The sequence below is a fragment of the Poecilia reticulata genome, chromosome 3 (assembly GCF_904066995.2).
Source record: "Poecilia reticulata chromosome 3, P_reticulata-male-v2, whole genome shotgun sequence".
Classification (NCBI taxonomy): Eukaryota; Metazoa; Chordata; class Actinopteri; order Cyprinodontiformes; family Poeciliidae; genus Poecilia; species Poecilia reticulata.
The window spans coordinates 30,730,089-30,791,031 of NC_088832.1; the positions used below are offsets into that span (position 1 = coordinate 30,730,089).

The 60,943-nt window shown below is 37.7% G+C and overlaps 3 protein-coding genes across 4 annotated transcripts; 2 read left to right on the forward strand and 1 right to left on the reverse strand.

The window, feature by feature from the left end:
* The first annotated feature begins 1,873 nt into the window (after positions 1–1,873).
* Positions 1,874–26,147, forward strand: trpm5 (transient receptor potential cation channel, subfamily M, member 5). The gene is made up of 26 exons (XM_008405685.3): positions 1,874–2,179; positions 5,381–5,448; positions 7,748–7,901; positions 8,038–8,218; positions 9,536–9,702; positions 9,821–9,998; positions 11,910–11,974; positions 12,330–12,515; positions 12,796–12,895; positions 13,020–13,138; positions 14,384–14,725; positions 15,353–15,496; positions 18,081–18,204; positions 18,438–18,583; positions 19,279–19,391; positions 19,476–19,577; positions 19,770–20,025; positions 20,638–20,756; positions 20,906–21,038; positions 21,138–21,312; positions 21,509–21,677; positions 22,578–22,756; positions 22,972–23,104; positions 24,510–24,582; positions 24,699–24,789; positions 24,886–26,147. Exons 1-26 carry the CDS (start codon positions 2,153–2,155, stop codon positions 25,029–25,031), a joined length of 3,690 nt encoding a protein of 1,229 aa, XP_008403907.1. The 5' UTR covers positions 1,874–2,152; the 3' UTR covers positions 25,032–26,147.
* traf6 (TNF receptor-associated factor 6) lies at positions 25,249–40,096 on the reverse strand. The gene is made up of 8 exons (XM_008405684.3): positions 39,943–40,096; positions 31,565–31,916; positions 31,132–31,282; positions 30,523–30,681; positions 29,657–29,728; positions 29,329–29,406; positions 28,920–29,249; positions 25,249–27,659 (listed from the first exon to the last, which is right to left on the reverse strand). The coding sequence occupies exons 2-8, from the start codon at positions 31,885–31,887 to the stop codon at positions 27,054–27,056; spliced, it is 1,719 nt and encodes a 572-aa protein (XP_008403906.2). The 5' UTR covers positions 31,888–31,916; positions 39,943–40,096; the 3' UTR covers positions 25,249–27,053.
* Positions 40,097–40,156: 60 nt separating this feature from the next.
* On the forward strand, positions 40,157–55,711 carry ttc17 (tetratricopeptide repeat domain 17). 2 transcript variants are annotated; one of them, XM_008405690.3, is made up of 25 exons: positions 40,157–40,377; positions 41,528–41,617; positions 41,741–41,913; positions 42,005–42,116; positions 43,012–43,143; positions 43,503–43,612; positions 43,706–43,853; positions 44,104–44,243; positions 44,628–44,788; positions 45,284–45,396; positions 46,134–46,286; positions 46,961–47,076; positions 48,029–48,185; positions 48,305–48,376; positions 48,666–48,890; positions 49,510–49,729; positions 51,722–51,841; positions 52,298–52,593; positions 52,701–52,854; positions 52,948–53,068; positions 53,309–53,468; positions 53,740–53,823; positions 54,272–54,391; positions 54,491–54,634; positions 54,733–55,711. In XM_008405690.3, exons 1-25 carry the CDS (start codon positions 40,207–40,209, stop codon positions 54,862–54,864), a joined length of 3,624 nt encoding a protein of 1,207 aa, XP_008403912.2. In that variant the 5' UTR covers positions 40,157–40,206; the 3' UTR covers positions 54,865–55,711. The 2 variants fall into 2 exon arrangements, with proteins under 2 accessions (XP_008403912.2, XP_008403913.2); XM_008405691.3 differs by having other exon boundaries at positions 40,158–40,377; positions 41,744–41,913.
* The last annotated feature ends 5,232 nt before the right edge of the window (positions 55,712–60,943 follow it).

The window sequence follows — 60,943 nt, forward strand, 5'->3', positions numbered from 1 at the left end:
TGTCATGTAGGGTTTGAAAAATTGCTACTATTGTAACACTACAATGTTGGGTAAATACATGTTACCGTAAAATAGCAGGTTGTGGGAGGAGAAAGAGCAGAACACTGAGAGGGAATAGCGTAGCTGTCCAGACGTTAATTCAACTTCCTTTCACAGAAGAGAACCCGTCTCCTAAAAAAAAACAGCGAAGAAAGAAATAGCTCCTCAAAAAGGCACAGCACAATTCCTAAGCTATAGATCAACTTTAGTAAATAACTGATCTTGTATGTAACTGCATTAATTGAAAAGGGAAAAAAAAATCTTACACTATTAAGATGTGTCTGAATCCAGAAAGAAGAAACAAGCAAACCAAACCAGGAAAACCACCCTCTTCTCTGTTCGAGTGTCTCATTGCATATTACATGGAGCACATTTAAAACCCTCAGCACAACACAGTTTAAATCAAAGCACGGCAGACATAAAGGGAAATATCTAGAACGATAGAAGAAAACAAAGTAGATGAATTTCAACAGGTGTAAATGATTATATACCACAACAAGCATCACTTACCTTTCACAAAGAACCTGTCCATACTCACATCAGAGGGAACAAAAGGTGGCAGGACAATGACATGAGGACTGAAGAACCCAGGATTTAACTACTGATCTCTTCACTGACAGCTCTAACCTCTGAATCACTCTAAGCTTTACAAGAACACATTGTCTCCTAAAATGTCTGATGTTCTAAGGCGTGTAACTCCCTTATTTGCACTTCTTGGTGCATTTACTTTTTTGCCCACTCATGTATTTACTATGTTTGATTCATCTGTTCAATGTTTTGTTTGAAAAAATGATCCATTAGCCAACCACATGACAGCAGCTCAACCCATTTAGGGATGATGAGCACAACTTGAGGAAGTTCAAACTGGGCGTCAGCAGAGAAGAAAGTGAATTTCAGTGTCTTTTGGGACGGTTGTGGAATCCAGTCGATTTCTCTGAGTATTTCAGAAACTGCTGATCTACAGTTGGCAGCAGCTGTGTGGATGAAAATACATTGTTCACACCAGAGGTCAGAGGAGAATGGCCACAGGGGTTTGAGATGACAGAAAGGCAGCAACAGCTCAGATATCCACTCTTTCTAACCAAAGTAAAAAGAATATCATCTCTAAGTACACATCCTATAGAACATTCACCCAGATAGGGGGAATGGGGTGAATCACCAACATCAGACAGCATGGCATTTTATCCAAACAGGAAGAACAGGAATCTGCTACAATGCCCACAGGTTCACCAAAATTTTATTTTAGAGAAAAACTTTGCCTGATCTAACTGATGTTTCTCAACATTCCCTCTCCTTCGTGACTATAATGTTCATGTCTTGTGTTGTCTATTTCCAGCAGGATAATTCAGAACCTTTTGCAAAGCTCAAATAATCTCAAACTAGTATCTTGAACATGTCAGTAAGTCAACTCCACTCTAATGGCCATCCCTTTGGGATGTGGTGGATCAGATGATTCATATTGTGGATGTCAAGCTGACAAATCTGCAGCAACTGCATGATGGCATCAAAATAGCCCCAAATCTCTGAGGAATGTTCCTGATTCTAGTTGAATCAATAACATGAAAACTTAGGGTTGTTCTAAAAGCAAAAGGTAGTCCAAACAGGCCAAGCAAAATGTACCTAAAAAAGTGACCTGTCATTGTATATGGAGGACTTAATATTTACATCAAGATATTTTTTTCAGATTTGCTAAATAAGTATTAAACAAATACCTATAGTCAAGTATTGCTGTTGCAATCAATAAGGAATGTATTTGATGGTCTTTGGCTAATCTGTATCACACTTTACCAAATGTGGAGGGCTCTGTCCGCATTTTTTGTCAATGCAGAAGTTGCTATGGCAAAAAGTGTAGAAAACTCCTAAAAAGACAGTAAATGTGCCAAAAATGTAAAGAAAGCAGCTGGCTTAAACAATAAAGGTGTGGTCCTGAAGGGAGCAGAGTATGACTAACCAACATGCAAAGTAATGATGCACAGGAGCTTCAGGGATTGGCTAAGGGAACAGCATTACCTTCATGCCACTTCCTGATGAGCCAAGTAGTTCGCCTGAAGAGAAAACTCACAGTCTCTCCTGCTGTGGTTAAGCTGAACAAGGAGAAAAGTTTGCATTGGCTATGCCGGAGAAACAAGACACACCTCTGGTGAGTGCCTACTGCAATGTTCTTTTTCCCTTTTCAACATAATCAAAATGTCTCATATTAGGCAAATGATAAGTATTTTCTTTAAAAGCTGTGTGCCTCTTGCAGTATTTTAGCAAATCTACTGTATGTCAACAATCATAAAACAAATATGGTAAAATCAGTTTAGGATTTGGGCAAGTAAAATTGTGGGGCTTCGTCTGGGGAGCATGTAGCTAAAATTCTGTTATTTATGTATTGAGAAACTACATATTATCTCAGGGGACTTTATATCATAGTGGTGTCCTTGCAGTCATACCAAAATTCCCTCTGGAGTAGAACAGAGAAATAGGAAAAATCATAAAGTTTTAAGGTCTTCTCACAAAATGAAGCAGTGAGGATGGCCTGGTGTAATTTCTAGGTACCTTGAAATGTGAAATGAACAGGATTTGTATTTGATAAATATTTGCTGTGCTCTGATAAAGTCCTGTATTACTAATTTGCAAACAACATTTTGTCAAAAATCTACAAGAAATACAAAATTATGATCTTTAAAGCTCAGAATAAAACAACATGGACAATTTTTAACCTCTACTTTGTTGTTATTTTCTTCATCACTCGCATAAGACAAGGAGCTACCAAAGCTCCCACTGTTGAGAAAACATAGTATAAACTTCACACTGCACTTCATTCAAACTGTAATCAAGCTCAGGATGGTGAACATTGAGCAAAGTTTAAGGTGTGTGTCTGAATTTTTTATTTTTTTTTCCAAGACATGTTCTCCTTCAAACCCATATTCAGAGCACAGACCCACACGCACACAGCTCCACATCCTTTTCTCCTCCTTTGCATGCAAATTATCCTGTTTGCATACCCAGAAGTCGTTTTCCTCCTCCACCCATACCTGTAGTCAAATAAAGCATTCCGTAGCAAGCTGCCTTCATAATATCCAACAGATTGCAAAGCAGCTATTAGCTTTTTTTCCTCTGCATTATACACAACATCACTTTTCTGGATCCAAAATACACAGAGAGACTTTTTCTCCTTTCTTTTGATTCGGACATGCTTGTCTCTTATTTTATTAATAACCTTTCTTAAGAAGCTCAAATGGAAATGCAAATGAAAGTGACTGATAAAACTGTGTTTACTGAGGCACAGGGAAAATCTTATCATTAAAAAATGAGTTAGCATAATGATAGGGTGCCATTTATTTCTAGGAAAATCTTCATTCGCAGACGTAATTCCCGGAGATGTCTTTAATGTATCAAACACCAGAATAATTATGAAGACGCATTTTTAATTACATATTTATTGTTACAAAATTCTCTATAAGTATGAAGATATTCTTCTGAAACAAACTATTGGACTAAATATAAATGAGCAATTCCGCACAACTCATCATCATTGTAAGTATTTCCTGGGAAGACTTTTCAGTTTTTACGGTCTTTAAACTACATTCTTTTCAAAACATGATCTAAAAAATGTGTCCACAATAAAGCCTTTTAAAACTTTTCTTATATTAAATAAACCAAATTTTGAAAAAACAAACAAACTTAGACATATCTTTGAGGAAGAACATAATAAAATCTCATATAATATTATATAATACATAAAAGAGAAGCAATAGCTCGCTTGTATAAGTCTGCACACTCTTAAATATTTACTTCTTTGCATACTATGGTGGAGTGAAAACAGTCACAACAGTTGGAGGAATACGTGACAACAGAGACATTAACAAACATGGATGATTTTCCATAACTGATGAAAAGAAGAAATGGAATCCGGTCTGGAATGATGCCAAGAGCCTGACAGTAACAATAAAAAAGCTTTTTCTCGCAAGAACAGGTTATGTTCTACTAGTACGGCAAGTTCATGCAGTCCTTGTATGTCTGGGCTGGTTCATGACAGAGGCCTTTTCTTCAAAGAAAGCATTTTGGCCTGGTTAAAATATTCTAAAATCTAGTGGGAGAATGTGCTTTGGTCTAAAGAAATCTTACACACATTTTTGGGTCACGAAAAAGGTGTGCTTTGTGCTGAAAACATAACTAATTCACAAGGAGAACATCACACCCACAGCAAAACATGTAGACATAAACTTCATGATTTAAGATAGCTTTTCTTCAGAGGTGTTTTTTGGGGGGTTTTTTGGCCCTAGTGGCCTTCATTGAACAGTATTGAACATTGAACAGGTGGTAAACAGAGTGGAGAGAGAGGGGAAAGACAGGCAACAAATGGCTTGAGACCTGGAACTGAATCCATAATAACCGGCAGCCTCTGTACATGGCACGTGTGCTACACCAACTGAGTCCATCATTCAGACAGTTGTCTATGAGTTAAAGTTGCAGTATCTAACTTTTATTTAAAAAGAAGTTTCTTACATGTTTGTTAAAACTGTCAATACGTCATGACAGTATGGTATTAGACAGATAATCTGTGAAAAAATCAACGTCCTCCCCTTCCTCCATGTGCCACTATTACAATATGCAAAAGTGCACTGCTCTTAGCTAAAATTAACCAATCAGTGTTAGGGGGAAGACATTGGCATTGTCAATCAAGCTTGAGTACGCGATTACTTACTGGAAAACAACGTTATGTGACGTTATCTGTCGCCATGCTAATTAGCCCGTGCATTTGTGGCAGGCTCTATCAGGAAGAATCTGTAGCGTAGCAGAGAACATGCAGGATATGAACAGTACCTACATCAGGATGATTGACAGACTGGGACTAGGACTGGATAAGACTAATGTATTTGTTTACTAGCGTGCTCACTTATGCAAATAGGTTGTTGCAGGATTTTTTTTTTTTTTTTTTTCATATTTCTCTTATATAAATGTGTTTCTTTGGAACATACATCATGTTAAAGAACATTAAATATTTTACCTCCTTTTATCAGAGGTTTGTAATATTTTTAGAGTCCATGTAAATGTGAGACAAATGTGTTGACTTTCTTTTCAGATTGTTCTGCATCAAATCAGTCCTGCTTCATAGGCTCGCCATATACATCCCAGTTTTATCTATTTGAGGAAGTATAGCTGCTATGTTGTTAGTTCAAGCAACTGGACTGGATAAAGCACTTTGCATATGGAGCGTGAATGAAAATTGTTCCAGCTTTGCATTAGCCACAAATACCTATTACCCTCCTTCCAGTCATGTAAGGCTGGTGAGTGAGTTTCAATGGATTTAGTGGAAACTGGGATTAATGTCTGTGTATTTATTTGCTTGCAGGAGCCACTGCAGCCACAAACACGATGCCCTCAGTGTGGAGACATGCTGGAGTGGTCAGAGGAGCACAGGTGTGTCAAAGCATTGGTTTGCTTGTGTGTGACACAACCCAAATATCTCTATATGAAACAGCACAAAAATCTGTTAAACTAACTTTATCTTACACTGAAGAGAATAGTTTTATTGCAAAGAAACCATAATTGCATTCTTTCAGATCAGTGCACTAATTTGGAGGCTTTGCGACAGGAGGCAAACATTTGTGCATTACTAAAAAGTCTTAACTAAATCCAAGTAGATTTTTTATTTTATTTTAATTATTTATGAGAAAAAGTCATTTCTAAGCTGCAGAATAGAATGCTTTGTATAACAATGTAGCTCTGAGCTACATTGTTAGGAAGGAGGATTAGTGACGACACGGCTAAACCACAAAGCATTCAGAATTCCTCTACGGATCTCAGTTACTTATTTTTATCAAAAATCTACAAACTTCAAAACATCAGGGTAAAAATATTTATACTTTGAAGGATGCTTTCATCTTGTGCAGGATTTTAAACATTAAAAGAAAAACAAAAAACTCTTGATAAGCCTCTAATGTAAAACAACAAGTCTTCACATTATTTTGGCATGTCCTATTATTCTGAATGCTGTGTATAAATCACTTTGCTGGAACCACAACAGAAGGTGAGTCTCTAACTGCACCTTTTACAGTTGCTATGGCTATTTGGCTGTTGCTTGCATGACTGCCTCATCTGTAGGTAGGGCAGTGTTAAAGTGCAAGAGGTAGAGAAGGGAGGGGCCTAAAGGTATAATTTGTTTAAAAGTTCAATCTACGTCCCTCTTTTGTTTGATTTTGCCAAGTTCTACTATTTAATGTGAAATTCTGCAGCGCTATGAAAAAAGTATTCTCCCGTTTTTTTATTTACTACTGTTAAATGTTTCAGATCTTCAAAGACAATTTGATATCAGACAAAGATAACATGAGAAAATACTAAATTCAGTTCTCAGCCGTTTAATTTATAAAGGTACAACAAAAAGCAATCCCAACAAACCTTTTAGTTAGCTTTTATCTCATCAGTTCACATCATGTTTCCAAATCTATGGTATCATCACAATGTTTTTATTGGCAAAAGTGAGACAAGTCTTCTTTATTTTATTTTATTTTTTTTGCTCAGCAATTATTGGGACAGGGATCTCTCCTAGGAATGCATTTTCTTATCCAATCTCTTTGTCACTCTCCTGGAGTGTTTCAGCTTTGGGTTTAATTTGTCTTTGTATGTTTGTTTGTGCTTCTTATTGTTGCTTAATGCATATTTAGTTTGATATTGCTGTTTGTGTTTGATGCTTTGTATGTAGTTTCTAAGTTTATTCTTGTGTTCTGTTTCTGGTGTTTTTGCATTTATGTCTCTAAGATTATTTGTCAAGCTTTTCCCTTTGCTTCTAGATCCTTTGAGTCCTTGTTCGGCTCTTTCGGTGTTCATTATTCATCTTTCCTCAGTATATGCATTTGCCTCCTCTCCCAGCTGCAGTGTGACTGTAATTAACTACATGCATCTTGTCATTCCTTGTTGGATCTTTTCTGCCTGCCTTCAGGTTTCATTCCTTTACCTATTTTTCTCTGCATTTACTCCTATAGGTTTTCAATGACACTCTGTTGTTGTTGAATTATATGGACATTATTAACTTTGACATGTAAGATGTGCAATAATTTAGTAGTTATGTTAGGTTCTTTTGTGATCTCCTGAATATGCCACTGACTCGCTTTTGGAATAATTTTGGAAGACCAATCACTCCCAGGAAGATTCACCATTATGTCATATTTTCTCTATTTGTGGATAATGACTCTTCCAAAATCTTATAAATTACTTGGTGACTGATTTCCCATTTTATCTGTTCTGCAAATGATTGAATAATACAATTGATTTGATAATACATTCATATTTACTCAATGAGTCTTTGTCATATATTCACATTTGTTCAATGATATGATATATTTTAGTCTCTAAGAAACGCAATTTGCAAGAGAGGAAATGTTTCCACAGAAATGCACACAACACACTTTACAGGTTATTATTCTAACACATTTTTTAAATGTCTGTAAAGAAATTAATTTATGCGATCTTGTGGAGGTAGTATGATTTTTTTTTACCTGGAAGTGCCAACGACATGTTATGAGCATCTTAGATAGTCTTTTGCTACAAAGTAAGCAACACAATAACATTGTTAGAAAATACTGTGCAACAGATTACAGGAGAGTTTATAACTTGGTATATTGTTTTCAAGAAGTGCGTCAGGGTCACTGAAAATTAAATGTTTCCTGTTGTGTGCTAAAGATGACTTTATGACACAGAACAATTACCTGTGTCTTTGTAGTGTCCTCCCTGGCTGCTCATGTTGCTCTACAGTGAATGAGACTATTGAGAATGTAGCCAGAGGCCTGGCTAACAAAATGAAGGAGAAAGCTCACTGGGCAGCTGGGAGAGTGGGTGACATTGACTTTGTTGGGCCTACAAAGACTAAAGGAAAGGTGAGATGGAATAATGCAAAAAACGTAAATAAACACAGTAAAATAATAAAAAGCTGCAGAAAGTCTCAGAAAAAACCTTGCAGAAATTGATTTGAACACACGATCCTGACATCATATTTCTCTTCCCTTTATGCAGTTTGTGAGGGTGTCCAGCAACACAGACCCAGTTTTGATTTACAAGATGCTGACAGAGGACTGGGGCCTCTCTCCTCCACACTTGGTCGTGGCGTTGGTGGGAGGAGATGAGCTGGCTCAGATGAAGCCCTGGCTCAGGGACACTCTTAGAAAAGGACTTGTGAAAGCTGCACAGAGCACAGGTTATAATCAATGGGCCAAAGCTGGCCTTGACTTTTCACAGCAAGGGAATAACTTGTGTCTAGCCTTCTGCTGCAATGTGGCAGGATGGTTATCAGCAACAATACAATTACAGTATATTTTTTTCTATTCTAAATCGGTTTTCTTATTTGCATGTATTTATGTTTTTATGCACAATGTAAAATTACATAATTCACTTTTAGCAGAACCCGCACATTATTCATGACTAAATGGGCAGAAATCTAATTTGCAGTGAATGCACTCGTGCAATCTGAGAAAGAGCCTTCCAGTCTAATATCTTTTATAAATTTCCATAAAGTGTTTCTGTTTAACTCAACATTGTACAATTTACTAGAAGTCAGAAGTTTTCTTATACTCATCATCAGTTTGATGTTATATTAATAATACTTTAATTCATGTACTTGAGTCATTATTTATGTAATTTTTAAGACATCAATAATTGGATTCAAACATTTTAATTAATTATGTGCATTGTCTAATCCTTGCATACACCATCACTAATATTGATTAAATGTTCCTTGGCAACTTAAAGATAAACCAAACACTTTTTGAAATAATCAAAAGGGCTTTTTCAAAAATATCCAATTTTTATTCTGATGAAAACCATTCGTTTTGCTTTTTCCTGACACAAACTTGGCCTTCAACCATAGTCCTCTGGTTTTTTAATAAGATTGAGACCTTGGAGTTCCCAGAAATTGTTTAGCTACTTCATCAATTCCAAAACGATCCTGAAAGGATTTTGGAGAATTGCCAAGTTATGTCACCCAATTGCGTCCATGTTTTAAATTTCTAGCTGTTAACTGAGTGTGAACTTGAAGACCCTGGATGTGATTCAGTCACACCAGTACCACTGAAAGCACCGCAGTATGATGTTGTCACCCCCATGTTGAAAAGTGTTTTCAGATTTTAAAGCCTTGTCATGAATCCCCAACTGGACTTCTTAACATAGATAATGAAAAAAAAAAAGCAGATGGAATGGTTCCTGTCAAAAATATGTGGACTCTTTGTAAAAACTCGGTAGGTGTCAGAAAGACAGTCCAAAAAGCCTTGTCATTTATCTGCAGCCTGATAAACTACAACAGGTATGGGTGTATGTACATTTTTGAGTCTATGTTTAAATTTGATCTTGTTTATAAATTGCACTATAGTTCTTGTTCATTAGCTGTATCATCATCCCACTATGGAAAAAGAATAGTTCATGTGCATTATGAAAAGCTATACATGACATTCATGCCTTTGATTAGTAAATATGAACATCTGAGCAGCAGTAGTTGTGCAACTCCTTCTCTGTTCTTCAGGGGCATGGATTTTAACTAATGGCCTTCGCTTTGGCATCACTAAGCACTTGGGCCAGGCAGTGAGAGATCACTCCCTGGCCAGCACCTCCTCTAAAGTTCGTGTTGTGGCCATTGGCATCGCACCCTGGAACATGATCCACAACCGAGAGGCTCTCCTCACTGCCAAGGTTTCCACTCAGATACACAATACTTTTGCCACTAAAGGCCACACTGCCGTCTGTGAACAACCCCAATACATTTGTGCTCTCCTGAGTGTTGGTACATTGTTATAATAATTTTCACAAGGTGGATGAGCCTGCAGCATACACACCACAGGACTTGCCCCATGGTACAGTGTATTCCCTGGACAGCCACCATTCCCACTTTGTGCTTGTGGAAGAGGATCCCAACAGACCAGGAGCCACCAGTGAAATGAGAGTGAAGCTGCTCAAACACATCTCCCTTCAGCGCACTGGTTATGGAGGTAAAATCCTTCTTGCTCACATATGTTTTGGGTACAAACAATGGTTAAAATGTTCTATTCTATTGTTATTTGATTAATAAGTTAAAATTTAGCATTGCAATATTTATGTTTGTGTAAAATATTTGAAAGATCATAAAAATAAGTGAATATTTGTTCATATAACTGCAACCTTCATTGTTTTTAAATTTACATGCATTCAGTTTTATTGCATTGTAATTCTGTACATAATACATGTTGTTGCACCTTATAGGAATATTTTAAAAGAAACCATGATTCATATTTTATGACTTTTTGCTATAGCGTGCTAAACTCAAAATGTCTCAGCATTGTAGAGAAGTGCAGCAGTCATGTTAAGCATTCTTTTTAAGTAGCTGGACTTTGCTATCCCTTATTCAAAGCCTTCACTGTGCAAAGTTAAAGGAAAAACAACCACAAATACAGGCAGTGGAAGGACTGGGCCATCTGAGGACACTGCGTCTCTCCTTTCCATTATTCAGTGACTAAATACTTTTTTACATCTATCTAATTATGTACTATTTAGGATTTGATCATGTCTACAGTATGTTTTCTACATTGCTTAGGTTAATAATGGAGTCTAGTTGGCTTATAGGGACTATACATTTGACATCATGTATTTACTTTTTTTTTAATTAATAACTTCATATTTTATCATGTAGCAATATTGTCTAAGCCATTTTTCTACATCTTAATTCTCTGATATGTAGGAAGACATAATGAAAAACATTTTAAAATTACACATTTTGATAATAGAACACAATTCACTGTGACAAACATTTATAAATTAGATTTTTCCATCACTGCATGCATTATCACTGTTTTAAATTATACAGCTTGTGTGCAAGACATTTTTGCATCTGTCCTCAACCATTAAGCGTGACAGCACATCATGTACTTACTTAACTCTTCAGGAACTATATGCACTGCGTATGCACTCTATCCATGCTGTTCAAGATCAACATTAAATCGGTTTTGATTAATATCAATGTTTACGGGGATTACTTACGTCCATATTTGTGGTGTCTAAAAGGTTTTCATCCAAAGTGCTCTGATGGTAAAGAAAAAAAAAAAAACATACCACAACATGATGCTGTTACCACCTGGTGTAGACAGTTGTTGCAGGGTCTGTGTTTTTCAAAGTTTGGAATATTATTTAAAAGCTACCCCTACTTTAAAGATCTCTACAATTTAACTGTCTGTTCTGTCTGGAGTCTTCAAGGGTGTTCGTGATGTAGGATGTGCAGTACACTTTTCTGAGAAACCTTCAATGCCTCCAAAGAGAGCTTGCATTCATACTGTGATCAAACTACACATGTTGGCTTTGCTAAGAAAGATGTTGACTTTTAAAGGCAATTAGAGAAAGAGTAGTTTATTTAGTGGTATCAGAGGAAAATGGACTAAATGCAAATACACATTAAAATTGCAATTTGAAATAAAAAGCTTAAATATTTTTCCTTGCCCTTTACAATAATTAACTGTTTTATGTTGCTCTAACATCCCAATTAAATACACTGAAGCTTGCCTTGGCAACATTGCAAAATGCTTTTAAAATAAAACAATACGTTAGTCTCAAGGTCTGAATGCTGTTCCAAAGTGCTTTATGTTTTCCATTATTGCAAATGTGGCAGCAAGCATTTCTGACCTTCCTAGTTCATTTAATGCATTTGTACATAGCATGAGTGTTTAAACTTAAAAATAAATTGTTCCACAGTGATAAGCAGAAAAGACCTTGACCTTCAAATGATGATAATCTTTAAGAATATTTTACATCACACAACAATTAAAAAAAAATCTACACATTAACTCCTCTTTGGTTTAATTGATCAATGTATGTTTATCCATTATGCAGTAAACTAACATCAGAGTTGTAAAAGACAAAAATCTTCATTGCAGGAGCAGGAAGTTTTGAGATCCCTGTTCTGTGTCTCCTGGTCCATGGTGAGCCCAGAATCCTAAAGGTAAACTGTTTTATTTCCTTATGCTGTCTTAATTATTCCACAGTAAAACAATAACCCAAAATGGTCTTTTAGAATGTCAGATTTTGCTGTTTTGATTTCCATTGTTTGACTTTTTAGACAACTTTTTAGATAACATACGTTAGTAGACTTAGCTCTGCTCAGCTAAAGTAGCAAGCCAAAGGTGGACAAATAACAAACGCTTCATTTTATCTCACAACTAATCTCTTCATCTAAAAGAAAAAGCTTGTCCAACAATTATTTTTCATAAACAGGGCGATAACTGAGGAGATGGAAGAGCACAGCCCTATCTAAACAACGTGGCTGTCTGCTGATAAAATTGTTTCTCTTCTTGCAGAGGATGTGTAAGGGCATTGGAAATTCCACACCGTGGCTGATTCTGGCAGGCTCTGGAGGCGTGGCTGACATCCTCGTCACGCTGATGAACAGAGGCTGCTGGGACGCAGACAGCGTTCATGAGCTGCTGTTGGACACCTTTCCCAATGCCCACCACAGCACAGACATCAGTAACTGGGTCAAGCTGGTGAGAGCCATGCACACAGCAGGGAGGCCGACACTTACAAAGATATGCACTTGTCAAGTATTGAACACTGGGATAAAAGTGGGGCACACTGGGAAACACAGTGAGACAAGCTACTGTGTGAATTTCATATTTATCTTCAGGAATTTGTGTAAAATTACCTAAATGCAGCATGACAGAAGAAAATTATTCAATGTTTCATAAATTTAATGTTCATTTTTCAAATTTAATAGAGTTTAAAAATATGTCTTCTCTGTTAACTGGCTGTTAACTTGCCTGATAGATCCAAAAGCTACTTGATCACGGACATCTTCTGACTGTCCACGACCCTGAACAGGAAAGCTCCGAGCTGGATACTGTCATTCTCAAAGCTCTTGTCAAGGGTAAAGTTCATTTTACAGATGGAACCCTTTCTGTCGCACAGTTTCTGCATTTCTGTGTGCGAAATGTTGAGCTCTTCATTGCCTGTGGACCTGTTGGCATTTTATGTGTCTGTGTGTTTATCAGCTTGTAAGAGTCAAAGTCAAGAAGCTCAAGACTTTCTGGATGAGCTAAAGCTGGCTGTGGCCTGGAACAGAGTGGACATTGCCAAGAGTGACATCTTTAATGGAGATGTGGAGTGGAAGGTGGGTAAACACTGAATATATCTCTCAATCTGTATTCCTTCTTGCCATGTATGTTGGTGGATTAGATAACAACTTACATTGGTTTAAAGGTGATAGTACTAAGTTTAGGATCACTTTCTGTCATGTCTTGTAAGTATGTGTGTCACTTTTGAACATTTCTACAGTGCAAGTGCATTGCAGTGAAGGGAATACAGTTCATACAGTGTAAGGGGATGTTACTGTTGCTGTGATATGATATTGTTCTGTTGTTGTTTTTGCAAATGTAGAAAACAATTTACCATTTAAGGACAAAGGCTTAATGTTGAAATTGTTAAAATAATTATCAGGCAAAATATTCATGTTGTTTGAGCAGCTTCATCTGATGGCTTTACATTAATAATGTAAAGGTAAGAGAATGTTGATCAGTGCAAGCAGAGCTTTTGCATAAAATTGTAATTGTATCACTTGGTTACTGCTGCAACATTAAATGCCCATATTTTTACAAGAGTAATATGGCTCACCTCCCAGGATAGCAGGGATGTGGGGGCAGCACAAGAACTTGTAACGAGAAGTTATTTGTTGCCTCACAGCTGGTGCTTTCAGTTGATTATGTGTGGACACTCCCCATATGTGTGGCTGTGTGGGCTGTAAAAATATTACACTATGTGTGGCTAACAACACAGATTGGTATCTGATTTGTACCTTCTGATTTACAATTACATTTTTCCTGTTTTTTAGTCCATTCTGTTTATTGTTCCATTGCAATTTGAACTTTTATGCAGTGTTAAGACATAGTACAACTGACCATATCGCAAACTTATACTTTCAACCAGACAACCAGACAAATGCTTGATTTACCCTGAGCTGACAGCTGACTCCTGTGACTTTGCAGAAATGTCTGATATTTAATATCACACATTATTTTGTCAGTATGTCAAGTTATACTTTTAACATTTGCTAAAATCATAATTGAATCACGTTGTCAACAATGAAGCTGTAGACTTGGGATCGTCCTTGCTCACACATTTTATGATAATAAATAATTCCATCCGTAGAGTTGTCCTGTTAGGATGGCTGTAAATCTATCCAACATGCCAACATTTGTTTTTATTGACTTACTAACTAGCTGTTTCTCATGAGATTGCATTCAGCTAAGAACACCAGTGTGCACTGTTGTAAAAAAAAAAGTCAATGACCTAATCATTATAAAACATTTCATTAAACTGCTTTGTGACTGATTGCTACAAAACCCTATAATTATTGCAGGCTTGTGACCTTGAGGAAGTGATGATGGATGCCCTCATCAACGACAAACCAGACTTTGTGCGCCTCTTTGTGGACAACGGGGTGAACTTGGGGGAGTTCCTCACCTACGGCCGCCTACAGGAGCTTTACTGGTCTGTGTCGGAGAAGAGCCTCCTTCACAACCTGCTTCTGAAAAAATATGAAGAGAAGCAGCTCTTGCTTGGGGCAGCAAGAACACCTGGTCCGCCAGGACACCATCCCTCGGAGCAAGGGAAACCCCGCTTCACCCTGTTTGAAGTCGCCAAAGTCCTGAAGGACTTTCTGCATGACTCCTGCAAAGGCTTTTATCAAAAGATGCCAGCAGTGAGTGGCATACACAGACTGTGACTCATATGTCAACTTGAGTGAATAATTACTGATTTCAGATGACAAATTTCTAACCTTGAAGTCAAGACAAATTCTAAACCTAAGTGGTAGTTCTCAACCCAATTATTTGTCATTTAAATGGCAATTTTTGACACATTTCATAGTTTTCAACTGACTTGTGTTTAATTTTGTCTTCTGACTTTCTCAGATTGTATCGTTTGAAACATCAGAATTTACAATGAATCAAATAAAATACAAAATTTATTGGTACACTGAATTCAGGGAGGATATTGAATCTTTAATTGACAATTTCATGCTGTGGTTGAGATGAAACAGCATGTTACCAATGTAAATCAAGTCACAAGTCACTATTTTCCTTGTCCTGTACTCTTCTTTGCACTCCAATTGTCTTTTGGGTATTCTTAGATTTTTATGGAGCAAAAGAAGAAAAAAAGCAATTGGGCAAAAATGACCTTCTTTAAAGCCATATAAATTGTTTTTTTCAGTAATGAACGCCATCAATTCTATAATTCATTTAGGCACTGAATGTTGTGCTGAGTGTCTGCAGCTGCCCCATTTACTAAACATGTTTAATACATGCAGTGTACTGTCTATGCACCCCAGGAGAAGCCACCAAAGGGCCGACTGTTCCACAGCCAGAAGAACCTGCCCGAGCTGGAGGAGCGCTGTGAACATCCTTGGCGAGATCTTTTTCTCTGGGCCGTTCTTCAGAACCGACAGCAGATGGCTAACTACTTTTGGGCCATGGTCAGTCTTATCAGCTTCTTTGCTTATTTCAGTTCCAGCTTGTCATATATCAATCAGCAGCACCCTAAATATGCCTGGCACTGGAAAAATCTACTCTATCAGAACTGCAGGCTTGTGTGAGTTATACACAGAGAGTGTAACTTCAAATGACGGGTGACAAGAGGCATGACGCCAAACACAGAGCAGGTGTAGGTCAGTCCTGCCATATGCAAATGTCACTCTAGATAAAAGAGTGCTGTAACTAGGTGAGCTAAAAAGCAATCTTATCTTAAAGAACATTATTGAAATGAAGGTCATGTCGCTTGCTGAGGCAGTCGGCCGGTGGTGAGATAGGGAAGGCATATCTAAAGTCCTGACGAAGTTAATGAGAAATATATCCAGACATGGGATTGATGCTCTTTGAACAGTTCAAATGACACAAATCAATGATGATCCCTTTTTTGTTTTAAACAATTTTTCAAGGCTCCCGTTTTTAATTTCTTCTCCAGTCATCCCTGTAGTGAGGCAACCAATTATTGTAATCTCACAAGTGGTCACCTTAATGTGCTCCTTCCTGGCTGGCTTCTTATTTCAAATATTATCTGAAAGCCTGTTAATTGCATGCAGTGTGTGCACACCCCCACTGCAAGTCGTTTTCCCTCTCATGCTGTCGCCTGGACAGCACCATTCATAACTTGATTGTTTGAAGCATCTCCCTGTCACTGAAAGCTTCATCAAAATGCAGGGCAGCATATATACTCATCTCATGGCTTATATGTATGTATGCACGCATGTCTGTCTGTCTGTATATATATAACAGAGCATGAGGGATAGAAATCATAATACATTGAAATGAAATAGGGATGGAGAGTCTATGCACTCTTAATGTAACGACTGCACTGCCGCTCTTGTGCTGATGTACTTGTAAGTTATTAACTGGATGTTATCTAACAAAAAACGGACAGGCAGTGTTATAAAAAAAATAATAAGAAAGAAAAGTAGATGTATTATGAGATTTTTGTTGCATATGAAGAGCGTCGTTTAACTGGTACGGTCCCATGAGCCAGAGTCTTTCTGTTTAAGAAAAAGCTATCAAAGTGTAAATCCTTACTTACAAGAAAATAGCTTGGTATCTTGGGAAATATGCCTTGTTGTCATCTCCCTGAGAGATGGAGGTTAATACTGATAGTAATTAGTTTTACCTCAACATTCTTTAGGTATTTAAAGGAAGTGAAATCACCCAGGCTTCTTGAAACACATTAGGCTTTATTGAACAAAATGAATGGTGGTAACTCTCTACATACAAGATGACTACGTCTAATAATCTTTAGATGTTTCCCATGAGGCCAGAACCCACATAAAGGGAGAAATGATCTCTCTCGCAGGTTAGGGACTCTTATGCACATCTCCTCCAGTCACCAAAAGAAAGAAATTGCACTACATGGGCCCTCGATTATTAAACAGTGTGACAAAGACAGGTCATTGGGTATTGGTGCTAGGTGTGCAAACATTTTCAGCCATTTTCTGTCATTATCTCAGTGTGCCTGGGGCCAATTTCCTTTCTCTCAGTACGGAAACACATGAACATAATACTTGAAAAGTATGGTTATAAGGGGTTGTTTAACGTCTTTGTCTCCCTTTCACTGACATTTTACGATTCCGAATAAACCACCAAACCTCTAACATATTCAAGTCCAGCAAGTCACTGGCTTCAATTTATTCCAGTAAGTGATTAAAATCACCAGACAATGATAAAACACATCTGTGTTTTCAATCAGAAAATGTAACCTGTGGTAAATTAAGTTCTCTGTAATAAATTACTTTTGGTTCTTTCAGTTCACTGAATGAACTGAAAATGAATCCTGGGAGGAATGAAAGGAAAGCCGAATGAAATGCAGATTTAATATTGAATAGCCAAACAGACTGTATTAAAGCTCTTTGGAGAACAGAAGGGGTGATTTTCTCATCCAGATAACAAGACATAGGTAGAAAATAATGGAAAAAAAATAAAATAAAAGAATAGTACAGCATTTTTTGTGAAGTGAAATTCTGGTGATCCATTTCAGTAAAACAAGCACTTGAAATGGAAGATGTGAAGCATTTCTAATCTGTCTTACTTTTCAGCAGCTAAATAGTTACTTTAACTGCAAATCCGTTATCTGTACTATTATCAGAACATGTTCTATACAGAAAGGTCACAAGTGGTACACCACCTGCAAACATGATGACAGGTTAAAGGTTCATAGATAAGTATTTGCATAATCTTCTATGGCCTTTATAAGACTAGGGCTATTCTTTGAAACTCTACTGTGGTCTTGGCCAATGGCTTTTGCTTTCAGGATCAACTAATCTGGATTTATATTAAACTATGGGAGTTATCTACTGATGTTAGACTTCTCTGAATATTTTATCCATACTTTAAAAAAATCCAGAACTATGCTTTTAAAACAGCAACTTAAAGACTACAGGGTCAATTCTACTATTTGCCTCTGAAACATAGCTGATGCAGCATGCACAGTGATTGAGATGCAAAAATAAATCCCAAATTCACTAGATGTTTCTTCCAGCCCCATTTCTTGGATCCAGCTTTCTTTTAATCCTTCAGGGCCCCGAGGCAGTTGCAGCAGCCCTGGCAGGATGTAAGATTCTGAAAGAGATGGCACGCCTGGAATCTGAGGCTGAGTCTGCACGGAGTATGAAGGAGGCCAAGTACGAGCAGTTTGCCCTTGGTGAGTTCTTAAACTGTCCGATGATAAGAGTTGACAGTGTGGTTATAGAATCCAAAGGTCAAGTAAGCATACCCCCTACCTCCAACCAGCATTGTCTTGAGAGAAGCACAAACAAATGCCATTAGAAGAGAATAAAAATCTAAATCTGAAAGGTGGAAATTGTCCAACATAAAGGATTTAATTGGTTGACACTTTACTGACTGTTCTTGTCGGGGTTTTTTTTTTTTTTTCAGATGTCTTTGGAGAGTGTTATTCCAACAGTGAAGACAGGGCCTATGCTTTGTTAGTGAGAAGAACACACTGCTGGAGTAAATCCACTGTTCTCAACTTGGCAACTGAGGCTGATGCCAAATCTTTCTTTGCCCACGATGGAGTTCAGGTAACAAGAAGATAACATTTGGCCTCCTGAGATTGGAGGCCAAGTTTTCTTACTCAGCCTGTCAGTCTGCTGCGGAACAATGTTGTGAAAACTGACATGTATATCTAGGTTACTTAGTGACATTATCATTATGGTTATTAATCAGAGCGGTGTATTCCATTAGATACTTCATACAGCACATTTTTTCTTCCCAAATTTCCCTCCAAGATATGTCCTTGTCATTAGAAAGTCATCATTGAGAGTTAATTGGTATTCAGTATCAGCAGGGAAAGTTAGCGCACAGCGAATAACATCTTTTATTTAAAGGATGCAGTTGGAATATTGTAGTCTTTTTTTACTTGGAAGCAGTTAATTATGATTCAGTACATGTGTATTATTTTAAAAATATGCAAGGCAACACTATTTTGTTAGGGTGGACATAGTCATGGCAAAGCATCAGGTGCCTCGACACATAGGAGACTAAATTCAAACTGCAGCTGTGAATCCAAACGTAAATCATATATTGTGTTTTTTTGTTTTTTTTGTTTTGTCTTTTTGGTTATATAACTCTTAATATGTGTCCTCTAAGAATGTAGTCCCAGAGCAGTATGGTGTCTAAATAGAAAGACCTATAGTGCCCCCTTGTGGTAAATACTTTTTCATTCAAGTTAATCCTTCACTGCTAGAAATAATCCTAATGACAACTCTCACCACAGGCTCTCCTCACAAAGCTTTGGTGGGGGGCGATGACGACAGACACTGCCATCTCCAAACTTGTGGTCTCTTTCTTCTTTCCACCCCTTATTTGGACCAACCTCATCATGTTTAGGTGAACAAAAATGGTATTACACAACTTTAACCATGGCAGGTATTTATTTGCTTATGTTCACTGACAGACTGGTTTGTGTTTCAGCGATGAAGAACTGGATAATCGTAATGGTAAAACGGAGTTTGTGGAGCTGGACAGCCTCGACACAGAAAAGGCTTTACTGCTAACGGATGACGATGATCCTTTGTGAGTTTGCCTTCCAAATGTTTTCACTGTAAATCATTTAATTAACTGCCAGGAAAACTAACATAGATATTTGATTAAAATAAGCTTTAATATGTTGTCTGACCTCGAATAAATAAAAATCTTTGTGTTATACACTATTGTGCATGCAGTGTGTTTGCTTCACTGTATTTATGGCATGGTCGTTTTTTCCAGGGATGCTGCACCTGGAGGACAGACATCTCAGAGCTGTGCCAGTGTTTGGTGGCGCTTCCTGCTCCGCCGCTGGCGTCGCTTCTGGAGCGCTCCTGTCACTGTGTTCTTTGGCAACGTCATCATGTACTTCGCCTTCCTCTGCCTCTTCACTTACGTTCTTCTTCTGGACTTCAAGAAACCACCCGACGGTCCTAAAGTTCCAGAAATAATGCTCTACTTCTGGGTGTTCACCTTGGTGCTGGAAGAAATTCGACAGGTGACATACCTACAGAATCACACATGGTCCCTAATTGTTCTGCTTAATATTTTCAAAGCCGTCTCAACGTAGCCCATCCTTTTTGTTTTGGGACAATTTGTCAGGAATATTCAGCTATCTTATGCAAGAACATCACACCTTTTGAGAAGGAGCAGCACTTTTATGAGATGTGCTAAAGCATTCAGTCCCGGCAAGTCAGACACATCTGAGTAGGCGATGATGTGATTTTGTTAGAGTGAGCTCATTCCCTGTAGGGAATTTGAGGACTCATGAGCCTCTCACCCCTCTGCATTTCTTTCCCTCTCTCTCTGGGAGATAGGTCAGATAAGCATGATCGCTTCTTGCCACGATCCCTTGGAGCATTGCTCCCCTGGGTGCAGCAGACCGACATAAGACACGACTTCACCACTGTTGCATTATCTGACTATGCCAAAATACATACATACATACAAACATGCATTCATACATCCAGAGATGCTAGAAATAGGAGGTATAATGGACGTGTTTGATTAATAAGCAATGCGTACATTTTTGTGGATGATGCAATAAATTAAACTGGTAAAAATCCTCCAGAAAACATGATGTTAAAGCAATAACTTTGTTCTATGACAGAGTTTCTTCACTGACGAAGAAATGAACATCCTGAAGAAGTTTAAGCTCTACGTAGAGGACAACTGGAACAAGTGTGACATGGTGGCCATCTTACTCTTTGTTGTTGGGGTTTCCTGCAGGTACAACAATAATGGAAAAATGCAAATTAAATTATGTATGGATGTTCTGTTATAATAGTTATAAAAATGTGAACTTCATCATCAGATGAAATGAGTTGATTAGGGAATGAAATACTGTATTGAACCAATGTTGGTCTTTGATTCTGCAGGATGTCGGCAGGCACTTTTGAAGCGGGACGGACAGTTCTGGCCATAGATTTTATGGTTTTTACTCTTCGTCTCATCCACATCTTTGCCATACATAAGCAACTGGGCCCCAAGATCATCATTGTGGAAAGAATGGTGATTAAGTCAAATGGTTCTACTAGGAAATAAAGTCATTCATTTAGACATTTTCCCACTAATATAGCCATTAACATGTAAAATACCCATGTCTTACAGATGAAGGATGTTTTCTTCTTCCTCTTTTTCCTGAGTGTGTGGCTAATTGCTTATGGCGTAGCTACGCAGGCTCTTCTCCACCCGAATGACCCACGGATTGACTGGGTGTTTCGTAGAGCCTTGTACCGCCCTTATCTGCACATATTTGGCCAAATTCCACTGGATGATATAGATGGTGAAGAACAAATACACTATGTTGAAAGATGTCATTTATTTCGTTTAAACATATAAATATATATTTTTCTAGTACAAAAAGATATTACAACTTAACTCATAACTGTAATATTGCAAACAAGGACGACTTGCTGACCATCTGACCAAGAGTTTCTAATTTTGCCTATTTCTTTCTTTTCTCCTGAAATGTGACCCAGTTGCCCGAATGCCAAATATTACCTGCACCGAAAACTCAGATGAGATTCTCCAGGGTCAGCTACCGCCGTGCCCCAATAAGTACGCCAACTGGCTGGTGATTCTGCTGCTAGTTATCTTCCTCCTTGTCACCAATGTGCTTCTGCTCAACCTCCTTATTGCAATGTTCAGGTCAGTCAAGTGTTTAAAATACATGCAGAAAGCTGCTGATGTCAACAACTCACATATAAAACCTATTGTTTTTTTTTTATTGTGAATTAAGAGTGCCATGCAAAAAATATTCACACCTCTGGAACATTGTGACCTTCTGAAATATCAGAATTACAAACTACCCTGTTTTTTTATTTGTGTTTCATGTGACAAATCTATGCAAGTAATTCATAGCTGGGAAGTGAAAAGAGCTTTAAACATACAAGCTAAAACATATTTATGAGTTAGACCGAGTCAAATTTCTACATTTCTAAAAATGTCTAAATGCAACTGAGAATTTGAAGAAATAATTAGAAATGGTGCTTATAGTTGCTCTCTGTCCAATCTGTCTCAGTTTGAGATATCTATCAAAAAAATTAAAAATAAAATCAGCAAATGTGTCAGTTTATACAAATACAGCTCCAAAAAATTTAATATTGTGGAAAAAAAACTTGTATATTGTCATTCATTTCAGAAAGCATAGAGCATGTTATATGCAGTCATTACACATAAAGAGAAATATCCTTAAGTTCAGTGTTATCAAAATAAAGTTCTAGAATATCCATTGAAAGATGAGTGAAAGGAAGAGACAAAGCTTGTAAAGATAAGATTTGAGTCAAATGCTGTTTCTATTTTATCATTAAGACTGAAATACAATTGCATGTCACTTTTCAGAAACATGTATATATTTCTTTCAACTTAATCAGTTTCTACTTTATGTTGGTATACCCCATTATAATACCAGAAAACTACATTGACTTTTATGGTTGTAAATTGACAAAATGTGAACATTTTCAAAACATATGAATACTTCTGCAAAGCACTATCTAAAAAAAAACCCATCAAGATAATACTTTTGACTATTTGTATCACAATTTGCAGTTACACCTTTCAAGTGGTGCAGGGTAACACAGACATCTTCTGGAAGTTCCAGAGATATAACCTGATTGTGGAATACCACAGCCGGCCTGCGCTGGCCCCACCCTTCATCATCATCAGCCACATCTCTCAGCTCATCCTCTGCATGGTTAAACGGCCCGAGTCTAAGCAAGAACATCTTGGTATGTAGGTTCTACAATCCGATTTCCATTTGGGACTTTTAAACCATTCCCAACTGCTTGTTCTTTTTGGGGCGGGGGGAGCTAATTTATAAAAAATGAAGTACTTCAAAGCACACAGTGTTGTTGCACCTTTTACCTTCAAGGGAATTCTGTTAGTTTTTTTCATTCCCTTTGCCTGCATGTGTCTGTGTGCTTGTTTTCCTGTGTGTTGGCAGAGAGGGAGCTGCCAGCAGGACTAGACCAGAGGCTCATAACATGGGAGACGGTGCAGAAAGAGAATTACCTGGCAAAAGTGGAGCGCCAGCACTGGGAGAGCAGTGAGGAGAAACTCAAGACTACCTCCTCGAAGTAATTATTTTGCAGTTTTAAGGAGCATAAATCCATGAACTCCCAATCTGTTAGATCATTAAAAGATAGCCTGTTTTCCATCTTTTTTCATTTTCAAGATCTATGTAGACTATGTCCAAAGCCAAATAATTTTAAGCTTTAATTTAATTTACCAAGTGATATTATTAGAGATGTGCCGATCAGGTTTTTTCCTGTCGATACCGATACCGATCACCCATGAGGGCCAATCACCGATACCAATCACATAATTATTATTATTATTTTTTTATCATGAACACTACCGGTTACATTATGTGGAAAAAGGAACCATGAATTCACCTTAATTTAGACAAAAACTTGTTTTTAATCAATTTTTCCAAGAAGAAATCTCAACAAAACAGGCATTGTGCAAATTGTACTGCTATTGGTAATACTATCTTTAACAGACTGATAACATATGAAGGCTCTGAAGAGGCTAAATAATGCAAAGAGCCCAAATAAAACCTCTCAACATTGCCAAAAAAATTCAAGTATAAAACTTAACATTCAAAGGCAAACACAGGTTCCATTACAATAAACAATCCAGAGTTACTGAATGAAAACTTCCTGATAGCATGGCGGCTAGCTGATTACTGCTAGTTCTGAGTGGCTGTTTCTGACTGAGCTGAGTAATTATGCAGAGCAGGGAGGAGATCGATTATTTTTTTAGAGATTATCTGTCTCATGTTAGGACAGTGAAAGTTTGAATACGTATGTAAAATGTATTTTTTAAGTTAGATGCTGCAGCGTTAAGCAGAGGTTCAGTGTGAGAGTCACTACCAGGTGGAGCAGAAGCGGCGCTTCGTCTGTGAAATATTACTACCTGTAGCGTAGCAGCGGTTCAACAGCGAGAGCAGAACCAGCGTCTTACATCGCAGCTCGGAGACTTAAATAATTTTGTGGGTTATTTGTTTAGCTTTGTGACCATCATGCTAATCCGGGTGAGTGTTTGTAGCTGTGCGCTGTTTTACCTGCCATCTGATCCTCCATGTCTTTTTTACTGCAGTGAGCCTCGATGTAGCCAAACTCCATCAAGTATGGCATTGTTTTTATGTCGTATTAGCTTTGTTGTGTTGATGCATTTTGACATGCTTCAATTTTCCGCTGCAACACGTAAACTTCCCCATTCACTCAGTGCGTTATAGTTCCACATCGCTTAGGTTTTGTTGCTGCGCGTTTGCGCAGTGTGAAGGAAAGAGGAGACCAGCTGCACAGGCAGGCTGCGAAATGAGATGCAGGTGATCGGTATCGGCAACAAGAGCCAATGATCGCCGATCACTGATCATGCACTTTTTCACGAAAATCGGCCGATTATGATCGGTGACCGATCGATCGACACACCTCTAGATATTATTATAACTAATTTAAGCTTTATGTTTTTATTCAGGGTTCAGAGTTTGCTAAAGATCGTTGGTGGTTTCAAGGATCAAGAGAGGCGACTGATATCAGTGGAAGCTCAGGTAGAGCGGCAGCATCACCTTGATGCATTGCATGGCTGCTTCTGCTGCAACTGTTTTTTAACTTATGGAAGTGCAGAGACTGGCTAATCCTCAGCTATTTCTCCATCTCTGTGTAGGTTCGATATTGTGGAGAAGTGCTGTCCTGGATGGCGGAGTGCTTTGCGCAGAGCACGCTCAAATGTGAAAAAGATGCTCCAAAAGCTCCAAGTGAGTCAAAAATCAGAGACCTGTGATGGCTAACAAAAACGACGCAGGACAATGGTGAGCGTTTATGTCCGGTTTTGTACTAACACGTCATGTCAGCATCTCTAACAGGCAGCAAGGCAGAGCGCACTGCGGACACACCTCAAAGTCACTCTGAGCAAGAAGCCAGACAAGAAGAGGAAGAACCCAAACCTGGTCACTCGGGATATGGAGCCAACAAGAAATTTCCATACATTGATGAATAATAATAGTCACAGCACTAACTTGTAACAGATACCCAGTCCAACCTTTCTTCTTATCCTCCTGGCACTTCTGTTTTTTGTTGTTTTTTTGTCTTGACGTTACAGTAGTTCATAGTGCATTTTTCTTTTAGTAGGAATTGTAAGTTCAGGTTATTTGGTTTATCCTTAGTTTTGGAGCTGCATGACAAATGAAGGGAATGAGTACATTACAAAGGCCAAATTATTGAAATGGAATAACAGTTTTATTTCAGCAAGTTGCTAAAATGCAGGAAATGACATTTTCAAAGGTGCTATTTGTGCGTCCTAAAATGCGAGTTCCTAATGATTACAGAGAGCATCATTTTAACAAGCAACAAATGACAATTTTAAGAAGCCATCCCATAATATTATAAAACTTTAAGACAGTAGCATCGTTTAGATAGTCAAATCAAATGACATTGTTTGCAAAAAAGAAAACAAAAAGTAAAGTAAGCATTTTGCTGCTCAACAAGCAGCAAAAACTTGTTAAATTTATATTTACTAATCACATTACCCAGGAATAGGTAAGAAACATCAAATATTATTTCAAAATTACATTTCTGCAGCTAAAACAGCAGAAAAAAACCCAATGGAACCCATGTTCAACCATTCTATGATGTTCCATGATTGTAAATATTTCTTTTCTCATTTCTGATTATGATTGGAAATTTTAAAGAGCACACCAGGTTTAATTTTTGCAGTGATTTTTGCAGAAAAATGTGTGATGTGAAGTCTTTATTAAAGCACAGCTTAGAGTTATAATCACTTTGTTCTTCTGAGAACTGCTGAAACATAATCACACATGCACTAATTTAAGAAGTTTTCACTGAACATCCAGTGAACTATAAACCAGGGGATGTCACTCCCCATCCGGTTTCCCAAAGCACTTAATTATTTTTTTGTGGTAGAATCTTTTATACGTTATACAGGAGCACCTTATTTGCTTCACTTTCTTCCATTTCTTCACGCCTTTTTATTTTTAAAGTGTCAATTTAGACTATGCAACTGTTTTTCCTGATGTTCTGCAGCATTTATTGTTGATAATTTCATATCAAATGTCGGAATACAAACTGTGGACTCAATAAAATAATTTTCACATTGCTCAGTGCCATTTCTACAGACTCACTGTTTTGTTTTTCTTTGAATTCTTTTGTAGTCTTTCATTTGTCCTGCATTCTGCACTTGATATATTTTCATTCAGTATGGACCAATGGATGACTTCATAAGGAAATATAAAGAGGCTTGTACTTTGAGACCTCCACACTTACTTAGATGACAACTAATTATTGATCCAACTAATTTCTTTAATTCAGTTCTTTTCCTAAGAAAGAAAAACATGTACATTTTACAATTACGGACTAAGATGCACTTTACACAGGCACATAGTATTAAGATTTATCAAGTCCACATCACAACTATGAATATGTTGAATTTTAAGATTCCTTATTTTGAGTAAAAGTCAACTATGCTCAGATTTAGAGCTGAAAGAAGTTTTTTATGCGTTTAGTTGTATCTTGTGAAAAAAAAGATCAGTTCTAACATGCCATATCACTTTCAAAGAAATCTGTTAGAGATAACCGGAGGAATAACGTTAGGTTTTGTAAAGTATTGATTAGAATCAAAGGTTAATACATATTGCGAGTAATAGTAGCTGAAATGTAAATATTAAAGCTGTGATACACAAAGTTAAAATCTGCATCAAAGCGGTAATCCACTAATTTTATTCTGTTACTTAGAAGCACATCGCTTCAAATTGTACCAAACCCACTCCCATGCCTCTAACAAACCGCAAGATTAAATCAGATCAGATTTTCAGAGGAAGACAGACGCCCTTAAAATACAATCATGAAAAGAACAAACATTCAGACATTGGAGAACAAATAAATACCAGAAAATTCACTTTGATGAATGAAAGCGAGGTTTGATTTTCTCTGGCAATACTGAAACACTGGTACTTGTGCTCTATACAACCGAAATGACACCAATCCCAAATAAAGAAGCTTGACCTTATTCTTTTGAAATCGATGCTTCAGGTCCTCTTGGCTGCACGGCCGGTCCCTCCCGATGAAACATGCTATCAAAGCGTGGTGTCACCTCGCAGCGGATTAGCAGAGTGTCATCTTTCAAAAAAGCTTTCTGACTCAGCTGCTGCAGATGCAAAAAAGTGACGTAGCCAAATCCTTTGGGATTGCGTGCAATCACAGGTTTCTGGAAGGCTTGCAGGTCTGGCTTTGTCTCCATGACCTCCATGTGATGCTGACACTCGGGTCCCTGGTCTAAGATGGCAAGCCGGATCGTTCCTTGAAAAGGCCAACTCAGCAGCCCGTCAAAAGCTCCTTGCATAGTGTGGACGAAAAGGGAGATGAAGTTGGAGCAGCGTGGGGCGTTGGGCGTCTGCAGGTGTAAGCGCAGACACAGCTTGTAGCCTGGACGGCCCGTGTAGAAGCCAGGGCTGTGCTCGACCACTGTCCGGCCTGCTTCTTGGTTGCGCAGGAGGTCAGAGAAACCTCTGAGGCGCCAGGTGAAAATGCCGTAGCAATGCTGGGCCTCCAGGTCCTTCACGGTTTCCTCCAGCGTTGCGATCTTACGCCGCAGATCATTAACATGCTCTGCCTGCCAATGACATGGAGCATAAGGTTAGTTACAACATAATAAGTAAATTAAGCAAAGTATCATAATCCATCAGTCTTAACTTTACGAAGTTATAAAGTAATCTCTTCTTTTTAAAAAACTGAAAAACCTGGCTAAAATGAGATGAAAGTCTTCATGTGAATGTAGATAGCAACAGGTGACACAACTCCGTCTTGAGCATTTATTAGCAAAAAGGTTGCTTTTCATTTAAATCACTGACCAATCCTCATCTAAATCCTAATTTTTCATACATGAAATCTAAGGCCCCGCCCACACAGAGAGGTGCACTTGCAATAGGTTTTCGACTTCCAGGCTGAGTCCCCACAGATTCTCTTGAGAGACCAGAAACAATAACTTTTGAAACCAGGTTCCAGGGTGGATAAATTTCAAAACCCCAGTTTCATGTTTTAAGTTTTTATATAACTGAACCTTTAAAATTCCTCACATTTATTGAATACATAAATAATATACCTAGAATTGGAAAAGCAAAAAAACAACAGAAAAGAAAAATGTAGCTCTCTCTCTCCCTCTCATGCAGCTTTCTCTCATAAATAAATGTGGTGACGGTCTGTTTTTGTTCTCTGTCACCATTACAGCTCCGCCTATTGTCCCAGCATACCTACTACATCATTTTCTGTGGCGTTGCAACCTGTTTTGTGGCCACACATTTTTTCTAAATCACTTAGAAATATTATACCGTGCTTATATCTGTCCATTCAGGGCCTAAGATTTGGCACACATATTTTGTTTATTACAAGAATATAACTCAATACTACAAAATGAGTGAGCGGTGACATAAAATAAATATATTGCGAGGGAGCTCATGTAAAGCCATATTCGCAGAGATCTAATATGATCTCTGTTAAAGTGATATAATTAATATATTTTTGGCTCCCAGAAGGAACCAACAATGTTCCGCTGACCTACATGCAAAATTTACGAAGTAAAGTCAAACATAAGCCTGCATAACATGCAGGCAGAAGTAATGTGAGGGCTAGACAGAGAGAAATATACCAGCATTTCTACAATAAGAGACTGAAATTAACATGTCATTAGGTGTAGCAAATATGACTGAAAAAACACACTCACATTTATTCAGAATTATTGATATGAAGATCATCTAGCTCATAAAAAAAAACATTTCAGTGGTTTGCTGTTTGGACTGATAATGTGATTTTAATCAGTGGAGATATTTTACAGAAATCATAATGAGCTCGCTCAGAGCACTTGGTAAGCTCTTACTTGTGCGTCTTTCAGTATGATGAGCTCACGCAACTGGTGATCCTGCTTCACCAATCGCCCATCCATCTCTCTGATCCTCTGCATCTCCTCGCTGGGCTGAGTTGCGGCTGAGCTGATGCTGCAGCTTGCAGCTCCTCTGAGCCCGCCGCAGGCTGCCGCTGGTGCTGGTGCAGCAGCGCCAATATCCTCGGCCAAAATGGACGGCCCTGGAGTTCTGAGAGGTTTGGGCGACGTGCCATTGAGGCTTAGGCTACGCAAGAACTCCGCCATGTAATGCATGTGCATCTGTGTGAACTCTTGCATGTGCTGAGCCAGGTCATGTCGCTGCATCTGTAAAGTAAAAGCAGTTTGTGGTCAGACACACTTAGAGACACATCTGTTCAATTGTGTAACAAAACAAATCACATACCCTTTCCTTACAGCCAAACATGCTAAAGTTACAGGCAATGGGGGCTTTTGGGCAATCTATATCACAATGGGATTCCATCTGAAAAACATAACATGAATCATGGTTATTTAACAAAAACAGCATTAAATGTGTAAATAAAAAGTATAACAATGCACCACGAACTTTAGCTTTTACAAGAGAACCAACATATTGTAATTCAATTGTATGTGTGTATTGACAACATGAGGAACAGTTCCCTAAAGCTTGAGCAAAGGGGAAGCTGTTAGTTGTAAGTAAGCCTAACAGCTTACGGCTCATTTCCTGCACCAGACACAACTGTGACTCTCACCTGGTCTCTGATCAGATCCATCTCACAGTACTGGCACCTCACACTGGCAAACGGGCACTGCTGCTCATGTAGCTAAGAGACAAACCAGAATGAGATTAAAAGACCAATCCTTGTCATCCTCAGTACAGTAATAAATAGGTATGAGTCAGTTACTGGTATACTGGTAGGTTTTACAATCATTTATCTATGTTATCCAAACTTATACAGTAAATGCAACTTTATTAACAGTTTCACCCGTATGTAATTTTAGCATTAATGTAATGTTTCTGAATTATCAGTGTAAAATGGGAGATGTGTAAAGATTCTTTTTTTTTGTAGATTTTTCTTTTATTTTCTGAGCAATTTAAAACATGATCATAAAACATTTTCAAATGAACAATCCAGTTTTTTAGAACAGCATCTCTCTCAGCACTAAGTGAAATACCAAATTATGTACAAACTGCATTAATAAAAAAAAATTAATACACAACTGCCTTAACCATTGTGAACCTTTATGGATTATAGATTTATATATATATAAATAAATAAAGAAAGAAATATTAATGTACAGAACTTGTTTGCAGTAGTGTTTGAGAGTGAAAATCTGTTTACACAAGCACAAAATAATTACAAGCAAAAACGGAAGAATTGCAAAAGCTATAATGATGTGTAGAATATGCAATTGAAAATTGCTACTAGATTGAAGTGGTGCTTAACCTGTATTTGCTTAGATTCACAAATAAAAAATAAGAAATAAGAAAATGTTATTGAGGACAAAGTTTGCTTATAAAACCTTTTATGATTTGCCTTTTTTAAATATATATATTTTTTTCTTTCTTATAGCTATATTTCACCCAATCTCATGCCTAGCAGTGCGGCAGCAGTACCTCTTTATCCTCAAAAACAAAGGATGCCACACAGTCTGGGCAAGACATTGGCCTTCTGTGGCACTCAACAGCTTTGTGCTCCTCTAGGTAGCTCTTCCTTACAGGCTGCTGGCACTGTGGACAAGGCACAGTGGCAAACTGACACACAGCCAAATGATTCTGGAAGGAAAAGCAAAGTAAATGAGTTAACTTAATTACATGGCTAGCTTTACTCAATTCAATTTACTCCAAGTCACTTAAGGTAAAAATAAGATGGGACAGAAATAAATCTGTTACTTAAAGTAGACAGGATATAAAATTCAATGTAGCACATGGATCAGAAATCTTTTAATGTAATTTAAGCAGAGGGAACACTAGCAAAAAATAATGACTGCAGAATGCAACAAGACTGAACACTATTAGCAGAAACAGAACAATCACAGAGAGTATGTGGTTGCTGCTAAGTCTTTGCAACCTAAGTATATTTTTTCATCTTGTAGCTGCATCCAAATATCTTTAAACATACAAATCAATGTCCTTTCACAAAAAAAAGGCTTGATGGAATTGTCATATTTATTCTGTTGAACGAACTGCATCATAAATTAGTTTTTCTTCCATTAAACTTCTAACCTCTAAATGTCGGAGCTCCATTTTGTCAGTGCAGCCAGTGTTTGGACAACGAACAGTTAGCGATAGAATCTCTCTTTTGGCAAAATTATCAGGAAACAGTTGGTCTTCTGACAGCATTTCATTGTCCACAGGGCACCGCTGTCCTGTATCACTGTTTTGCAAGAGGAAGAGTAGCAATTAATTAGGCAGGGCATTAACATAATCTGCATCCACATGGGGCTTTATATTTGGGCAGGAAAACAATTGAAATGTTTCATTATATTCACAAAAGTGAAGCGTATTATTAGGACTAGGGAATTTACAGATGACTTTGCTGCTAATAAGAAATAAACAACAATCCTTCAAGAATAAACCATTTTATTTTACATTAACAATTTGGTTAAATCCCCTTTCAGTTATTTGGTGCAGTCTAAAATACAAGACAATAACTTACCGAATAGACTTCTCAATGCAGCTCTTGCAGAATCGGTGACCACACCGTGTTTGGATGGCATTCCTTAAGGCCATCAGGCAGATTGGGCACTCGTACTTACTCTCGAGGGGTGGGTCAAATTCCACATCATAACCCTGAAGTGGGGCAGAGGTCTGAAGACTACTAGATGAGCTGTTCATTAAGGTGCCAGGACTCTCCGATGGGCTTAAAAGGGATTCCCTTTCTTTTTCCTGCATTAACAAGGCACATCCAGATAGCGATCCAACTGCTCCGTCATAGCTGTCCTCCTCCAAACTCCCCTTATTGCTTTCACAGCAAGCCATCTGTACAGTGTTTGAGTGCCAAATCAAAGCTAGAAGACAAAAATGAATATTTTTTTTATTAAATTGAAATAATTGCTCATTACACTGACTGTGGAGGATCCTCCATCTTTTCCTAAGTGTTAGTATTTAAGTGTTTCATATAATATATTTAGAATTTCACTTTTTCTTTGGTGGTGGTTATTGCATTAGGTTGTTTACTAATTTGGGTGCACACTGTTGGTAAACGCCTTATGTTTATTTAAGATCATTAATATTTTGTTTTGCTGAGTTTAAGGACTGGCTGGCAGAAGGGGGTTGGCTCAAAAGAAAACCAGGAAGTGGAACAATCCATCAGGCTGCTGGAAGCAGGGGACTTGATGTGAAACAATCTGCCTCTCTCCACTAATAGCATAGCCTTTCTCCACTAATGGCATAATTGCTAAAACCTTTTTGGTATTAGGTTATTTTGGTTTTTATAGTTGTGATAAAGTTAAAATGTTTTAGTTTAAATTAGTCATTTATGTTTATACATTATTTGTCTTTGTCTCCTTCCCTACCCCTCCTCGTTTGTGTAGGCTAGCCTGTTTGTATAAATTCCCCTGTGTGTTCATTGGTAAGTCAGTCTTTTGGTTTGTTATCTTGAGTTATGTTGCCTCAGTTGATTTCTTTGGGCCCATTTGTTATATTTTTTAGATTTGTTGTTGAACCTTTTTGTTAAGATATTCTTTGGAAAAAATAAATAGAAAATATTTTTTTATATATGCCTTTGTCCTTTTGTTTTACTGGTCGGACCGTCACAGTTGGTGTCAGAAGTGGGATCCACCAGTTAAGGACAAAGGTATATTCACAATTTTTTTTTGGAACCAAAAGGAAGAAGAAAAAGACCTAAACCCTGAAAGGAGCCAGAAGTGGTAAAGGCAAGTCGACTCCATCAGACAAGGAAGCGCAAATGGAGCATGAGGAGTGTGGTGCAACTTGTGAAGCTTGTGAAGAGGATGAAGAGGGGAGAGAGCCAACCATATCAGACTTGGCAGGGATCCTTCAGGCCCACATCGGACAGCAGAAAGCTCGAGAGGAAGAGATGGCACGTCAAGATCACAGGTTTAAGGCTTTCCAACATCAGTTCACTTTATTTCAAGAGGAGTTTCAGGCCAAGTCTTCTGAGCATCTGAGGCCTTTTGTGCAAGAACACACCCCTTCCTCTGCAGGCTTGAGGCCTCATGATGTGGATAGTTCACCACCAGAACCTGCACTGTCTGCTGTTACGCCAGGTGACTCGGTTTCTACACATTTTTATAAAGAACCAAAAATGCAAAAGCTAAGTGAAGATGATGACATCGAGCATTTCCTTACAACTTTTGAGAGGATAGCAGGTGCTTGTAGATGGCCAAAAAGCGACTGGGCATTTAATTTGATTCCACTCTTAACTGGTAAAGCCAGGAGTGCATATGTACATGTGTGGATGAATCAATGAACTATGATAATGTTAAAGCTGCTATTTTACAGAAATATGAAATTAACACCGAGACTTATCATCAGAGTTTCCGCTCTCTTCATGTGGAGCCAAATGAGTCCGCCAAGGAGCTCTATATGAAACTTAAAGAACTGTATGGCAAATGGGTTCAGCCCCGAGGTAAGACTGTTGAAGAGATGCATGACGTCAAAAGATGCAGCAGAGGCGGTTTCCCTGGCGGATGCCTTTGGAAGACCCAATCATGGGCTTTTAGAGCTGGAAAAAGGGAGTTTATGCCGATTCCAGGTAACACCAGTCGTCATACTGGTGTCATACTGGAAATGTGAGTAAGCAATCTGGAAAAGAAAAATGTTTTTCCCCCAGTCAAACAAAACCTGTGAAAAAACGTATCTGCTATTTATGTGGGCAGGAGGGCCAAACAAAGCCTATGTGTCCTCAAAATCCTGGTACTCAGAGAGAACCATGTATTAAACAGACAAAACCAGCCACTGATGAAGACTACTGTGGAAATACAGATGGGCAGAAGGTCAAAGCTGATTGACACAGGAAGTACCCAGTCACTGGTACACCGCAGGTATGTCCCACCACATAGTATTTGCACCTCTGAAACAATACCCATCTGCTGTGTTCATGGGGATGAAAAACAATATCCCACAGCAAACATTTACATGAGAGTGCAAGGACATGTTTACCTGTTAAATGTGGGTGTCATGGATGAATTACCTTTTCCTGTTGTCCTAGGAAATTATCTTCCAGTTCTCACTGACCTAATAAATGCTTCTAAAATGTGCAATTTTAGAAGATCTCTGGTGAAGATGAGCCCAGCTTAAAAGCCTTGCCATTCTATGAGGCTGAGATTGAAGGGTGTCGTACTAAAGATCGTAAGTCTCGTGCACAACGCAAGCAAGAAAAATTCAAACATACCACAGCCTCTCCTGTGTTACCTGAACCTGAGGTACAGCTAGACTTCAAAATTCCTGATAATATTAGTGAGCTGCAGCACCAGGATAGAAGTCTGGCTGACCTTATGAAGAAAGTTGAAGAAGGTGAAACTGCAGAGGAATTTTACATGCAAAATGGCAACCTCTATAGGAGACATGGAGAATTACAGCAGCTTGTGTTACCCAGAAAAGTCAGAAAAACAGTATTGACTTTGGGCCATTCATTTCCCTGGGCTGGCCACCTGGGGAAACATAAAACGATAGCCCGAATCCAACGGTGTTTCTACTGGCCTGGATTACACAAAGATGTTGCCAGTTTTTGCAGGAGTTGTCCTCAGTGTCAAAAAACATCCACCAGATTTGCAGCGAGAGCTCCTCTTCAGCCTGTTCCTATTAGAAATACACCATTTGAACGTTTGCGCGTGGATGTTGTGGGTCCAGTGGAGAAGAGCAAATCAGGTAACCAATTTATGTTGGTTATCACTGATTATGCCACAAAGTATCCAGAAGTGTTCCCTCTGAAATCTGTTAAGGCTAAGACTGTTGCCTTTTGCCTGGTTCAGTTTTTTTTCACGAGTGGGGTTTCCCAAAGAAATACTGACTGATCAAGGGACAAATTTTATGTCCAAACTACTGAAGGATATGTATAAACTGATTGGCATTAGGGGACTGAGAACCACCCCATATCACACGCAAACTGATGGACTCACAGAGAGGTTTAATCAGACTCTTAAGAACATGCTTCGGAAGTTCATCAATGAAGTTGGGTCTGATTGGGATCAGTGGCTCCCTCGCCTCTTGTTTGCATATCGGGAGGTACCCCAAGCCTCTACTGGGTTTTCCCAGGTCCACTGGCTCTTTTAAAGGAAAGGTGGGAGGGGGAAAAACCTGCAAAAGAACCTGTTAATACAATTTTTTATGTCCTCCAGATGAGAGAGAAGTTGGAAAAGATGACCTCATTAGCTCAGGAACATATGCATGTCTCACAACAGAAGCAAAAAACCTGGTATGATCAAACTGCTCATGTAAGGAGTTTTGAACCAGGTCAAAAGGTATTGGTACTGCTACCTACTGATGACAGCAAGTTTTTGGCTCAGTGGCAAGGTCCATACAAGATTGTTCAAAAACTGGGTCCTACCACCTACAAGATCTGTACTCCAGATCAAAGACGCAGTACTAAAGTTCTTCACATTAACCTGCTAAAGGAATGGGTATCAAGACCTGAGGGGAAGCAAGATGTATTTTTTTTATCAGAAGTGTATCAGATGAGGAGGTGGAGGAACAATACCTGCCTCTACCATCAGCTTCTGCTCTTGACCTGAGTCATCTCTCCCCAGAACAGCAGTTGCAAGTGAGAGCCCTTTGTAACATCAATGTGTTTCAAGATAATCCTGGACGTACTGATTATATTGAACATGATATTCATCTGAAAGAGGATGCAGTTGTGAAACGACGGAGCTACAGAATCCCTGAGCGTCTCCTTGGCCCTTTAAAAGAAGAGATTGAATTGATGCTTTCTCTGGGCATCATTGAGACTTCTCACAGTGACTGGTGTAATCCTATTGTCCTTGTACCAAAAAAGGACGGCACCATGAGGTTCTGTATAGACTTCCGCTATTTGAACTCTGTTTCAAAGTTTGACTCGTATCCAACTCCTCGCATCGATGATTTGATTTGCTGTCTTGGAAAAGCAAAATATCTTACCACCATTGATCTCTCTAAAGGTTATTGGCAGGTTCCCCTTACCACCAGGTCTCGTGAGCTGACAGCTTTCCGGACACCTTGGGGCCTCCATCAGTTCACCGTCATGCCTTTTGGGCTTCATGGAGCACCTGCAACCTTCCAGAGACTTATGGATAAGGTACTGGGAGGTCTTTCAAATTTTGCATCTGCTTATTTAGATGATATTGTCATCTACAGTAACAGTTGGGAGGACCATATGCAACATCTTAAGGCTGTTTTTGAGTCTCTTCATGCTGCAGGTCTGACTGTTAATGCAGCTAAATGCACCCTGGCCAAGAAGGAAGTGCAATATCTTGGACATATTATTGGCAATGGAGTCATCAAACCTCAGATCCAGAAGGTTCAAGCAATTCAGTCATGTCCTCTGCCACAGACCAGGACACAGCTAAAATCCTTCCTTGGAATGTCGGGTTGGTACCATAAGTTCATTCCTAACTTTTCTGCCAGAGCTGCTGTGCTTACAGATATGACCAGTCCCAAGAAACCTAATCAGCTTCAGTGGTCAGAAGAAGCAGAGAGAGCTTTTAAGGACATCCAAGGTGCCTTGAGTGGACCTCCAACATTACACTGCCCTGACTTTGACCAGCCATTTATTTTGCAAACTGATGCATCAGGACGTGGGCTGGGTGCAGTGCTGCTTCAAGGGCCACCAGGGGGACGTCATCCAATTGCTTTTATAAGCAGAAAGCTCTACCCAAGGGAAACTCGATACTCCACTATAGAAAAGGAGTGCCTAGCTGTGAAGTGGGCCTTGGATTCACTCAAATATTATCTGTTGGGGACACGATTCGTCCTAGAAATGGATCACAAGGCTCTGAAGTGGCTTGAAAGAATGAAAGACTCAAACAGCAGAATAACTCGCTGGTACCTGGCGATGCAACCGTTCCAGTTTGATGTTCATCACATCCCTGGGAAGCTGAACTCCACTGCTGACTACCTGTCACGCTGGCCCATGGAGTTTCCAGAAGAGGGGGAGTGTGTGGAGGATCCTCCATCTTTTCCTAAGTGTTAGTATTTAAGTGTTTCATATAATATATTTAGAATTTCACTTTTTCTTTGGTGGTGGTTATTGCATTAGGTTGTTTACTAATTTGGGTGCACACTGTTGGTAAACGCCTTATGTTTATTTAAGATCATTAATATTTTGTTTTGCTGAGTTTAAGGACTGGCTGGCAGAAGGGGGTTGGCTCAAAAGAAAACCAGGAAGTGGAACAATCCATCAGGCTGCTGGAAGCAGGGGACTTGATGTGAAACAATCTGCCTCTCTCCACTAATAGCATAGCCTTTCTCCACTAATGGCATAATTGCTAAAACCTTTTTGGTATTAGGTTATTTTGGTTTTTATAGTTGTGATAAAGTTAAAATGTTTTAGTTTAAATTAGTCATTTATGTTTATACATTATTTGTCTTTGTCTCCTTCCCTACCCCTCCTCGTTTGTGTAGGCTAGCCTGTTTGTATAAATTCCCCTGTGTGTTCATTGGTAAGTCAGTCTTTTGGTTTGTTATCTTGAGTTATGTTGCCTCAGTTGATTTCTTTTGGGCCCATTTTGTTATATTTTTTAGATTTGTTGTTGAACCTTTTTGTTAAGATATTCTTTGGAAAAAATAAATAGAAAATATTTTTTTATATATGCCTTTGTCCTTTTGTTTTACTGGTCGGACCGTCACACTGACAGAAAAAACTTTTCAGAAGTGAAGTTTTTATTTTATGACAGTTGAAATTATTTTTCAGTTCAACAGTTAAGTTATATGGTGCCAGCTCGCAACAAACACAAAAGCCAATTCAATCCAATTATACAAATATGTTGATCATTTGATTCAATGATCCAGCATTTGAAAGAATTATTAATTTCTGTAAAAATGGATGGTATACTGTTATTCAAACAGCATACCATCCACTATACTGTTTGGATGGTACAGTAAGGACTATCCAAAGACAAAGAAAAAAATAATTAATACAGTATATCAATCTATACATTATCAGGTTAAAAACATCTACATGCCTCATGTCCTTTTTAAACGCCCATTTTAACTTTCTCACATCAGCATAGCAACACTTTAACTTCCTCCATTAATTCAGCCAAAAATAGCCAAAATAAGCCAAAATAACGAAAGCCAACATTTATATACATCCCTGCTTTTGATTTAAGTAACCTTTCTTAACAAGCAGTTTGCCTGTTTTCCACACAGCTGTGTTATTATTATGTGCAAAGGTATATGACTTCATATTAAAGACTGTGGTGGTTTTAGAAATAAACAAAAAAACGAACACATTTCATCCCTTTTTGCCAATGAAAATCTCTCCACAAGGCTCAACAAGGCAGAATATTAAAAAACTGAACGCAAAAATGTGTGGTTCTGTGCTTGGCAACCTAGAACTTTAAATGGCTGTCAAAAAAGTTAATCGGTTTACTTTTAACTGATGTGAAAAAACAAATCTTTGTTCATTTTATTAAACTTATGAATTTGTATTATACAGAACTAGCTTACAATTAAACTGCTTGTCTCATTCTTTCTCAGAATGAAGAATTGCTGCAAAGTTACGGTAACAGATAATTTATGCCAACAATCATCCGATGTCAGCACATGCTTGCCAAGAAGGAGATATTGCTGCAAAGTCAATGACTAATAGCAATTGGCCAAGGTTACTTTGATAATCTCTTACCAATTGCCATAATAAGTAGAATTTGAATGCAAAGTACTCTAGGAAGGACTGTTTAGAAATAGGATGCATTTGTCCAGTGGAGTTTTGAGAATACACGTGTTGTGAAATCAGAAATCACTCCAAACACTGTCCTCCTCTCCTATTGTACCATATCTGGAGTGTTGAGTAGAAATCACCCACTCTCCATAAAACAGCACTTAAACCGTTAACTATAAAACTGCAAAAAAAAAAAAAAAAAAAAGAGCAATGAGCATGGTTAACAATGTTGGTTTTTGTGAACATACAAATATAAAATTTTAAAAATCAAATACCCAAAGGTTTGTTGATCTGCTCAAATACAAAACTACACAAATAATGCACAAAATAAGACACAACCTGCTGCTTGTAAATGCACAGAAAACGTTTTCAGTGGCAGCTATGACCACAGAATAAAATATAATCTTGAAATTTTTAGCGTTATAACAACAATGAAAATATTTACATTCTATGTGTAGAGTGAAAATGTGGATTAGTCTCAGTGGAGAAATGCAGGGATGTCCAAAAATGTACTAACTTAAAAGATTCAAAGCTAATTAACTGAAACGGTGTTTAGGCAATAATGGTTTGACATTTTTATAGGTCTTAGGCATTTGTATTTGATGTACATCATGCATATTAGACTTACTCCTCGTTAGTAAATCTAACGAGGAGTTAGACTTACTTACTATCTTAGGCTTTAAGATAATGGAGACTTGAATACATCACTATAGTAGAGTTGTATTCGTGTTCTTTTACTCTTTTATCTTCCAGTCATGTTCGAAATAAATCAAGCTAAAACAAATGGTGCGTTATAAACAAGTGTAAATTAACTGTATTTTACAACTGTGTTATTGTCACTAGTTGATCAATCAATGTACATTTATTTGCTGCCAGTCGGTTATCACTAATATACACATGAATCGTGCCTTAATCTACTCACCTGTGAATTCTAATTGATTTTTTTAATAAGGAGGCTTTAGAAACTACATCGTATGGCTAAAGTTATAATTTGATTCCAACTTACAGCTAAGTTAGAAATGTTTATTAGCTGTTGTGACCTAGCCTGCTAGCAAAGTTATTCAACGTCAAACCCATTTCTCAAGACATAACCTTATGCTCACAAAAGTTAGCAATTGTTTCACCTGACAGTCATGCCTCTAGATGCGGAACTGCAACCCCGAATCTAGCGGCACTAAGAAGAGACTAAAATAAAGATAAATTACACTTATACTGACCTAGACTGTAGAGAGCACACACCCGTGCGCCTTCTGGTGCAGTAGAAATGACTTTGTATCGGTGAAAGCCCGGGTTTTATCTCCGAAATTTAGCCACCTTTGCCTTGAAAAGCCCCGAACATTTAGTTTCAGATTTCCTGTTTTTCTTTTCCTACGTCATCAAAGATGACTCCAGCTGCTAGATTTTTTTTCGCTTGCTGGGCACGCGAGCACCATCACGCGGCAGGAGACTGACGTTGCCGCAGAGCAGCAGGAGACCGAAAAATGGCGGACCTCAGGAAAATCTGTCCTGAGTCTTTGCCCTGCCGTGTCAACCACACACAGAAAACGTCGTTCCAGGGGAAGCTTTTCGTCTTTCTTTGTGTACTTATAGTGGATTCCGGAGGAGCCACGACACATTGGGTCGTCACAGAAGATGGGAAAATTCAACAACAAGTATGCCAGTTAGCTTACTGACCTGCTAACGCTTACGTTATGTGGTTAGCCTAAACAGCTAAGTATTTCCCCCCCCCTATAAATTAGTAATAACGACTGTCTGCATTGCTCTGTAATTGTATTTATTGGAACCTACTAAGACTTACAAGCCCCGGTCTTGTTTTATAGAAAGGGTGTAAATGTTGGTCTAAAAACAAAATGTTCAAGTATCGTGCTTGATGTGTTTAAGTAAGATAACGTCACTCTGTCAATCGGTTGTGAAAGTCCAGTTCAAAATGATGACCACATCATCGCAAAGAAACATAAGTTCATCTGATAGAAACGGCTAAGGAGCAATTAATTTATGTGAGACACATAGTTCATGTTTTAAGTGACACGCTAATTAATGGGTCTGACGGTACAAGTTAGCAGTACTGGAGTGAGTTCAAGATGTTTACGAGTGCAATAATCGTGCTGTTAACCTCATCGAGTAGGTTTGCAGATTTTCTAAATGCTTGTGGATGATAACAAGATAACTCATTTGGACTGAAAAAAAGGGCATCTACAAGGTTTAAATAGTAAATTCTAGGATTATTTATTCACTCATTTAACATTGTAAACTTGTTGGAAATGTGAGTTCTTGTAATAAAAAAATCTAAATCATTTTTGTAGACATTACCAATTGGTCTTTAACATTTTTTCTTAGCTCTGCGTGTAAGAGGTTAGAATATATGTCAGGTATTTGACTTGTAACAATCGGTTTATTCAGCTAAATAGTCAGTGGCATTTCGTTTTCACTATTAGTATTAGGCACTCAACATTCTGCCTTAGACAAAAAAATAATAATTTTGCCCCTTATATCAGATGTCAATTCTCAAATTAGCATAGAAATTATTTAAAGTTTTTTTTTTTTTTTTGATGGACTCTGGAGCTTCAGATTTAATTCTACTTATGTTTAGATGAATGAAAAACAGTTTTGGTTGATGAGAAGTTTAGCAATAAACACCACCTATGTTGTTTCAAAGAATGCACTCATAGACAGTAAATTATATTCTGTATATGTTTATGAAATTCTCAAAACTGCAAACCACAATGGCAAATCACACAGTTGCCATGTTTAATTTACATTACCTACATCCAAAGATTAATCCACTGCCTCATTCCAATTCAGGTGGACTCTCCTTTGAATCTAAAACATCCTCATGATGTGGTAATCTTCATGAGACAAGAAACTCGTGTAAACTACCTCAAGACTTTGGAGGTGTGTGGGTTTCTCTTTTAATTTTACTGTAGTCAAGGAGTTGACAGTTGGATATTTTCATTCCTTTGCATTTCATTTTGGCTTTACCAATTTTAAGACTTGTTTTTGTTTACATTATGTGAGCAGAAGCAGTTAGTAGCACAAAAGATTCACATTGAGGAGAATGAAGACCGAGACACAGGTTTGGAGCAGCGGCACTATAAAGAGGATTCAGATTGTATAATGGCTAAGGTGCCACTTGGAGACCTGGATCTGTATGATGGTACTTATATCTCCTTGGAGAGTAAAGACATAAGGTAAGCTTTAGTAAAATGTCAAAACAAGTAGTTGTGATTTGACAAGAAATATGACGTCTTAAGACATAATCAGATTCTTCTCTCATTGCAGCTCTGAAGATTATGTCGATTCACAATCTGCTCTGCCGCCAGATCTAGAAAAGCCAGACTGTGCTAAAGTTTTTGAACTACCTTATAGTATCCATGCTTTCCAGCATCTCAGGGTGAGTAGTAGTTTAATTGTATTGGAGAGATGCTATGCTCTCCATATCTTTGTGCACAACAGTTCAATAAGCTTTCAATCTTTCACCTATTTGTCTTTTTTAGTTACAATAGTCAAACATCTTGCTGTGTCATTCAAAATCACTGAGGATATGAAAGAACAGACAGTCTGACAGAATTATTAAAATTCACAATATGGGGCAAAAACATATGTGTAACAATAACAAAAATAGACTTACAGTTTACTTTTTAAGATTTTGCTCCTTATTGATAGGCCTTTTCTTTTTAATAACGCAGTGTGGGGATAATTTAGTAGTAAGTCATTTTTGTTACATGTTTTGGTGAAGTATTTCATTTAGTTTTCTTTAAATTAAAAATGTAAGTTGGTAACAGCATGCATTATTTTATATGGGTTTAACTGTTGTGTTATCTTTACATATTTTAGCTTTTGTGTAAGGCGTATTCAATGATTTTTTGATTAAATTTTAGCAGACATTTATATTCAAAGCTGTCTTTGGCATCACTGTGCAATCAGTGGAGTTCTGATTGGGTTGTCAGCTATTTTTATAGTATTTGTAAGGCGCTGAACATAATTGTCTTGCTTCTTTTTGGATCTGTGCAAACAGCAACAGCACAGATGCAGACAGACATTGCTCTTATTATTTTCTTTTTAAAACAGAAGCTAAAGGTTATGTTAGAGATACCTGCAGGGAATCATAAATTAAAGTTAATATTCTAAATTTCAGTTTAGTTCCAACGACAGATTATGAACAAGATCCTTAGGGTAATTATTTGTTGTATAATAACTTGAAATAAAGTTGTTGTTTTTTTTAAAGTGCTGACTGTACAACATGGCACAATTCTGTGTAATCTGTATTTTCATTTGCTTTACCATAGGGGGTACAGGAGAGAGCAAACTTGACCTCTCCACTTCTTTCTAAGGATGATCCCATTTTTAGTTCTTTAACTAAAAAGTTTGGCCGCACTGTTGATGAAGTGGGCCACCGCATTCATCAGACCTTGCAGAAGGTAAACTTTTCCTCAACAACTTTGCTCCTTAAAGTGTATTAAAAAAAAGAAAAAGAAAATATTTTGCTGCTTTTATCAAATTGAATCTGTTTTGAAAAAAACTTATCTGACATGTTTTTGAGATTGATATTTGAGTATATTTTGTGTTCGGCTGAAGTCTGCATGTGACAATGTCTGTACCTTTGAAAGAAATATAAACGCAGCACATACTCTATTTGCATTCTGCATCTTCATCTGCGTGTGAGCCTAAATGGGCGTCTGAGATTCATTGTCCAGTGCAGCTTAATGTGCATCACTGCTGTGAGGTAGCATTTTATAGAGCGTTAAAATGGTTTTACATTACGCTTTTTGTTTTTCAGAATTCATCTTCCTGGGTGTTGTATAACATGGCATCCTTTTACTGGCGTATGAAAAATGAACCTCAGAGGGCAGTGGACTGTGTAGTGCGTGCTTTGCATTTCTCTCCCAGGTAATAACTGGTGGGCCAAAAGGCCTTTGCACTACTTGACTGTGTTCTGTGAGTATGCTCACAGGTGTGTCAATGTGTGTTTTGTTCTTACAGACAGCACAAGGATATAGCGCTGATAAACATGGCCAACATCCTGCACCGGGCCCATTTCTCAGCTGATGCTGCTATTCTTGCCCACGCTGCCCTAGACCTTACCTCAGATCTCTTTACCAGTCATTACACATTGGGCAACATTTACGCTGTAAGTAAAAGTGAAACCTGTCAGCTTCACTGAAAGTTCTTATGTCTACTTCAAAGAGTGGTCATATGCAAAGGATCTTTAGTGTATACACTTTCAAGCTCAGCTTTTTTGCCTCTGTGTGTTTTGAATATATTGTCTGTGTTAAAAAAAGACAATATATTCCTAAACTAAGTGCCTATAAACACAGTTTATAGGCATTAACACAGCATTCATAGTCTTGATTTATACTCTCCTGTTGCTGTTTCACCAGATGCTTGGGGAATACAACCACTCAGTGTTGTGCTACGAGCAGGCACTGCAGGCCCAGCCAGGCTTTGAGCAGGCCCTGAGGAGGAAACACGCTGTGCTCTGTCAGCAAAAGCTGGAGCAACGCCTAGAAGCTCAACACAGGTAGGCCAATGCTTGTGCAGTGGCTCTTGCAGGTTTTCCGTTCCTTTTTTTTTCATGCAACCTACATTTTCTGTTTGAATGACAGTTCAAACTGGGTGCATTGCAAGATTAAATCATAATCTTCTGTATCATCAAATTGTTTGGTATGACTGTTAAACATTTTTGTTATTTCTTATTCCTTTCCAGATCAATAACTGTAAAAAAAACAATGCTGTCAAAAGTGTGCTGAATGTATATTTGCTTTCATTGCAAAATCAGTTTCATGTTGATAACAAGTAGAAATACTTGAGTTGAGAAATGCCTAGATTTGGCAAACTGTCAGTTGTTTGTTCATATTTTCTGATAACTATTCTGTATTTTTCATCTTTGCTTGTGTGCTTGCAGATCCCTGCAGAGGACTCTGAATGAGCTGAAGGAGTACCAGAAGCAACATGACCACTACCTCCGCCAGCAGGAGGCGCTAGAAAAACACAAGCTGCTACAAGAGGAGCAGATTCTGCGCAATATTATCCATGAAACCCAAATGGCCAAGGAAGCTCAACTTGGTGAGATGCAATTCCTATTAGCTAAACTAGACCATGAAAGAGTTGAGAAAAATATTTAAAAAAACAAAAATTTGTGCTTTCACTTTTTGAAGTTCCAACACAGTTCCACTATGTTGGAAATTAATGTACAACTTCCAATACTGTCGGACATTGTATGTTAGGACAGCAGAGATACCTGGGACTGCATGAATCTAAAGAAACGTTTCATGGGAAATGAGATGTCACTCTTGTGAAAAACTATAATTGCAGCTTCTTTTTTTTTTTTTACAGCACTTGTCAACAATTTCAGCAATGCGTTTTATTGTCAGTCATACCTTAGTAGTTTAACTATGAACCACATCCTCTTTTGAAATTGACTAAATCTACAATACACCTTTTTCTGTTTTGAAACAGAACTATTCATATAATCGTAATGTCATTGTTTACTTGCATAATAAGCTGCAAGACACAAATGATGCAAGAGTGTTGAGCACCATATGTTTTGTTTTGTTTTAGGAAATCATCAGATGTGCCCACTAGGTCAGCAGCAACGCCGCCTGTATTGCCCCTTCGATCTCCCTGTGCGGTATCACCGGGGTGATCTTTTCGAACATGTCCACCATGTCCAAGTGAGTTTTGGGATAGAAAAAAAGTAGAGCATGTAGTGTAAGTCAAAAGTGTAGACACAAGCAGGTACTCTTGTTCTTTATTGTTATGAGGGCATATTTGTTTTATTTATGGTACTTGTGAATATCATGTAAGCAAATTATCATACCTAGTAGTAGAGTTTTTATTATGGCAAGAACCATAAAAGTGATTGAAGTGAAAAAGCACTCCCTCCCCGCCTTGATAAAGACAAGCCAAAAAGCCAAGAATATTCCAGGAACTGATTTGGGTGTGGAGGTGAGAAAGTTTCCACCCCTAATTCCCTCTACTGCAAAGATATGTTTATTACCATTACATATGTTATTACCAGTATTATAAAACCTCCCAGTTTCCCAAATGTGAAGCTACATTCACCTTGCTTTTTAGGGAAAATGCAGATCTTGAATGAATGTTTACATGGCGAAAAAGAAATAAAAATCAAAGATTAAATTGTCAAAAACTATTCAGTCTGATTATAATCAGCAGGCTACAGCAGTGTTTAATATATTTGATCAAACTACATTACTCCAAGATACCTTTTTTGGATAATGGATGTACCTAGAAAATATAGATTTCTATTTTGAGACATTTAACTTATTATTACAGTTATTATATTTAACTGAAATAAGAGTAATGCAGTACTTTACTATGAGACCCTAAAGAGATATTTGAGGACAAATTTAACAACAATGGCAAGTTCTTTCTCTGTGTTGGTTTACAGTTTGGAGAGGCGCTGTCTGTAGCATCCAGTGTGGCGCTTGTATCAGAACGCAGCTCCAACCAGACAGCTTCCAGCCACCAGCTCCGTCCCACTGTGTCTGGTGATCAGGACCCTGCTGCAGCCCTCTGGGGTGGCCAAGAGGAGTACACAAAGGCAAGAGGAACACTGACATTTTATTTGTACTTGTTCTATAGAGACTATTAAAATAAGCAGAAATATCTTCCTTATAGCATTGGTTTGAAAACAAGGACTAATTTTTTAACAGACTGTATTATGTGGTTGTTAAAATGTAGTTTTGGGTCTGTGACGACGCCTACGTTTTTTGCATGTGTGGTCTTTAAACTAAGTACTAAGCTAAAACCTAAACTGTGTACTTGTAGATACCTACACTCTCAGTGTCTCAGAAATGTAAATGTATGTTCTAGTACCACTTAAGTTGAGTAAAGAATAGTATAAAAATATTTAAGTGGCATGAGAATGGAGCCTTGAGGAACCCCATTAGCAGGATGAAAGAAACATCTGCACTGTTGTTCCACAAAACCTTGCGATCATTTTATATATTTTAGAGATGTGGATACAAATAAACTAGAAATATCACAGAATCAGTTTTCTATTCTTTTTTTTTTGTGAATCAGCTAAATATAATACATTGTTTGACTCATCATTCTAATATTTGACAGACTTTGGTTTGCTAATCAAACAGTAGATTTGTTTAATTTTGTAGCCAGAACAGTAAATTATGTTAGAAGTTTTTTCTGGTCTTTTTTTTTTTTTACTAAAGCGTTTGCTTCTGATGAGGAATGATTGAAAATGTGGTTTTGTTTTAGGACACACAGAGGACATTGTGGCCTCAGAGGTCAGACTGTGCCCATCAGTTCCCAAGTATACCACCTGCCCATCTGCTACCAACCTATTTCCTCTCACCTGAAGCACAGGGCCTGGGGTTAGTTCACATTATTTGATTGACTTTTGATAAATATTCTTTAACTAAGAATCTAAATTAACAGTTGGAAAGTTAATTTGTCACCTAAATATATTTGTGTCTCTTTCAAATGATTCTAAATGTAATTATGTTTAGGTCCAGATCTGATAGAGGCTAATCCAAGTGTGAATTTTCATACTTTCTATGATTTTCTTTCATAATTTAAATCCAATAAAACCTTATTTGGTGATTTATACATATATACATCACCGAGTAAACCTTGTACTAAGATCGAAGCAACTACAGTATGCTGAGTTTTCTTCACGCAGTGTGTGTGTGGATGATTTTGCAACTTTGTTTTTGTTTGTTTTCTGCAGAACGTTATTGAGGACAAGTTTAACATTATCTTAGCCAGATTTGGCTAGTTTCATGGTCTGATCAGCGGTTTTGTCTGCTTGTTGCATCTGCAAATTAGACTGTGATTCTGGAAAATATCTTTGCTGTTATTGTTTAAAAATTAAGACCTTGCTTGACCAGTCAGAATTAATTAAGCTGTCACTATGCAAAACTGCCTCCGGGAACTTCTGTTATCAGCTGTTCCTGTTTGAGATACACCAAAGATACTCTGCACTGAGGCAGAGAAATATAACTGACAACAAGCAGTTATATGTTTGTAAATAGGGATGCACAATATTACTAAATATCTTTAGTAAATATCATTTGCAATATATTCCCATTTTCATGTTTTTAGTCATCTGTGCTTACATCACTCTGTGATCTAACGCATGTTGGGCAATGTCATTTAGGTCTGTTAACATTTCCTAATTGCTCATAGATTGATCTCACATTGGCAGGTTCTCTGGTTTCTTGAGAAACTACAGACCAAACGACAACAAAAAAATAATCATTTTAGTGCTACATTGGCTGCTCATTGAAAACATTTCATAAACACAATCAAATTATTTCTTTTCAGCCCAGTGGCAACTCTCCTGTATAGCAGCTCTGGCCCCATTTCAGTAGACGGTCCACCAGACTGTAGTCCTGTCCCTCAACCGTATCCAGTTTTCCTCCCCGCCTCATTAGACTGGCCCCTGGAAGAAAAGGAGCTGCCAGATTCCTTTGCATCTGAGGTATCAGTTTGTTCATTGATTTAATAATATACGGCTGTGTTGGTTTAAGTGTTGGTTATTTTATTTCTTTTCTCTTTTCAAAATAAAGTTAAATGATATAAACACGTCTTTGTTTACAGATGCTACATTTACGCAGTGGAGGATTTGCACTGGAGCAAGTTGGCGACAGAATAGCACAAGCTACAAAAGAAGTAAACTCATTTTTATTTCTACACAGCAGCATATTGCATTCAATAATACAGACAGTCTTGGCACAACATATGTAAAAATTTAACAATATAAAAAAACTTTATTCATCTTTAACATCAAAAATTGAATGTACACAATGTTCAGCCACCGTTAAGACACTTAAGTTTTTATTTGGTGCTTATATGCTTATGTGCTTATCTCACGTGCTTATATGTCACATTCTGATACTTCTATTTACATTTATTTTACACTGTCTACCTATTAAGAGCTAACAGGCATTTGTTTATTTAGGCCACTATACCCCACTGGCTGGTCAACAATGAGGCAGCTCTATTTTGGCAGGCCAAAGGCAACGGCAGTCGTGCCTTGCAGTGCCTGCGTCAAGTGTTGAACTCTGCTCCGCCTTCACACCATCACTTGGCCCTCACCAATGCTGCTAACCTGCTGCTGCACTACGGTTTGACCCCCCATGCACAAATGCTGCTGGACCATGTGTTGACACTCAATACATCTGAGGTAAATGAAAGTTGGTTTATAAAGTAATAAGCATTTTAAAACTGCATATTCAAGAAATTTCTTGAGAAGAAAAACTCAGAGATTAGTTTGTATCTTCAGAAATTGTGATTGTGAATATGAATAAATAAGGGTTAGAGATCCAGGGCGTGAGTGAGACATGACAAATTTTAGCAAATTTATTTATTTAGCAATAGTTTTCGGTAAAACCCAACCCTTTTGTTATTTGTTTTTCTAGATTGTTTGAGTAGGTCTATTCAATCTAGAATAAGTGTTTAATAATTACATCTTGTTCTAACTCACATATTGCAGTTTTTATACTTGTTTAATGTAAGTTAGTTCAAATGCCAAAAAATTGCAATTTTGGGTGGGGTTGCTTTTCCATCAGCTGCACTTGCTGCATTCAGGTAAACTTGGTGCACTCAGAGCAGTGCGCCTTGAAAGCTAATAGAGATGTCACTTTAAAAACTGCAATTTGTGAACAAGGATGTTTAGACTGTTGTATACCTTGTTTTATCTATCAGTGTCACATACACAGATGTCTGTTTAATCTCAGTGTCAAGATATGCAAGTTACACCTGAGGTAATTTTCTCTGTGTCTCGTTTTGTTTTCCTCGCTCAGCCTCACGCCCTGCTCAGCTTGGTGAATGTGCATTTGGCCCAGAGCAATGTGACAGGTGCTTTGGCCTTGTTTCGCCACATTCTGGAGACAACCCTGTCCTCGTCGTCTTCCTTCTCATCCATTGCTGCCTGCGAGCAATGTCGCACCAGCCTGCCTTTACTACGCTGTCTTCAGTTCTACCCTTCGCTTTACAATCTTTCCCACCGACAACCTTGTTCACGTAAGTAACCTAAACAGAGTAAGGAATTTTTTTCCTCACAATATGTAAAAAAAAAAAAAAAAACTTTCACTAGTGGGGTACAATAAAAATAATGAATCATATTTTAATGAAACAAATTATTTGAGTCCGTACTCGAAGGTTTACATTTAAATAGATTTTGGTTGATGACTAGGAGAGGTACATGATTCATATGATGATGTACTCTGATTTCTTTCATAGTGTAGTTTATCCAATTTAACCAATCTAGATGCAGCTATATTCAAAATGTCTCTCCTCAAGCAAACAAGCAGCTTTACATTTTTCTCTTTTAAATCACACAACTGAGAGAGTAAAGTTCTTTTTAAATACAGGGCTTTCAGTCAAAGCATTTAATTTTGCACAGTCATTACAGCCTCTGCATTCTATTAGAAATGCGACTTAAAAAATCTGAATCCTTTTCTTAACATACCTCTCTACCCAGTCTGAATACAGAATAATTACCCAAACTGCATAAATAAATGTCTCTGTAATAATATTTATCTATAAAATTTATTCTCAAGCACTTTGAATTGCTTTGTTGCTGAAATTGTGCTATATAAATGAAATTACCTTACCTCAAAAATGTTGTTCAACTCATATTTATGTTGCCTATTGCTGTTCTTTAATTTAAAACCGCCATCAAATGGTGCTGCGCTCATCACTCCATGGTGCTCCATACCATCAGTCAAACACACCAGAGTGGAGCTGCTCTATTCTCATAGGTCACAGATCACTCAATGCTGCATTCATTTTGCACTTGGACATATATTCTCACTTAAACAAGTTTGCAGATGTTATATGTTTTTACAATCCACACTGCAATAAAAGGAGTTACATTTGTTTCTCTAATTAAATAATCAAAATCAAAGAATTAAGCCCAGTCCTATTTTTTTCCCATGTATTTTTTCAGTTTGAATTGCAGTCTATCAGTCTTACAGATGAGCTCTTAAATTTTAAACCATTACTAAAAGTTACCAGTCAGAATTGAATAAGTTGCTCTTATTTTTGATGAACACTAACTTTTTACTTGTACCACAAGGTGGCATCATAAGCCACCAAGTGGACTGGTGACTGCCACTGTCTTTTTCATTGCATCTGCAACTGGTACTACACTGAAATATATATATATATATATATATATATATATATATATATATATATATTAGACGAACAATTGAATAATAAATTTAAATTGCGCAATAAGTTGGTGATATTAAACTTTTGAACTCAGAGGAAAAAAAGTTAATTAGGAAATTTTCCAGATTTAAAAAAATCTAAATCAGCTTTCTGTTGGACAGAGGAAGTAAAAGGAGTCTGAGTGATATGTGCTTTCATGTTGTCCCCTCTGAGGGCCTTTAGAGCTGCTGTAAAAATGCTGTGATGTATGATGTGTTCTTTATTTGAACAGAAACCACGTGTTTTCTTTTTTCAGTGCAGCTGAGGGGAAAAGTGCTTTGAAGTGGAGAAATTCTGCTTCTCAATAATTTAAGCAGCTGAAAATAGCTAATGGTAACTTTAGATAAGACTATATTTTACTCTCTAAAGCTAAATATTGTTGCAGTAAAATATACTTGAGTCCTTGCGTTCAAACAAGCACTAACCAAACTCTCCTGTTTTATTAGTAAAGTTTACAGAGGTGGCTCCTTGGTGCTTGAACAGAAACGTGTTTGCTTATGTTTTCTCAAACTCTTTAAAATTAAGAAATCTCTTATTCAACAGCTTAACTTCTAAAATGTATACGAATGGAGCTTGTTTTAAAATGCAATATGGAGCCATGAAGGTAGTGGAACAAAAGTGCCAATTTCTGTGCTGTAAAAAAAACTAGGGAAGTAAAAAGTGAAAGTCAACAGAGTACAGAAGATTAAAAAACAATAACATGTCAGTTTCTATTGATATGTTTTAAAAACTACTAATGTGGACATAATGAAAGCAGTAATGCTTCGAATACTAATTGAAGTTTTTTCGGTGATCCAGAAGATGGAATCTGCATGACTGAGGAAAACTTTGGCATACAGCTGGAGGAATGGGAGGACAGTGAAGAGAAGCAGGACACAACTGCCAGTTCTGCCATTGAAGACATGTTGCTCTTTGAGAGTAAGATCAGAACTTCATTTGATCTGTTATTAAAACTGACATACAGTTAGGAAAAGGGGTTATCCCACAATTAGAATTAAAGTTAGTTTTAACATTCAGAGCTTTGCAAGAGTATTTAAACCTTTTTCCTCCACATTTTGATACATTACAACGTTAGTAGAATCCCATTCCTTTCAATTCAATTCAGCTTGATATTACAGTACAACCCAATTTGACTACAGTCCAGATAAGTATTTAAGAAGAAGAAACAAGCACACAACATTACGTTACACGCAATAAATAAATAGATTATGCTTTCCTAATCCCAGAACTGAAAGAGTTTTATTTAGTTTAGCTCATAAAGATTCTTTTGTAGTTTGCTTCATGAACAAAAGAAACTGCCGATGACGATTTGATCCTGATTAGTTTTTTTTTTGTTTGTTTTCAACACTTTTCTTCTTTTTTCCAATCTTTCAGATGTGATCCTAGACAGTAATGGCTCAGGCGAGGCGACGACACAGCAGCAGGCTTCTCCCTCCTCCACTGGACCTGCCAAAATGTCGTCATCCTTTGGAGACGGAGGAGTGGAAAAAGAGGATGAATGGCAGCTGAAGGAGGACCTGATGGGAGCATTTGAGGGAGCGCTGGACGTGGGAGGGAAACGCGGAGACCTGCAAGGCATCAGAGTGCTGAAGAATGACCGCGTCATGGGGGCCCGAGCAGGAAGTGGACCGTGTTTTGGAAACTGTGAAGATGATGATGGAGCAGAGTGGGTAAGAGTTAAAACTGAGCTTTTGTTCTAAATTATTAAAAGTAAGTTGGAGAATGTGACTAAAGTTGGCTTGAATGTGTGTTATTGGTTTTTATTGTGTGTTCTTAGATCACCTTCCAGGTAAAACGGGTCCGTAAATCAAAGGCAGATGGGTCAGAAAGTGTCTCCATGACTGATGACAGTCAAAACGAGGAGTCGATGCCTGGAGGGAGCTCTGTACTGGAAATCAGTGGTCCAACTATCCCATCTCCTGGTCCTTCAGGTAGCAAAAACATCTGCGTTTGATATGCCTACTAAGGCAGAAACGTGGGGAAAAATGGTACTTGATAAGGATCTTTTTATGCTTTTTGATCAGGTCGCTGGAGAGACTATACAAGTCTTGGCTGGCCTGGACCAGAGGAGTGCCAGCGCACACGGAGGGTTGACCTCACTACTGTAGCTAGTACATGGTTGGCTGTTTCTGCCAAGAATATTGAGTAAGTCTGTCATCATAATAAAGTAGTTGGAATATATTTTCCTATGTATTTATTTAGGCAAATTGCAAATTTGCAATAGTAGTCGCCTTTAGGAGAAATAAAGACAAAGTTAGCCATAGTTTTTATTCCTGGGAAAGAAAGCAGCAAAATAGCATGATGTCTGTTTGTCATGTTAAATTAGAAGCATTTAAAACAGGTGTTTAATCCATCATTTTGTATCTCATCACCACTTTTATATAGCATCACAGAGCACATAGACTTTGCCACCCCACTCCAAGAGCCTGCAGCTGAACCTTTATGCAATGCCAACCTAGCTGCCAGTATGCACACCCTGGACCACCTGGCAGGTGTAGCCAACCGCGCCTCCATCCACTACACAGGGGAAGCCCAGCTGCGAGAGGTACAGAGGCTGAGGCCAACTATTACACAAACTAATGATCAAAACAATTCAAGCTGTATGTGTGAGATTGACATGAAGGCAGTGTTAAAGAAAACCGAATAAACCGAATCACTCTGACTAAAGTGGTTAGAAATGTTACTATTCTTATTTAAATGCATTTTGTTTCACACATGCAGTTTGATAAATTACAGATTATGTAATTAATCAAATACCCAAGTATCAGATTCTGTTTTTAGTCTCACTGGGGTCTTTTTTTTTGTCACTTCTGAAGGTTCTGCAGAACCTTGGGAAAGATAAGTTTCCTCCCCAGTCATTTGAGCAGGTGGGAACTCGCATTGCTAAAGTCTTGGAGAAGGTAAGTCCACTAAGGAGTAATATTTACTTATGACCAGTAATTTTTATATATATGTTGAGGTGGGAGTTGAGTTTTAAATTGAACATTGCTAATTGTCAAGCACCTGAGAGCTATGCATTTATATTTACTAATAGTTATTTTTGTCTTATGGAGGGAGTGAGTAAAACTGTCTTCAGATACTCTAACATCAAAGCCAAGTTTTCTCTATTGACTAAAGGAAGAACCTCTAGAGATTAAAGACTTGGTGGTTTTATGTCTTGCAGTCAGTTCTGTTAAATGTCTCTGTTTTATTTTACAATTTCAAACATAAAACATGCAAGTTTTCTTTTCTGTTTGAGTTGTGTTGGGAAGGAGAAACATGAACAGGTCTGCAACAAGTGAACAGGTAACTAAAATGGTATTAACTTTTCAAACTCAATTAATTTTGCAATTTTTTTCCTCCAATCAGAATCAGACATCTTGGGTGTTGTCCAGCATGGCTGCACTGTACTGGAGAGTGAAAGGTCAAGGCAAGAGAGCCATCGACTGCCTGCGGCAAGCCCTTAACTATGCCCCTCATCACATGAAGGCAAGATGGACACAATTATTTAGTCTACTTATAGCAAGTAATAAATCCATAAATAAAATATATTTATTGTGTTTTTTCTGCTCTTGAATTATGGAACAGGATGTACCACTTATCAGCTTGGCCAACATCTTCCAAAACGCTAGGTTGTGGGAGGATGCCCTCACAGTCGCTCGCATGGCTGTCGAGATTGCACCGCACTTTGTCGTGAACCACTTTACCCTTGCCAATGTCTATATTGCAATGGTAACAACGCTAAATCAAATAATTGTTGGTTCTGATGTATGTTTTTCTGGTCTTGTACTGTAACAGCATCTTAAATCTTTTTTTCTTCTCTGTAACAGGAGGAGTTTGAGAAAGCAATGCACTGGTATGAATCCACTTTGAAGCTGCAGCCAGAGTTCGCCCCTGCCAAAGATCGACTGAGAACCATTCAGTGTTATCTGCTCACCAAGAGGGAGCGTCGCCAGCCCTAAACCACTCAACCTGACCTACCCAGTGACCATAAACACATCACACACATGCACACATTCAGACATCCTCCACCACAGAACTATTTGAATAAAATTAAAATATAGGGAAGCTGAAAGTCAACGGTCCTAATTTTGTGTATTTCAGGCCCCTTTTCTTCATTGGTGGTCGAACACGGTTCTGTTAATTAGGTTGAAATGTAGATAATTTAGCCCCACAACTGCAAGACTGTTGCTATTTAACAATCAAAACCTTGTGATGCTCATATCATGTTTTTTTTCCTGTTTGCTTAACTTTAAAAATATGTGGGGGTCAAAGTAAGTTATACTTTTAAAGTCCGACTACTTCTGATGTAACTTTTAATTCAACCTGGGCCAACCAGAACGCGTTATTCTTCTTCTTCTTGAAGATATTTTAAAAATAAAAAAAGTAACGTTTTGCTCCACTGTTTTCAAGAATAATGACATATAACCTCCCAAAGGTGGTGCCAGTTTTAAATTCTAAATGAAAAGGCTGTATTACAGTATTTTGCAAGAAATCTTTTGCTGAGATGATAGGGGAATGTGCTTCTCAACTCGGAAGTTAAACGAGTTTTAATTGAGCGATAATGCCCTCTCTGTGCTTCTTTCAATGAATGGGAATTCTCGGTTTATGCACTTTTTCTTTTTATCATTCCTATTTATATGGGACCTACAAACTGATTTTGCTACAAGCTAATTTAAATATGAAAGAGTGAAAATGACATGCTGTTTCATTTGCTTCTCAACATGTGGGAATTACATGGCAAAAATGGATTTATCATTGGCAGTCTATTAAAAACAAATCTGTATTAAATGTACAGTTTTAAAGGCAGCTTGTGGATTTCCTTTTATTTCTTGGTGTGATGTATGCATGACCTTAGGAAGTGAAAACTTTTGTTGTATTCTTCCTAGTTTAGCATAAGCTATAAACAACATTTGTGCTGCTCCTATGTAAAATATCCTGGTTTAAACTCTCATCCAAAACAAGTCACTCTGGTCTAATGGTGGCGCTGCTGGACCTTTTCTAGCCAGACATCATTTGTCAGCTCCCACATTATCTTCCTCTCAGTATGACGACACCACTTTCATTATATTCCATCTTAACGCTTAATCTTTTAGATACTGTTAAAATATGTCTTCAAAGGACAAGGACAAAAGTACTGTGGATTATATAATATATGTTATATAAATACACATGAGTGAAGCACTTTTTCAGGGCATACAGATTTTGATTTTCATTCTTGCAATAAATATATAAATTCAGAAAGTGAGACCATTAAAACTTCATCAACCAGGAAATTCATCATATCCTGGTTGAATAAAACCTTGTAGTTGGGAAGAAATGTTTTCTAAGATTAGTAATTTTTTGATGGATTTCTTTTCCTGAAGCATATAGATTTTTTTTTATTATTTGATGAGGTAAGTCATTTTTTATGCCTTTAATTTCCTTAAGTTGTAGAAGTATTTTAAAGATTTTACTGGATGGTATAAATAATACATTTCAGGTTCTGAACTATTTGTCATAAAGTTCTGTTGCTGGAAAATGTGGAAAGTATCTATAAAGCTATCCAGTCTAAATAAATTATGTAGATGGAATGTGTTGCTCTAAAGAATTTGGACCTTTCTCTAAAAAAATGTCTACAAAACATTGAAGTCTGCAGTGGCTAATGACAAAATATGCCCAAAGTACATGGTTGTTGATTCAAGGAAAATGGAGAAATGATTTTCAATTTGAAAAGAAATTTAATCCCCTTTTCATGTTGATGTTCCTAAATGAATTCAGTACAACTTCTTGTCCTGTTACCAGTAAATCCTGTCCCCCAACATGTAACTTAGTCATATAATTATATACCATAAATAAAGGTTTTAGATCTCAAGAGGTTTATTAAAGAAGTAAGATCTGCAGAGATCTACTTCCCAGTTGTAGTTTGTGTCATAAATGAGATGTCATAAAAAGAAACTGTATATAAGGATAAGTGACCAATGCTTTTGGCAATTTACATTCCAACAAATGCTAACAGATGCTGACTGGCAAACTCCCATCTTTATAGTAATGTTCACTGGCTCTACCTTGTTTCCCATCTGCTTTTGTGTTTCTGTTGATTAGTTGCCACAAGACTGCAGAACATGCATTTTTTTGTGATGTTATTTAAATCTTACATGGCTTGCAAAAAATTCTTTCCAGAATGAGTTATTTGCGTATTTCAACAAGTTTTTCTGTTAAGTTCTATTGTCACTCAACTTGTCTTTGCTGCTATCCAGACTCACATTTTGAAGCTGGTTTTACTTCCAACATAAACTATTTAAATTCCTGTACTACATTTCCAGCATTCTTTAAATATGCTAAGGATCTTTTTTTTTATCACATTACATATATAATACAATAATATTATAGTGAAATATAAAAAAAAGGTTATCTTGCAATCAGACAATATTTCACTTGTATGTATTTTTCAAAAATACAATGCTGAGATATTAATTACCCCCTGGCTGTTTAGAGCTATGCACTGGAATGTGCTGGTGCCTCTGCAGCATGGAGCGTCATGAACCAAGGATGGAACACTGTGTTCATTCACATAAGAAGGAACAGCCACATAGTATTCATGTGAAAAGGCACTTTTTTTTTCCTGCTGGCTTTTTTTCCCCTGAAAATACTCGTTCTAAAAATGGCTCGAGCACAAAACAGGCTGCTATTTTTAGAATCCTGTGAAGTAACAAGATGGTTGCAGAGGAACTAAAGTGTATGCACGGAATCCTATAAAAAAAAGAAAGAAAAGCACATGCAAGGGGAAATTTGCAGCTACAAAGCCCTCCCCTCTCCTTTAGATCCACTGTGGACAAAACCTGCTGCATTGCAAATGGATCATATTTACTGTCATCCCCGCTCGCCATGTCTGTGTACCTCTTCTTCACTCTTGTTTTGGAATGTTTCTCAATGAATAATTGACTGGAGAGGTATTTTTGACCATCCCTGTCTTGGGTGCAGTGTATAAATAGCTCATGTGCTGCAAAGCGTGCATGGATTTGTCAGGGGTGTTAGGCCTGGGAGTAGGAGCCCTGTTATGTAATAGGCATGTGAGTTGGCACACCACAGAAACACTGCATTGAATGGGTGTGTGTGAAAGCTCTGTTCCCATTGAGTGTTTTCAGAGCGATTGTATTCTCACTGGGAGTCCTTTGTTAAGTCTTTTGAAGCTGAGGCAGCTAATTTTTTGTTACCGCAATGGCAGACAGGATGCGTTAATCTTATATCTACACAAGCACACTTATCTTGAAACATTATATTCCAGATATGTTACATTTTGATTTAAATATTATCCTCTCCACAGCGACCACCACTCTCCAAATATCAGCATTTGAATTAACAATTTGTACAGCTTGTACTTTTAAAAAACGGGTCTTATTTTTCAAAGGAGGAGCTTCTTATTAGCTTTTGAGTTCACTAAAATATTCTTTTCAATTTTATTTTTGCAGTAACCAGTTGAATAGCTTCACTGAAAGAAATGCTATTTGGGATTTAGTATATGTAAATATTTATTACACTTTGGAGACAGAAGAATGCTGCATTCACTTCCTAATAAATCAGCTTTATAGATTCTCAAAAGGGATAGTTTTTGACTTTTCAGTCATTTGTCGTTATAGTAAACTTTTGATGCTCATAGGCATGTTGGAATCTGCTCTGCGTATGCAAGCAGCGTAAATTTAGCTCAGCATGGTTTATTTTAGAAACACTGAATGAAAGTGATGCAAGACATTATGTAATAATTGTGAGTTCCCTACATGGACATGAAAGACTATTTTTAAAGGCACTGAGATAAAGTGCATAAAGGTTTCATACACAGGCTGAATCTTTGTTTCAGATTCCATTTCATGTGTTCACTAGAAATTTGAGGCAGTTCTCATCAAATACAATCATTTGTCTACAATTCAATCATATTTTACAGTTTATTAGTTGAGCAGAAGTCTACCTATCTTGGACATAAATAGATATTTTATTGCAGTATTACTCAGATTGTATGATTTTATTTTACATTTTATGCCTCTATGTCACCTTATCTTTGTGAAGTTTGGCTTTTTCCTCTTTTCCAAGTGTGGGTTTACTCATCATACTCTTCGTTCTTTATGTAGAAACAAGACATGTCGGGTTACTTTGCATACCGAATTGATCAGGGCATGAGTGTTAGAGTGTGTAGTTATATGTCTCTCGGTAATCAAATGAACTGTTCAAGGTGTATCCCACCTCTCCGCTGTGGATTACTGGAATGGGCTTCTTAATTTAATTTGGTTAAAATTTTGACTTTTGTTACTTCCAAACAGAGTAAACTCTTGAACGACAAATTACATGTACTTGATAACAAAACAGCAGGAACCATGTCTCAAGTTTTACTCGTATACTAAAAAGAAAAAGGAAAAGGGTTTGTTTTTGGACAGTAAATCATAACATGGAATCTCAGAAGTTGCCTTCTTATAGATTATGGAGATATAAAGGAATATAAAGGAATATTCTAGAGGGGTTGAAGAAGAATGTAAAGTTGCAAAATCATACCTACAAAGCATTTTCCTTTGTGACTCACGACGAGAAACTAATTGGTCAAAGATCCCATTTGAAATTGTTGCTACTGTGCTTAGTTATGAAATGTCTGTTATGTTGTCAGGTTCTATCTAAGGCACCTCCAAAGTTCACCTCACCTCCTGACAATAGACACCAGGTCCCTGGGAACTCTGCAAGAAGGAAGTAAATACATACCTGGATGCATGTATCCACAATGTGGGCTTTGCTTTGTTTTTAACCATAGTTTATGTTGCAACAATATATTTATTGGCATTTCGTGTTGAATTTTAACAGCAGGGGCTTTCTTCTCACTACGTATTGCAGGAACACAACACATATTTATCATTAGTTCATCACCTGATCATTTTAACAGCATGTATCCCAGAGTCATGTTCCAGTCAGTGTACAGTATTTACAGAGAATGTACAGACTTTGTATAATAAATATTAGGAACAGGAAATTGAATGCTTTCACTTAAAAAAAAAAGAATTAAAAAACATATCTCAAAAGGATTGTTGATTAATTTTATTTTTAGTGAATTGATGTCCAAAACATCTTGCAACCTTGTGCACATCATCCTAAACCCCAATCTGAACAGGCCTTCAGCACCATGGACAGCTCACCAATGAGTCCCAAACACTTCATTCAAAATTCTGCTACTAATGGATCTGAGGATATAAGACCCTTTACCAAACAGTTTAAAACCTTTCATCTGCAGTGAGAATGTAATTTACAAATGGAAAACAGTTAAAGCCATCACTGTTTTCCTGGGAAAAGGCCTCTTGACAAGTTCCCCATTGGTTCAGATCATGCAATGTTCAAGCAGACTGCAAAGAACCCAAGAACAACATATTAGACTCCAGATGGTTTTTTGGAGGCCAAAAGACTTATGCAAAAATGTATGTCCTTATGCCAGGGAAATGCAAAAGTAGAAATGCTTGTCCAAGATAGAGAGTACTATGTCTGAAGAAAACCAAATCTAACAGTATCACAGACTACCAGTTGTCAACCATTTTGGTGAGGGGTGATGATTTGGACTTGTTTTCCAACCTGGGCATCTCTAGATGTAAAAATACTCCAGAGTTATTTAGGGCAGATTTTTATCTCAACAATACAACACACTTATGAAAACGAGGGAATCAGACTGTATGGAAAGCATCTGTAAACATCAATGTTAAGGCCTTACCACAGATTTTCACTTAGATTTAGGTCTGGACTTTGACTGGAATATGCTAACACAAGAATATGGTTTGAACTAAGTCATTCAGTTGTATCTCTGAATGATGTGCTGGAATCTTAACCTCTCCACTAGCCTCAAGTTTTTGGCAGACGCCAACATGTTTTCTTCCAGGTTTGCGCTGGATGTGACTTCAACTGTCTTAAAATCAACTCTGACCAGCTTCCATGTAACAGCAGAACAAAAAACATCCCCACAGCATGGTGCTGTCATCACCATGTTTCAGACTGAACAGTGTGTGGTTAAGTATTGTCTGCATGTAGGTCTCATCCAGA

What these genes read in the sequence shown, in the direction of transcription:
- trpm5 (XM_008405685.3), top strand. Translation starts at nt 2,153, where the DNA reads ATGCCGGAGAAACAAGACACACCTCTG. An exon ending in GTACGAGCAGTTTGCCCTTG is followed by an intron (nt 18,205 to 18,437) that starts GTGAGTTCTTAA and finishes TTTTTTTTTCAG; the next exon opens with ATGTCTTTGGAGAGTGTTAT. An exon ending in AGATGCTCCAAAAGCTCCAA is followed by an intron (nt 24,790 to 24,885) that starts GTGAGTCAAAAA and finishes ACGTCATGTCAG; the next exon opens with CATCTCTAACAGGCAGCAAG.
- traf6 (XM_008405684.3), bottom strand. Translation starts at nt 31,887, where the DNA reads ATGGCTTGCTGTGAAAGCAATAAGGGGAGTTTGGAGGAGGACAGCTAT. An exon ending in TGGATCTGATCAGAGACCAG is followed by an intron (nt 29,407 to 29,656) that starts GTGAGAGTCACA and finishes TATGTTTTTCAG; the next exon opens with ATGGAATCCCATTGTGATAT. An exon ending in TCATACTGAAAGACGCACAA is followed by an intron (nt 27,660 to 28,919) that starts GTAAGAGCTTAC and finishes TGTCATTGGCAG; the next exon opens with GCAGAGCATGTTAATGATCT.
- ttc17 (XM_008405690.3), top strand. Translation starts at nt 40,207, where the DNA reads ATGGCGGACCTCAGGAAAATCTGTCCTGAGTCTTTGCCCTGCCGTGTC. An exon ending in ATGCTTTCCAGCATCTCAGG is followed by an intron (nt 42,117 to 43,011) that starts GTGAGTAGTAGT and finishes GCTTTACCATAG; the next exon opens with GGGGTACAGGAGAGAGCAAA. An exon ending in GTTTCTGCCAAGAATATTGA is followed by an intron (nt 53,069 to 53,308) that starts GTAAGTCTGTCA and finishes ACTTTTATATAG; the next exon opens with CATCACAGAGCACATAGACT.